The sequence below is a fragment of the Numida meleagris genome, chromosome 5 (assembly GCF_002078875.1).
Source record: "Numida meleagris isolate 19003 breed g44 Domestic line chromosome 5, NumMel1.0, whole genome shotgun sequence".
Lineage (NCBI taxonomy): Eukaryota > Metazoa > Chordata > Aves > Galliformes > Numididae > Numida > Numida meleagris.
Window position 1 is genome coordinate 13,732,120 of NC_034413.1, and position 72,089 is coordinate 13,804,208.

A 72,089-nucleotide genomic window follows, 5' to 3' on the forward strand; every position below is an offset into this window, starting at 1 on the left:
AGGGACCCTTAAAGGCCATCTAGCCCAACTCCCCTGCAATGAACAGGGACACTACAGCTATATCAGGGCTCAGAGCATGCTCCAGCCAGACCTTGAATGTCTGCAGGGAAGGGGCATCCATGTTGTTGTTATCTCTTGTCTCCACAGCTTGGAGCAGCATTTCCACATTTTGGTACTGGTAATAGTGACCCCGTCAGGAAGGATTTATTTTGCTTTTCCTTATATCCTAACTGCAGGCAGTGCCTTCTAAGTGGATATTAACCTGTCAGACATTACTTCCCCTAACACAGCCTGGTTTGAGAATCGCATTACCCCAAATGGTTTACTTCAACTTGTGTTGTATGGAACAGCACTACCACAGAGAAAGTGATGCTTTCACATACCTGCAAGATGTAGACAGTTCCTGAGGAAAAAATGTCAGAAAGAAAATAAGTGGTACAGCTAACATTTTCCTTCCAGTCTCTGCAGAGCAACTTGAACAACGTTACCTGAGAACAGCCAGAACACCTGGACAGCGTGGAAGTTTCTGGCCAAGGTAGCTGGGATGCAACTATTGCAAGCAGGAAGACAAGGCAATTGCCTTTATGCGAGCTTTGCTTCAGGGACATGACAAAAGAAGTGCAGTGGAAAGTGCCACCCCTGATTTTTTTCGGTAGACATCCGTCACCGCTTCTCTACAGCACAGTCAAATCAAAGCCTGCTGAAAAAAAGCACAGCTTACCCAAAGAAACTCAAAAAAGGCAAGAATAAGGAAAGAAGTGGCAGCAGCTGCTCAGAGGCACCCGCGGGGCTTAGCCATCACGAGCAGGGGGGCCCTTCACTGCCCTCCCACACCCCCACCCCCCCCCCAACCCCGGCCGGGGGCGGGCTCGAACCCGCGGTCCCCGCACTCGCCGGCCGGCTGCCAGGCTGCACGGAGGGAGGCGGCCCCGCGCTCCGAACCCCGCCGCGGCTGCAGGTAGGTACGGAGCCGCTCCTTTCCTGGGCTGCTGTCTTTTCCTTGTCGTCCCCCTCTGCTCCACTGCTTTTTTTTTTTAAAAAAAAAGTAAAATAAAAATTACAGTTCTCCCCCCGTTTGAGGTATGAAGATGCATTCTGTTAGGATTAAAATATCAACAGCCAGAATAACGCAAATTGCCATTAGCAAGATAGAAGATCTCAGGAGTGATTTCTATTCCTCCCCACTTTCCCCCATTTCCCCACCCCCCAAAAAAAACACCCCACCCAACAAAAAGCCTGCAAAAACTTGTTTTTATGTATACTGAATGGCATATGTTGAAGCTTCTACAGAAAGAATAGTTTAGGAACCAGCTTCTGTATTCTCCTCCATTGCACTACCAGATCGGTGCCTCACCTCAGCTCCTCATGAGGGCCAATGCTGTGCCTATGCTTTAAGAGAAGTGTGCAGTACTTGAAGGAAAAATGTGTTGGTTAAACCTGTTGTTGAGTATTGGGTCATGACAAAGGGAAATATTTCAATTCAATGAAAGCATTTTGTTTCTCTAGCATGCTTTTTTCAAATTATAAAAACCACCTAGCTATCGACAATTTCAATATCTATTCAAACATTATAAATAGGGTTCTTAAAGGTTACTTTTCAACGTGATACAACTCTAAGTAATTCTAATAACTGTCATAGAATAATGCTAAAGTAATAAGTACTCACAGAATGGAAAAAATCCTGAAGCAGTCATATACTTATCCCTGTGGGAAGATTAGTTAAATCTGCATTAGTGAAGGAAAAAACCAGAAAATACATGTTTTAATGAAAAAAATACCACATACTTTCAAAGCCCCTTTTGTTTTTTCCCCTTGGAGCTCTTGATGACTTTGAGCTCAGTTCCACATCTGACAGAGTAACGCCTCTGACTCGCACTGTGGTGGTTAAGAGCATACAGCTGAGCCCAGGATGCTGAACTTGTTTGAGACCATTCCCATTTTTGTGTGGTTGGGTGGTAAGAAGCATTTCATCTGTGAACATCATTCACTAATGTGTATGTTTCTACTGAGTAATTTTAATTAATTTGTATCAGCTTGTCTCAAATGCATCAGCTTTCTAGACTGAAAAAGACAGAGATGCTTTGAAACATGATTTTCTCCTTTCTTGTTGGTCATCCTTTTGCACTGCTTGAAATGGTTGGTTTGGGAATCTCCCAGTTACAGGATACTTAGTTCAGCAAAGAATTAAAACTTCAGACCCAAGCTGATGAGAGGTGCTTGAGGGCTGCGTCCCCCGAAAACTAATACTTTCTGTGGAGGTTTTGACTGTTCTTATGCAAATCTGTCAACAGGAAAAGTCTATTATTCACATTCATAATTTGCATGGACAACAAGTGCCACTAGGCTATGTCCCCCCAACAAAAAGCCTTGCACTTGCAAACAAAATCAATTGCAAACCAAGGGGCTAATGCTGTTGTCAATCTCAGAGGCACACTGAGAAATACTCAGCCAGGAGGAGAGAAGATGGGGATGGCTTTAAGCCTGATCTGCTACCACAGGGTTCAAGCCTCAAGCGTGTTTTCAGACACATGAAGAGATGCCCCTCATTCTCCTGTGCCAGAGGCTGCATGAAGGCAACCTGAGGGGAGATGAGCTCAGTCCCGGGCAGTTTCTACCTCTCAAGAACGCTATACTGAAGCTCAGACATCAGGGTCTATGTGGGGAGACTCCTCCAGGTTATAAGCCAGAAAACTCCAGTTTTGAACTTTTGTAAGGAACGATAATTGAAGCTGGCATCAGAAAGACATAGTTCCACTTGTCTTTTCAAATCAAGTTATTACTTTCATAATCTGAAGCTGCATATTCTGTCCAATATGATGGACTTTCAGCTATTTATATTAACCATATCTATTTTGATAGTGCCCAATCAAAACTGTGGCTTCATTTTGCTACAGGCTGCAGAAACAAGTTAGGCTGATTTGTATAGCTAGTATATTTGTATATACTGCCTGTATACCCAGGCAGCTGCCAGGTCTCAGGTGACCAGAAACTACCGCACAAGAGATGGGTGTTTGCTGTGTGGAAGCTACCTGTACCTTTCTTGCCAAGTCAAAAGTGCCTTTGAGGTTTGATTCATCATTTTCAGCCTCTCAAGGCTGCCTGGTTCTTCAATTTAAGTGTCCATCCTTCAAATGGCATGAAAACTGAGCACCTCTCTGCTCTTTGCTGCTGTGGGCATGTGAATGGTGATCATCAGCCACCAAAACCTATGCGAGAGGAGTGGATCCATGACTGCCTGTGGGATTGAGCATGGGCACCCTGCAGTGTTGACATACACCTTTAAAGCCAGCAAAGATCTGAGAGACATCACAGAATCACAGAATCATAGAATGGCCTGGGTTGAAAAGGACCTCAAAGATCATCGAGTCTCAACCCCCCTGCTAAGTGCAGGGTCGCCAACCACTAGACCAGGCTGCCCAGAGCCACATCCAGTCTGGCCTTGAACGCCTCCAGGGACGGGGCATCCACAACCTCCCTGGGCAACCTGTTCCGGTGCGTCACCACCCTCTGTGTGAAAAACTTCCTTCTAATATCTACCTAAATCTCCCCTGTCTCAGCTTAAAACCATTCCCCCTTGTCCTATCGCTATCTACCCTCACAAACAATTGATCCCCCTCCTGTTTATACGCTCCCCTCAAGTATTGGAAGGCCACAATGAGGTCTCCACGGAGCCTTCTCTTCTCCAAACTAAACGAGCCCAGTTCCCTCAACCTTTCCTCATAGGAGAGGTGCTCCAGCCCTCTGATCATCTTGGTGGCCCTCCTCTGAACTCTCCAAGAGCTCCACGTCCTTCTTGTGCTGGGGACCCCAGGCCTGGACACAGTACTCCAGATGGGGCCTCACAAGAGCTGAGTAGAGGGGGACCACCACCTCCCTCTCCCTGCTGACCACTCCTCTTTTAGTGCAGCCCAGAACATAGTTGGCCCTGCGGACCACCAGCACAGACTGCTGGTTTATGTCCAGCTTCTCGTCCACCAGGACCCCCAAGTCCCTCTCCACAGGGCTGCTTTCAAGTACTTCTTCCCCCAGATTGTATAAATACCTGGGATTGCCGTGGCCCAAGTGCAGCACGCTGCATTTGGCCTTGTTGAACCTCATTAGGTTCTCGTGGGCCCACTTGTCCAGCCTGTCCAGGTCCCTCTGAATGGCTTCCCTTCCTTCCAATGTATCGACTGCACCGCTCAGCTTGGTGTCATCTGCAAACTTGCTGAGGGTGCACTCAATGCCATCATCTATGTCACTGATAAAGACATTGAAGAGCACCGGTCCCAGGACTGAGCCTTGGGGGACACCACTCGTGACCGGCCTCCACCCTGACACAGAACCATTTATCACAACCCTTTGGCTGCAACCAGCGAACCAGTTCTTAACCCACCGAACAGTCCATCCTTCAAATCCATACCTCTCCAATTTAGAGAGAAGGATGTGATGAGGGACCCTGTCGAAGGCTTTGGAGAAGTCCAGGTAGATGACATCCATTGCCCTCCTCCCATCCACCGATGCCGTCACTTCATCGTAGAAGGCCACCAGATTGGTCAGGCAAGATCTACCCTTGGTGAAGCCATGCTGGCTGTCTCGGATCACCTCCTTGTCACGTATGTGCCTTAACATGTCTTCTAGGAGGATCTGCTCCATGATCTTCCCAGGCACAGAGGTGAGGCTCACCGGCCTGTAGTTCTCCGGGAGAACTCTTGGACATCATTTGGTCCAAGACAAGTGTATGGCAAAAGAAGGCAATGAGAGTGCCTTTGAATGGGATACAGGCACTACAGAGCAGTAACAGATAATAAAGAAGGAAAATTAGCTCGCCTCTTCTAATGACCAGCAACAGCTCAAGAGCAGCACAATCCCTACCAAAAGAGATGCTGCTTCCTCGTCTGCTAACCCTTAAATGGGGGTGAGGAGGGGTGGATCCTGGCTCCCTCTCTTTTGATCACTCAGGTGCATTGCTTGCATTCGAGCTTCCTGGGTTAGCCATGCCTTCTCATCTGGTGCTCAACCATTGGTTCAGGCTGTGACCCAGCAATTCCACTGCAACAAGCAACGCTTGAACATCTGCAGATGTCTGTTGAGGTCCAGTGATGCAGATAGGAGAACTGGGATGTACAAAGCAAAGTATAATAAGCCTTCCAATCTATGTTTTGAAGACTTTACATATTAACTTGTGTTATTTGGGTTACTGAAATAGGCATTATTGTATATTTGACAAAAACTTCTGAGCACGGAACTTGAGAGGTGTTCTTCAGATCAAAGGAACTTGCAAGAAAGCAATGATTTCAGCTGTTATTTCTATTATCTGGCACTTGTGGCAACTCTGTTGATCAGAACATCAGAGTAGCACTGTAATCCAGCATTTCATTTGTGAGCTACTGCTGGGTATGTCAACAGCAGGAACTCAGTATCCCTCCAGCTCCTAAGATATCACTGGATGGCCCTGTACTCAGCATCTGTCTTTGCAAAGGAAACACGACAAGACAGCTACTTTCTGTGGACCATGTAAATCTAACTTTGCTCACTTGCCCAAGGAGACTTCACATGGTTTATGCCTCTGCCAGGCTAGAGATATGCCTAGGGTTTAGACACAAGCTAGCTGGTGTGCTAGCAGCCAGTTGTCAGCCAAATGAGTGGGGGCCCCTTGTAATAGTATGCAGACGTGTGTTGATCCACTTGCATCCATCAATTCCAGTAAGACCTGCTGCTGCCAGGTTTTATTCCTTCTAATTTGATCCATTAAAAACAAACAAACCAACCACGCTGTCAGTGACCACAGCTCAGTTGTGTGCAGTTGACTTCACCTAGCAATGAACAAGAGTTAACCAGTCCCTTCCCCTTCATTTGCTGCTTGTGCACAAGTGAAGGAGAACAGAGGATTATTTACCATACAGCTTGGAATCAGTAAGGAAATCTGCCCAGAAGAACTGCAGAAACCAGTTCCAGGTGGCAATATATAAAAACAAAGGCAGGAGTGAAGAATGATTAAAGAGTTTGGAAGTGATGGTGTCATTCCGGAGCCATATCCTCTGGGATTTTCTACATCTCCCCCTGTACTTCTGAATCATATGATTGACTCCATGCATCAACTCCCTTTCTCCCACAGCATCTTTACCATTTTCAGCTTTCTGTTGTTTTCCCTACAATTAATGCATATTGCTCTAACAACCGGAAGACGGAATAGAAAGTGTCCAGACGCGCTGGCTGTGATGCAGTTGTGGTGGGCAGCGCAGGCAGAAGGCAGAGCAGGGCAGGGAGCTGCCTGCCTTTGGCACTGGGGTTGGATCCCTCAGCCAAGCGCTTCCAGGAGGCTGTCACTCAGATGTTTGGGTGCAGAATTCAAAGCAACGTCAATGCTAATTCAGTTTATGCTATCTATAAAACCACTACTAACAGTTTTAGATAATTCTACGGTTTTAGATGCCTGCAACAGCATCCATGGGAATTCAGGCATATGGCCCTTACCATATGACAAAGTGCCTTGAGTAATTTTTAGTCTTTTCCACACTTGTGCTTGTGGATAAGATACTGCAGTATAAAAGGCATTTCATGCTTTGATTCATCTGCGCAAAATTCACTTCCAGTGAAATTTTAAGATACTGCCACTTCCTCTGCCAGCTCACTGCCTCATCCCATTTCATTCTCAGGTTTGTTAAACTCACGTAATCCACTCTCATGCTGAGATAAACACCAAATTCTCAGGAGAAACGCCAAAAACATTGGATACTATTTTACAGTCTTAATCTGATATGAGTCAAAGCAGAAATCACTGTTGCTTCATTCTATAGGAAGTGAGAGCAGCTATTTATTACCTTCACCTCAATTATTTCCTGGAATCTTTAGTACATGAAGGTGTGTCAGTATGTGCACAATAATCTGGATTGCATGTGATGTCTGGTAAAACCAAATGGCTTGATATACGCAGATAACAGGTTATGTATATTTTTCCAGGCTACAGGAAAGAGGAAAATATTATGGCTCCTGCTGAAGTAGCTTTAAATACCAATAATTAATAACGCCCACATACGTAGGAAAAAATCCTGCTGTAAGTGTATAAATGCATGACAGAAGAAAGCCAGATGCCCAAGCATGCAAAAAGACAGGTGCTAGTGGAACAAAACAGCTCAGTAAGCCCTTTAAAAAATGGACTGAGTGTGTGCATGCATATGTGTGCGCAACTGCAGCAGTGATGCATACACTTAGCTTAATTGTTGTATGTGAAGCTGTTTAAGAGTTCAGTACTACCCATTTGTATTCCTTGGCTTGCTGGCAGTGTCCTTGGTCGTGATGGGTGCCAGTCAACATGCTAATTAGATCTCTTCATTAGTACTTCTTACACAGCAGTGAGACCCTCTCCTTCCTCCTATTTCCATGTTCTCCCTTCTCCAGCACACAGAACTAATCCTCCTACCACAGAATGGGTTTGACCTTCCATGTGTTAGAGACTGAATCAAATCTACCTCCCTCAATAAAATTGCTAAGTTGGAAAAGATCTGAAGGCAAGCTAGTTGCTTTAGGAAGATGAGTAATTAACTCAGTCGTTTGATCTGCAGCACTGTAAAGACTAAAACGAGTACAGAAATATCCATAGGTTTCCTTAATCTGCTTTTAAAGGTTCTTAACCATATTAGGGGCTCGTAGTAGCAATTCAAAAGCTAAATATAAAAGAGGCTTTATGAAGTCATTAAGAGCTTTTCTGGGAAACCAGAAAGATCATTCTTATTTTTGGTATATTTTCCTGTGAGATAAAGATAGCAAATCTAGGAAGTAACCATCCAGAACGAGCTCCACAGCAGAGATACTGCGACACAAAGCAGGGCTGTTAGAGAATCAGCGTTGAGAGAGCCATGTTCTGACAACACCATCTGCTCAGCTGGGCTGTGTCTTCCTATTACAGGCTCACTTAACGCCCCATGCATGATTTTCTGTGGAAGTCAGTGTAAGAGCGGATGATTTATTTTGACATTAATATTTACCAGGCGGGTGTATGCTTCAATATCCAAGATGTTGAATATTTTTACGTTTTTAAAAAGCCATTCAAGCGTCTTTCCTCTTCTCTTGCAGACAATAGCAACTTATTTTGCCACTTACCACTGTTACAAGTCAGATGCTATTCAAATGGTGTTAGTTCAAGCAAATACTGGTGGTGCTGCTATTAGAAGGACTATGAGCTAAGCCAAAGGTTACTTAAGGGCAAAAGATGGGAGCTAGCATTTTGTGTTGCCCAGCTGAAGGAGAGTAAAACAAAGCTTCAACAAAATCTTTATTAGTAGTATTCTTAGCAAAATTCATTCTTGACATTGAAAATAGCGTAATTTGATTTTTTCCTTCATAAAACATAAGATACATTTCATTTGTATTTAACATTTAACAATCATCTTGCCGATTCTGTGTGGTGTTCGTGGTTTTTTTCGTTTAGTTTTCAGGCAAATCTTACAAATAACGTATCTGTGATTTGATGAAACATAGTAAAAGTTCACACAGCCCATGAATTTCAGATCTGTGGAATGACTGCATTAAAGCATTTTGATTGATACTATTTTCATCCAGAAATGGATTACAGAGCTGACAGATTACTTTCAGATAACCATTATGGTTGTGAATCATACTGACAAGAGCAAAGAAATTCCATTCAGAAGAAAGCATCCTGCCTCTGCCATACATTTTGATGAATGTGGATATTTATGTACAGTTAGCGGATTTTTTTTTATATAGCTAGAGATAAAAACTTATCATTTTAATTTATCTGCCACGACAGTGTTTCCTCATTAACTACAAGCTTACCATAATGTGCATCATATGTATTGGTACTCCATATGGACCAGAGTTGTTGCTCCATTACAGTGCTAAGTTTGTGGTTTGGTATTTCATGTTGAAGAGTACACCAATGTGCCAGGGATGCACTCACACACAGTTGGAAATAGCACTGGCAGAACTCATGGTGCTTATGATTTTCCTGCATATGTCTGCAGCTGTTTTTCAAAACAATTACTTTTCCAAATATTGAAAGCATACCTGTAAAAATGAAAGAGTTCTTGTACATTGGAATCCAGTTTCTGTTGGCAAATTAAATCTAAGCTGAATATCATGTTGTTTTATTAACTTTGAGTTTTAATTCTTGTAGATATTTACTTATACATTTCTAGCAGCAGCTACTCAAGGTACAACTCTTCTTGATAGTGTTGAAAACCTTGTGAAATTTGGGTATTTGGAATGCAAATATGAACTGTAAAACATTACTTTTCCTTTTCCTTTTTTCTTTTCTTAGGAGCTGCAAGAACTTCTGAAGCTGGACCTGACAATGTGCAGTCTGAAATGCTGCAGCTTAAGAGCACTTTTTCTGTTGGTGTTCTGTAGGTAAGAAATATTTACTGAAAATTATTATTTCCTCAACGTATAACATCGGTCAGCTTAGAGCTAAAAAGCTATCCGACCAAGGTAATGCCAAATCTACTTGATAGCTGAACCCTCCCTCTTTCAAACATTAACCAAGCATTAATAACAAAAATACAGGACTGAACAGCCCCATGAATCATCTTCTTCACTCTGATTTAGATCTTTTTCACTGAGAACACCAACGGGGGGGAAAAAGAATTTAAGCAAATGGTCCTTCAAATGAAGAACTACTGTGTAGAGAGTGTGAATATCATATTAGACATTTAACAGATTCAGAAGGGTGCATGGTCCTCACCTGATGCATTGTACCTTGCCTAAGGATAGAGGCACAGAGCACACCTCCGTGTACTATAAACTTGAGGTAGCAAAGTCATCTTTGTGCACTTGTTGCTAAAGGAAAGTGTCTTAAGAATTACCTGGTTAAAACATGTACAATGCTTTGTAGATGAAATTGTGAATTCTTAAGGAAAGCTGAGTTGTGTTAGGCCGGAAGGTGCAACTGATCCCTTTCATGTACAAATAATCCTGCTAACAGTGCAGTTGCCATGGTAAAAAAAAAAAGGCCCCATAAGACAGAAACAGAGCTTTTAAAATGTCTTCTTTTGGAAGAAACATATTTTATAAGCAACTGTAATAAGAAATTGCAAGCATGGACAGGTTAAGCAACATTGCAACCACCGTCTTTAACTACCTGAAGTATATTTAAAGCCTGCTTAGCCAATTCTCTTTGTAGAAATGCCTTACCTGTTTATCCTCCCAGTAAATACCTCATGATAAGGTTCTGCCTGAGCTTTGCTTTCAAGTTGATGTGCAAACACATTTATAGATAAAGCCTCACTTGGTGAGGGCAGGTGGCAGTCTCCTAAGGGGGAATGTAAGACCTCTCCCTCCCCTGCCTTCTGCAGGGCTATACAGCCATTGCTGCCCAGAGTACATTCAGTTTCACCTTGTCAGCTGCAACTTGCTACACACTGTAGCTAATAATCATGGCTTTGCACTTATAAATTTGCAATGAGATCAACGACATTATTGCAATCTAGCAGTGATAGGGCAAGGGGAAATGGCTTTAAACTAAAAGAGGGGAAATTTGGTTTAGATGTTAGGAAGAAATTCTTTACTCAGAGTGCTGTGAGGCTCTGGAACAGGTTGTCCAGAGAAGCTGTGGGTGCCCCATCGCTGGAGGTGCCCAAGCCCAGGTTGGATGGGGTGCTGGGCCCTGCTCTGGTGGGTGGCAAACAGCCCACGTCAGGGGTTGGAAATGGGTGGGCTTTGAGGTCCCTTCCAGCCCAAACCATTCTGTGATACTATAAACATTTCAGGAGTGTCTGAGTAACAACTCACTGAATAATGCTTCTTAATTTCACTTTCAATATTAAGTTTTGTTGTAGACATGCGTACTAAAAATCTGTAGCCCGTGGATTGCGTGGGTTGTCATTTTTCCAGAAATATTTTTATTAATAAATAAGAGGTGAATAAATGTATGGCAAATTTATCAAAGAAATCAATAGAACTGACAGTTTAAATCACTATCAGGAAACAGCTTAAACACAGGATTTGATCCCAAGGACAGCTCCCATTCATTTCAAGGGAGATACTTCAAGTTAAGGATGCTAGCCCAAGTTTATAGGGTTGAATTCAGAAGACTCACTGCGGTGTTGATGTTCTGGCTAACTTAAGACCACTTACATTATTTAAGTATTTGTTCCTGTACCTGGGAAGTGGTAATGTAATGCCACCGTTTCAACTTTGCCAATTAACCAATAGCTGTGGCAGTACAGAATGCTTTGAAGTGCAGAAGTTAGCAGTGATGTAGGTGATCCTGCTTCTATCTATGAAGACAATGCAAAAGCCAATATCTCTGAACATGTCAAGTGTGAAACAAAAAGCAACACCTTTGTTTGCGTCTGCAAACCCTTCGCCTGTCAGAGCATTGCCTGAAAGAAGCTTTTGGCCCAGCTTTTCCTGAGGGGTGTGTTTCAAAAGCTTGCTCAGACTGTGTTTGGCATCTTGCTTCTCCCTTCTCTCAGTTCTGAGGTGTTTCTGCCTCTTGCATGATACATAAATCTTGATGAGAAATAGCCAGGAAGAACATTCCAGCACACGTGTCTAAAGTGTGCTTTTGTTTTAAGCAGTGATATGTACTGCTGCTTAGGGCAGATGCTCCTTCCCCCCTCCCTCCTCTGTGGTTACCCAGTTCTACTGAGACACTAGCTTGACAGTCTCTTGAATAACAAGCAATTGTACCCTCCAGATGTAGCCCAGTCTGTAAAATATTACATTTTCTGAGCCATAAGAACAGCAAAGGGAATTAAATCATTATAATTCAACTTTCATAGATGCAAGCATGGGCCACTGAACCCAAAGAGTTTAATATATTTCTTGTATCTTGATAACCCAGAGCAGAAAGCCTGGAATATTTGTCAAATTATGTATGTATATATTTAAGTTTTTCTCTGTAAAGCATATTCTCTCTTCTGTGGCTGGAATAGGCATTTGAAGGCAATTCCATACTTAGATGTATGCCAGTGTATTTTAAATACATTAAGAAAACAGAGAAAATGGAACACTCACATAATAAGATTTAAAAAACACAAATACTGAGTAGAAGGGAAGCTCAGATGCACTGATGAGAAGATGTACAAATGTAAGAAGAAACAGCCTCAGATTTTAACGTTAGCCTTTGCAATCCCTGCACAAGGCTATGCAGTAGGTATTTTTTCTTATAGGCAAGTGTGAACTTGCTTGCTTAGTGATGACCAGGGCGTGAGCACTGAAGAGCACTTTAAAGGAATCAGGACATCCTGTCCTAAAATGTAGATAAGCTAAAGCACTTAACACATGTACCATCTATAGGTTCCTTGCCTTTCAACACTGCTTCTGAGTATGCTCAAAGGTACCAGAGAGGGATCTAGCAATGCAGTACACTCAAGCTGGAGAGATAGCAGGTTCCTCTTGTATAGGATTTTTAAATGATTGTATGGCAAAATATCATGCAATAGGTTAAGCTCTGTTAATTCAGTGCATCAGTTACTTCACAACAGCTTTTCCTTGGCTAAGCATTCATTCTTAACCATAAAATCAGCAGAAGAGAAAAACATGAGGCTACACATCATATGTGGATAAAGGAAATCAAGAATTGTCTCAGGAGATAAAACAAGTGATCTAAGGAAAGTACTTGCCAGCCTAAATAATGCCAAATATTCAAGATCTATTTTTGCAGATAGGTGTTTATGAGGGCAACATACCAGACCACTCCACAACTACATGCAGATCTGCAGAGCAGTATTATACCCTTGCAGTGGAAAAGGGGCAAGTTTTTCTTTATGGTTTCACAATATGTGAAAATTATGCAGGAGCAATCCAGTAAAATTGTGAAATTAAACTCATGCAGCTCAGTGAGCACTTCACTGAAATTAAATGTAAATTGCAAAAGCAGGAAAGTCTGTTACAAGTAGAGTATTTAAGAAATGAATTAAATTCAAATGCATTTCTAATTCCCATAATTCTGTACAATATAAAACTGACATTCTTATTTATATGCACACTTGAACTCAATGTGACTTTCTTTGAGACAAAAAAGAGCTTAAAGGAGAAGCAGCCCTCATTACTTAATACTACCCTTAAGTAAACATTGAGTAATGACTTCTCTTTTATCAGTAAATAAATAAAAGCCTAGTACAAAATAAGAGAGGTAAAAGATAGTCAAGCTCCCTAAGTCACAAGGCTGCTGTTGAGAACTGGCCTCTTATGTGGCAGTTGGGTCTGGTAAACAGAAAAATTAAATGGTAACAGCACTAAAAGAAAAACAGTGGGCACTATGTCTCAAACCATGATTTTGGTCACATGCATTCAGTCATACCATCTTAGTATTTAAAAGACTATTTTAGTATGGTGTCATAGGCCTTTTACATGGTCCTGTACCACATCCTTATCTCTAAATTCGAGAGGTATGGGTTCAAAGGCTGGACTGTTTGGTGAATAACAAATTGGGTGGGTGATCACAGCCAGAGGGTTGCAGTAAATGGCTCTATGTGTAGGTGGAGGCTGGGGAACAGTGGGGTGCCCCAGGGGTCCGTCTTGATACCGATATGCTTTAACATGTTTATCAGTGACATGGATTATGGGATTGAGTGCACCCTCAGCAAATTTGCTGATGACACTGAGCTGAGTGGTGCAGTTGATAAGGCAGAAGGAAGAAGGGATACCATCCTGTGGGACCTTGACAAACTTGAAAAGTGGGCTCATGTAAACCTAATGAGGTTCAACAATGCAATGTGCAAGGTGTTGTACTGGTTGGGTCCTGGTGGACAAAAAGCTGGATGTGAGCCAGTAGTGTGCACTTGCAGCCTGGAAGACCAATGGTATCCTGGGCTGTATGAGCAGAGGGCTGGCAGCAGGGGGAGGGAGGAGATTGTCTCCCTCTGCTCTACCCTTGTGAGGCCCCATCTGGAATACTGTGAACAGCCCTAGGGCCCTCAGCACAAGAAGGATGTGGAGCTGTTGGAGAGGGTCCAGAGGAGGGCCATGAAGATGATCAGAGGGCTGGAGCACCTCTCCTATGGAGACAGGCTGAGGGAGTTGGGCTTGCTCAGCCTGGAAAAGAGAAGGATCTGGGGAGACCTCATTATGGCCTTTCAATATTTAAAGGGAGATTATAAACAGGAAGGAAATCGACTTTTTTACATGAGTAGATAGCAACAGGACAAGGGGAAATGGTTTTGAACTAAAGAAGGGGAGATTTAGATGTCATGGGGAAGCTTTTCACAGGGAGGATATTGAAGTATTGGCACAGGCTGCCCAGAAAGGTTGTGAGTGCCCCATCCCTGGGGGTGCTCAAGGCCAGATTGGATGGGGCTCTGATCTAGTGCCTAGTGTAGTGATTGGCACCTCTGCATGCAGCTGGGAAGTTGGAATTGGACGGTCCTTGAGGTCCCTTCCAACCCAACGATTCTGTGATTCTGTAACTTTATAACAGCATGCCAACATGAAAGACTGGGTTACTGCTTGTAGCAGAAATGCTAAGTCACGGCTTGAACCAGTGACTGAGCACCTGGTGGGAAGGCAGGGCCAACCCAAGGTGCCTTGCACCTTAGCTTAGGTGCGTGCAATGCAACTGAGTGACCGGAAGGGATGCAGCCAGGATCCACCCCTTCCTAGACCTCATTTAAGGGTTGGCAGTGGAGGCAAGGGTGTTTTGCTGAAGATCTCTGTGTACCTGAGGTCTTCTGAAGGTAAGCAGCTTTTTTCCTTCATTTCTGTGCCTACAGCTGTTGTAATTGAGCAAATTCTCACTTGCTACAGCTTGGGACCTTGCTACTCTGCTGTCATTGCTGCGCTTTCTATTGTGTTAAACTGCTATGGGATAAAATCCACACTTTCCTGACAGAGCTGCTCAAACTCACCGGAAAACATAGTAATATTGCAGTCAAAGAAATGCATTATGGATGACAGCGAGAGGCTCAGAAATATAGCTAAACAGAGCAAGCAGAGATTTTGAGAGCAGTTCTGAGAAGATTAGCAAGGGGAAAATGAGTGATACCCAGGCAGAAGTAGGAAAGAGCTTACAAGGTGGGCGCTCCCCCAGCCATGGCTTTGCATTTATACTCTTTTTCCCTAAGGTCCAGTTCCTTTCTTAACAGGACTGGGTTGCTAGTGCTCCTGTATTGCTGAGAAGAGCCAGGCAGAGCTAGGCTGGGGGGGAAGAATAAGCCCCTATCACTTGTAGGCAGGTCTCCTGATGAATTTATAGGTGGCTGCTCTCTGTGACAGAGAGCCTCTGCCCACAGCCAGCTGGGCTTCTCAGGTGTGTGGCTTCCCTACTGTTTTCACTTGCTCTCAGCCTCTGTGTGAAGCTACAGTAGAGGCCCTAATGCAAAGGTGGGTTTTGTATTTACTTGTCTGTGTTTAACTGATGCACACTGTATTTGTAGCTGCTTCTCCCCACAGGAGTGGTGCGTATTCTTCTTATTCCTCACTGATTTTGCCCAACAGGGTTATTTCTGTAACCTGTTTGAAAATGTTGCTGTAAAAGCAGGCCTTTAGAAGTGTTTTTATGCACTAATCTCTGAGGCTGGTTTCTGTCTCCCTCCAGAAGCTAAATTGAATGTATTTCATTATGTAAAAAGAAGCTTAATTTTAAATGCTGCAGTAGACAATCAACACCCCACCCACATTCCTAGATTAGTGCTCTATTTACAGAGAAAGCATTAAGGAAGACTGAAACACTTTCTCAGGTGAGATACAAAGAAGTGCTTGACTTTAAGGTACAAAAGCAGTATCTTTTGCAAATAAGGGATTAACACAGTTTGTCATATCTGGTATTTTCTAGAATGGTATTTTTTCTGCAGTGCTGTGAAATGCAGACATCCAAATGTTTTATGAATTATATGATCTGCAATAATCGTCAGAAACCTTGACCCTAATACAGTGTTGCTGTGGAACATAATCTCTTTTACAACTGATGACAGTTTTTTAAAAAACATTCCCACTTTCTTTCTTTTCTCTTAGGTCAATGCAAATTTCTGAAGCTGAAGGAAAAGGTGAAATTCTTCCCCCAACCATACAAAATATAATAAAAGGATACAACAAGTATCTACGTCCATTTTTTGACAGTAAGTAGAAAAGCTCCAACTGTCATGAAACTCGTGTCTGAAAAATCAGGAGTGAGTACAAATGTTTTTCTCTGTACTTTTTCTTCCACTGCTAGATAGAGACTCATCAGATTATATTTGGTGCCCTAATCTATACTAGGATACAATGTCATAGTTTTTGTGGCCCAAAGTGAAGTGTATGTATTCCAGGCATCCAAAGACAAAACTTCCAACACTGTTAGAAACTGGGATATCAATGTGTGTCCTCAGTGAAGCAATCTGTAGAACCTCACTTATTTAAAAACATAATTTATCTTAATTTCCTAAATAATAACACAAAATTTTAATTAAAGATAAGAAAGCACTACTTATCAAATTGCTCACAAAAGCACAGGCAAATCTTATTCTACACCAAGTACTGCATGTGTCTACTGTGTGCACAAGAGAATTAAATGCTTTTTCCCTTGGGTCTTAAAGATCACTGAATGAGTTCTTTCCACAACTGCAGGGGAGAATGAATTGACAATGTCAGTTCTTGTGTTGGAAGGGCACAGTCACCAGGTTGGAAGACCTATGTTGTCTCCAGCATGAAGGCTGATTTTACTACTGTCCAGTACAGTTATCTGTGCATACCTAAAACCTTAGTGAACATCTTCCTTGCCTGATTCTAGCTATTGAATGCATCAGAAATACTGAAGAGTTGCAGGGTATATGGTCGCAGATTTCTGCCTGGACTAACTGCAGGACTCTGAAACAGAATAGTCTGTATGCTGGAAAGATGCTCAGCTTCATGTGCCCATCAGAAAATAAGCCTATGCAATGAATGCTGGGCAGTTGTTATTAAATTAGAAATGCGGAAATGTTAAGGGTTTCAAATGAAGGCTTTTTATATGACTTTATATCCTATTTAAAAGTGATTGGTTAGAGAGATTCTCACAGCATGCTGTTACCTCTTGCCATCCAAATACCTGGTGAGACTATCAGTCTGTTCAGTAAGGGCACTCCATGCCAAGGCCATTTTTGAATGAATTCCATAAAATATTAACAGAAACCCATATTAGATTTGGGAGAGAGACAATAATTATTTCAACTGTTTTATTTTATTCTAATTGCCTCAACTGCTGATACAACTGCTTCTAGGTGCTTCACAATCATGAAGAAGATTATTGACAAGATAAAAGTAATAACAAATAAATGAATCCCTTCTCATTCGAGGTGATGCACAGTGAGAAATATATTAGTGACCACTGAACTTAGTTATTTCATTCATTACTTCATAGTGGTAATATAGATGCATTGGTACTGCCATTATGGATGTGCTTTAGTAGACAGCAAACAGAATTTCAGTAAAAACCTTGTTATCCTAGTTAACAACCAACACTATTGCACTTTTGAGATATGAATCTTTTTTTTTAACACTAACATAATTTTTTTTTCTCAGCTGTTGTTAAGCAGTAAATCTTTAGCTCTTTTTCTGCCTGGGATTTTTTTTTTTTTTCAGAGGGATGCTGGGGACTTCCTCTGTTTCCTTGGAAATCCCAGAGGAGCTCAAGTCTGTCATATGCAGTGCCAGTGAAGCACTTCCAGGCAGTGTCAGAATTGCTGCTGGCTACAGCTCAGGCACACAGACACTTGTCTCCCAAAATCTTTGATGGATGTGTAATAGCTAACTACTGAAAGAATGGAACGAAACTCTGAAAAATACATTTTACTGTTGCCAGATGTAAATGCAGAGTTTGTGGTTTCGTGAAAAATGATGATTTTATAAAAATAACTTAGGTTAGGATGACCCAGGTTGATCCCAATTTTGTGCAGCTTTTTTCAAGATCATTTGGCAGTGGCTACTGTAACAGCCTGCCCAATTGCGTCAATATATCAGTGCTGATTTACTATGGGGAGGAAAGTCATTTTTCTAGGAACACAAACAGGGTGTATAGGGACATTAACCCTAACGTCAGTGTTTGCTGTCTAAAGTGCATGAAAGTATTCCTGTTGAATGGGAAGAAATATACGCAGCTGACAGCTTCAAGCCAGCCTTCTCAAGATACTCATCTCCTTTTTTTTGGTCCAAGATTGCTTTGCTTTCAGAAGTGGGCATAGTCTATTCATTTGTGTGATCAGTTAAATATGCATGCGTATTTATGTGTGAAGAGATCCATCAAAAAACTAGATAGTGGTGTTTGTTTGCATCTACAGTGTTTTCAGCCTAATGTTAGCTGGTCATAATCATAGAATCATATAATCAATGTTGGAAAAAACCTCTGAGATCATGTAGTCCAGCCATCGACCCATCACCACCATGCACACTAAACCATGTCTCTGGTTTAGGGCAAGGGTACTACTACTACCTTTTTTTTGAAAACCTCCAGGGGTGATTACACTACCATCTCCCTGGGCAGCCTGTTCCCATGCTCAACCACTCTTTTGGAGGAACTTTTACTAATAGTCACCCTTGACCCTCCTCTGGTACAACTTGAGGCCATCATCTCTTGTTCTATCACTATCACCCAGAAGAAGAGGCCAACCCCATCTCACAGCACTCTCCTGAAGGGAGATGTAGAGAGCAGTAAGGTCTCCCTGAGCCTCCTTTTTTTCCCCACACTAAATAGTCTCAGTTCCCTCAGTTGCTCCCCATAAGGTTTGTGCTCCAGACTCTGCACCGGCTTTGCTCTCCTCCTTTGGACATGCTCCAGTGCCTCAATGTCTTTCTTGTAGTGAGGGGCCCAAAACTGAATACAGTGCTCAAGGTGCAGCCTCACCAATGTCAAGTACAAGACAGTCACTTTCCTGATCCTACTGGCTACACTATTCCTGATAGCTGGAGTGCCATTGGCCTTCCTGGCCACCTGGGAATGATCCTGGCTCACATTCAGCTGCCTCTCAACAATGCAATGCCGAAATGTGATTTTTATCAAGGGTAAGAGAGCTAGAGGTTAGCTTGATTTTTAGTATAATGTACTTCAAAGTAATTTCAAAGTTATTTGTCCTTGAAATTTTTCTTCAGGCAGGGAATGGGAGATTCCTGAAGTGATGCTGCCAAAATACAATCATATTCTTACACAGTCAGTGCCACTGAGCTCCTTAATATTTAGTAAAATGAGGTTTTAGTTCTTGAAAGGTCCATTAGGCATAAACAAATGATTACAAAATGAAGGTTTCTTATTCCTTTTTCCTAAAGTCAGGAGAAACAGAAATCTTTACTTGTCAGGGAAATATTACAGCAGCTTGTAGCTCTTAGTTTGTGTTTAGTCCTTGTGCTGGGATTGGCAGATTCCTGAAAATTACTTAAATTAATGAGGAGATAATGAAGATATTTTTCCTTAGAATTTGATGTCTGTGCATGACGACATTAAATTGTCATCTCCTCCTGCATGGATTAGAATGAGTAGGTTTTCTATATTTCAACTCTGGATTAATCTTGCTGTCTCCTCCCATGCAGATCCCACCTGCAGACCCTTGCTACCGAAGCCCTGCTGGTTATGCCAAGCAGACACTGCCATTCCCGCCTCTAGGCACCTTATTAGGGTGCCTATAGTTAGATTAGATAAAGCCAGGCTTACTACCTCATGGGCATGTAGACATGTGAAATTGACTGAACAGTTACATTAGTGCTGAGTGGCTCATTCCAGTTACCAAATTACAGTGGTACTTTTACACGGTGTTTGATAGACAGGAATCCCAACTGCGCTTGTTACCTGTCTCTTCTGTCATTTGACTATTACTGTTAAAATGTTCCCTTTTCTTAACTGTAGCACTCTAATGTTCCAGTTTGAACTGTTTTGTCAGGCAAATCTGGATAATCTGAGCAAATAGACTTGGGAAGTTCTATTAATAGGTTAAAAAGATTACCTAATACAGAATGATTTTAGCCATTCTTTGGACTGGAATATGAAATATTCTTATACTAGTATTAGTAGATAGTGCCTCTTAGTGTAATATCCATCACAGTCTTCTAGATAGATGTGGAAGTCTTCTGTAGAAAAGCTAACGTAAGGGATTTCAAAATGCACAGTTATTTTCCTTAAATGTGCTACATAACCCCAACACTTTATCGCACCCAGACAAGCAGATTTTAAAATCAGGTTTTCTGCTGAAACTGCGTGGAATGATCTTTTAACTTAGGTGCTGTGCCAAACCTCTCTGAATTAATGAGAAATTCCTGCTGACTTCAGTGAGCCTTGGATCAGGTTCATGGAGTTGTTAAGGGATGCATAAAATCTTGTAAATAATTTTATACAAATAGATTTTGTTCTGTGATTGAATGTGATAATTTAAGTATTCTAATTAAAAAGAGAGACTAGGAAAAGGTCACAGCTAAGTGTGTTTGAATATGGAAGCTACTTTCAAGTGGTACAGAAAAGTACAGTCCTTAGATCAGTTACTCTAAACTACATTTAAAAGATCATTTTCCATTGCTTTTTAATGAGTAATACCTTTCAGGATCTCAAGATTAAAATCCAAGAAAGCCAGTTTAAATCTTCTGGTCCAACCTTGTATGTAAGCCTGGCCACCACATCTTTCCCAAATGCTGTTTATATTAAGTTGAAGTTTAATTAGATGAGGGCAGTTTGGTCCTCAGAAGTTCACTGTTTACCCCTGAAGATATCAGGAGATACTGGGATGTTAAGCATGTCTGAGAAGTTCTGACTTGGTGAGACAACCTCACAGGGCACATAAGAAATTAATACCAAATAATTGTCAAGTAAATATTTATTTTATGTACCAATTAGCTTTTCTCCTCTGGAGCCTGTTTACAGATGTAGCCAATGTCTCTTCCTTCAGAGAAGGGCAAAAAGCCTGGAGTATATGTGTGGCAGCTTGTATAATGGAGGAAAAAAACCCAAACAATCCTGCTGAATCCTTAGACTTGTGATTTAATGAATGAATGACTTGGTGCAAAAACGTAAACTTCAGCAAACAGGCAGTAATGTAGGTTTTCCTTCACTTCCCATGGAAGTAAGAGATACTGAGGGACTAGCATTGTCAAACTCAGCTTGCTGCAGATCAGGTTTCACCCTCCATTCCCCACTAAATTGCTGAGTTCTAGAGACTCTGAATGATAAGCAGTGCTTAAGTTCAATCAGAGAAAATCAGCTAATTTGAAGTTTCAGGTTGTCTTCATCTTGCACAAACTGGGAACTTTGTCAGCCAACACAGTACTGTATCACTGGGTATCTTTTCTGTGCTTACTGACACACTGTCTCCTCTTGGAGGAGCTCAGTAAATGCTGTTCCTTAATTTTCATATTACAAACTCTTATATTACAGTCCCAGAGTTTTTCATCTCCTGGAATATTTCCCTCTCTCCATTGAACTCTTTCTGCTGTTTACACATTTCTTGAAATGTGGGAAACAAATCTTGTCACGGCAATCTAATAACAGCCTTGGCAGTACAGTCTAGATTGTAAGGTAACTTAATTCTATGTATTGCTCCCCGTTGCAATGGTGCTTTTGCCAAAGTATAATACTGAACGCTCATGTTGAAATGATTATCTGTGACAACCACTAAATCCTTCTCAAAGGCACTGCTTGCCAAGAGAGTTTCCTGTCCTGTGCATACTGCCTGCATTATTTGTCCTCACATTAATTGCTTACATTTGGCTGTACTTTAATACTTTTTTGACAAACAATTTAACAAGCTGTTAATATTACTATCCCCACCAATTTTTATGGCGTCCATAAACTCGCAAGGATACATCACTGTCTAAAGACCATGATGCGAACAAACAGAACTGAACCTGATTCCTGCTAGAAATGGGTCTGTCTTCTGATGACTTCATGCTAACAATTACAGTTGAAATCTGTCAGAAAGCCTGTCTTCATCTGTCCAGTCATTTCATATGATATACATTCGTCAAGAAAGATGTCTTGTAGTAGAAAGTTAAATACACTGATAAAATCCAAGTGTAATGTATTGCATTATCTAGAAGTCCCATAATATTTTTTTAATCCAGTATGACTGTAAGTTTGAAGTATTCTTTCAAAACGCTGTGCCTGTTAAGAAATTTCTGAATACCAACATTGTTTTAAGTTTTCTTAAACTGAGTTTAAGCACTAATAGCTCAGTGCTAGCTGTTTTTTACATTGTTGACTGATTTAATTAGTAGGTCCTTGGAGTTGCAGAGACAGATGACTTGGTGGTGGTTTTCTTACTTGGTACAAAGTCTAACAAATCGTTGTCACTGCAGTGGTCCAAATGTAAATTTAAAGTAAGCTGTTGACTCTTCATAGTGCATCTGCCACTCTTCTGTCTGCTTTCCCATGTGGGATTACTGTTAATATCTGTAAAGTGCATTAAGTAACGGTCTTTGTACGTAACATACACTTTAACTTCTACTGAAATTTAGTAGAATTAGTTTGTGAAGCCATTTCTGTAACAGGACTTACCCTTTTTCATATGTTTGCCAGATTACTCTACTTTTAAGATTCAATTTGTTAATGAAGGACAAAATATGACTTCAGATTTCCTCTGAAAATCAGTAGATTTCTCCTGAAGTTGTTATTATACATACAATTCTGCCAAACATGTGGAAATGGAGGAACTGACTACCTCATCTGGTCTACTGCCCTATTCTTGACGTTGTCAACAGGAGACCTTTCAGCAGAAGTTCAGAGGAAACTCTGATAGAATGACTCTTCCCATAATTATCTGTTATTAATGCTTTACTTATTTAGTAAGGTGCCATAAATTATATTATCCTTACCAAAAAAAAAAACCCAAAAAAAACAATGAAAACAAACCAGCCCTCCCCAAAAAACCACCAATCCAATATCTTTTTTAACTATAAATATTGTTCTGAGTTAATTAACTTTTAAAGCACAGCTGTTCTCAGTGTCTCATGTTACTAGAGGTTCCTTCTGTAGTTTCCTTCTTGCACATCTCATCCTTCACATGTTGGTAGCATCCTACTATCCTCCCAACCTGGAATACGTTGGAAGAAGTTTTCATTTGCTTCTTCTGGATTATACTCAATCATGATATCTTAGTTGTTTCTTCTCTATTGGTCATTCAGTTCAGGCTCTACTCCTGAAACTGGAATCAGTGCTTGTGCTTTCACTCACAATCTGTTAATTCCTTTGCTCCTGATGTGCTACACAGGAAGCATGCATGCTTTAGCATCTCAATCTTTTAAGGAATGTGAACCTTGTTGGCCTTTTTTCCACAAATTATTGCGTTATATGCCTCAACTGTGACATAACAAAGTCATATTTCGCCTTCACAGAATAAAGTCTTTTTCCTTTATCTTATGATACCACCTCTTTATTGAAAGATTTTTGATAATTCCAAGGATCAGAACTACAAATAGGGAATCATCCCATAGCCACCTCCCACCAATAACAATCCCTCTGTCATTTTTCTTTCTCCCCCACAACCATTTGAAGAGACTCTAAAAGCTACGGAAGAGGATTACAATGCTCATGGCCTTCCAGTATGTCCCTCATGCGTCACTGATCCAGAAATATAGAATCTCATGAGAGAATCACTAAAGGCTCTTCTGGAACCTATGCTAGTTGTCTTCAATCAAATAAATTATATTGAAATCTATCTAGCCAACTACTGTTGGCTATGCAGAGGTATTATTATATTTTTTTTTTACTTTGACTTGTGGCAGATATCTCCTTAAAATATCTGAGGAGATGTCATTTTCTGATGAGCATTCGTGAAAGCTTGGCTCTAGGCAGGCTGGATGCACAGCAGAAGTGCTTGGGACATGGAGACTGGCAGGGCTAGGAGAGCAGATCAGTTTTGTCCTTACTGCACTTGAATTACAAGGCATGTGGCTACTAGACTGATCAGTCTGAGGTTGAAGTACATTCTCTCCTAAGCTATGTATCTGCTTATGGGAGTCACCGCACCTCTGCAGTGAGAAGGAAAGGAGAGATATATGAATTCCTGTTTCAGTGAAACCAGGGAAAAAAAAAATCTATTTTCAGTAATATTTCTCAGAAGTCAGCTTTCTTCTCAGATGTCTTAACAGTAGCACTAGTGATACTGAGATGTTGCTAATGAACATTTTCACTAATCTTCATTGCCTTAACAAGGCAAGGATAAAGTGGTGTTCTTGCCAATAACATAAGATAATAGGACAGAGTTTTATTGTTCTTAGCCACATCTCACAGATAGCTTTTTTCTATATTTGGACAGAAACATGATTTAGCATAGGCCTTGCATGATGAGCTCCCGGTCCCAGCTGTTGTGTCGCAGGTGGCAATACTGTGCTCTGACATGGTCATACAGGGGAATCTATAAGATAACGAACAAACAAAAAAATTGGGAAAAAGCTTATAAATCATATTTTTTAAATCTTGCAATTTCTGAAGGTCTGACACATTGTACCTGCAATAATTGTGTTGTTGTAAATACTGTATTGACAATATTTTACCTCTGATGATAGAGTACAGTGGTAAGCATAGATATCAATTGACTCAATTGCTGCTGTACTCTGTTAACACAGGAGGAACAAAGGATAAATACATTCTTAAAGTGTCAGAAAGAAAAGAACAATCTGTCAGTGGTCTGGTGACTTCTCAGACAACTAGTTTTATTCTGAAGTTAACCTCCAAAGTTTTCTTTCAGTAGATAATTTCTTCTCATCCCTAACTACAATTTGTGCGATATAATAAATAGATAGATTACCATCAGGGGCTGCTGTGATCCTACAGTCCTGCATTAAGCTGGAGCTTTATATATAAACTTTCAGCAGAGTCCAGGGCACAGCATTTATGGATTCTTTCAGGAGTACCAGATTTCTGTGATTCAGGAGCTGTCCCAGAGATTTATACTTCAACACTTGCATTGCAAGAGGAAATAATTCTGGAAAAACTAAATACACAGATGAGCGTTGCTCAGTGGGATAGAGTATCTATCTCATCTTCCTGATCTCTTCATGCTATCTGGGGTCATGCAAGAGTTACCTACATAATGCATTGCAAATGGCCTGCAGGGGATTTCAGCAGTGTGCCTGTGATTGATGGACACCATCAGCTCCACAGATTGTATCAAAGCAGTTCCTTCATTTCTAAGTGTTGTTTTCTCTTTTTCTCAAAGTTACTTAGAAAGATGCATGTATTTAATAGGAATTTCCTTTTGTATCTACTGTTACTTTTGCACAAATTCAGCCAGGACTGATGTCATGTTTTCATGAAAGCTCTGCACGACTGCATTTTAAAATGAACAACTGGAAATCTTCTGACACTCTGAAATACACCTTCACAAGGAAATGAGAGCCTGAGCATACTAACGTCATAGCCTCTACCTAGATAAGGTGTTTAATCACACTGAATCAACATATAGCTGATATTGTTATTAGAAGAAGCATGAAGTGACTTGCTTTCCTCGTAAGTGCAAGTATTTGTCACAAGCTAACTGCCAGTAGTGAGAAGCAAGATGTTAAAATCCAGAGAGATGATATAGACAATGTATTCTTAAGCAGGCAGTAAATAAAGTCACTCAGATATCCCATCTGGGTATTAAGCATGTGACATTGCCAGGAGCAACTCCTCTGTTGGCCAACATCTGGCAGACCAGATGTTGCAACTGGAAGAATTCTTTCCGCTGCTCTGCACCTGAGAGCAGCAGGGTGTGATGTACCATGGGGACTGTGCCTTCCGTACCTTGTTCTGCAGTGTTTGCCCCTGTACTTTTCTTTCTGAGGAAAAAAATAATACAGATCTGCCCTAGGAAATAAAACACGTTTGTTAAAACCATGATAATGTTTGTTAGTCTAGTAGTGCTATATTTTGGTAAGGAGAAATTCTTTCTTAGTCTGAATTTGAGTAATACTTTCTTTTTAAAAAGCCACTAATCGTGTAGAGAAGAAATGGAAGACATTGTGCAAGATTTTGTAGTCAGTTCTCTGTAACACTGAGCATTAATGGGCTGTGTGCTGGATGCTGACTTTCTTTTTCTTGCAGATGGTCCCGTGTCAGTTGGAATGAGCCTGGATATTGCGAGCATTGATACCATATCAGAAATAAATATGGTATTGTAGCTTTTCTAATCTTCTTTTTGTTTTGCTTGTTGGTAAGCTAATGTCTTGTGTTTACATGTGCTGGCAGTGTGGTTGAGGTTTTTCTTCTTGATCATTAGGAGAAATAATTTAATTTATAACTGCAGATAAGAGATTATAACACTAAAATCAGTACTGAGATTATAACACTATAATCAGTACTGAGATTATAACACTATAATCAGTACTGAGTTGTAAAGGACAAGATTTCTAGACTAAAACTTGTACAGATGGAAATCTCTTGTAGATACAAACAGAAATTTACTGAGTATTAATCTTAATTAAAGGCATATAGAGCAGTATTTGTTTTCCAAATGAAAAGTCTAAATCTCTATGCGTTTCAGAGAATTAGATATATTTGCATGTGGCTTTGAAGCCACTCCCTTTCCTTGTGTTTAGAAACAGTCGCAATATTTTCTCTTTCATTTTCACGTGTTAAATTTATTCCAGCTGTTTCATTGCATTTGTATCAGTTCTTTTTGAACAAACTATGAAATGGAGTATACTTTTCTAATTAAAGACCTGGTGTTGCTGCACAGAAACAAAAGACAAAGTTCATCATTCAGATATTCTGCATAAGAAAATATGGATATGCGTATAGTAATGTATCTCACCATTAAATTACTCAGACTTATAGATAAATGGAATCTTAGAATTCCTTTTGTACTTGGCAAGTATTCATGGGTATTTAGGAAAGGAAAAGTAAGGTCTGAACTAAAGATGGACTTATCGTGGTGATTAAAATGCACCATAACATCAAAAATTGATTAAAAAGATGTTAAGAAATAGTGTGATTTTAGTGTAAGACTACTGGACATACTCAAATTGAAGGTCAATTGGCCTCAGAGCTATCTTCAAGGTCTCTACAGATTTGGCATTGCTGTTTCCCTGGTCCTGTTGAAGGATAAATTCAGCTAAAAGATGATGATGTATTTAATATATTTCCGTAACTTCCTATTACACTTAATTCTTTTGCCATTATGAATCTGAATTTATACAAGTTTTTCCATGGTTTTCTTAAAAACGCATTATTTAATGGTTTATGTGAACAAAATGCTATTTACAGCCACTTAATTGTATAAATCATTGTAAGATTTAAAGATTTACAGAGCCAGATTATCTGCTGTCAAAACTCTGGTGACTTCAGCTGATTTATGGCCCCAGGCTGCGGCCCTCAACATTTACTGTAAAATTTCAATGATCTTAAGAACAAAATCTACTTGAGATAATATTTCTTAATGACAACAACATCACATCAAGTACTGGAAAATGTGGCAATATGAGAGCCCATACACCTACTATCCAAGTGCCAGCACTTAGGATTGAGACACAGAGAGTCTCCTAATATCTGTGCTCAGCAGCTGGTTCCATGCACTTTTGTAAAACGGAATAATAGTAATTTGCTCTAAATGAGATGTATAAATATATCCCTCATGTATTTCAGGATTACACGGCTACCATATTTCTGAGGCAGCGGTGGACTGATGAGAGACTTTGTTTTGATGGCAATAAAAGTTTAAGTTTAGATGGTCGGCTTGTGGAAATGCTCTGGGTACCAGATACCTTCATAGTTGATTCAAAAAAGTCTTTTCTTCATGATATCACTGTTGAGAATCGTCTGATAAGAATATACCCTAACGGAACAGTCTTGTATGCTATACGGTATGTATACACCATGTACCAGCCTTTGTATTTGGCTTCTAGTTACTCTAGAAGCTGTTCTATTTGTAAAAGTAGAATATACATGGTCTTATAGTTTTAAAAATACGTAATGTGGTTGACTGATATGATGAAATTCTTAAAATTATTACCAGGTCTCCCTTTCATCCCTAGATAGATCCTTTTGCTTTCGTGTAGACTGAACACAGGAATTGCTCCTTTTGCCATTGCAGTTGTTTTGTGTTGAATCATCACAGAGGAAAGGAGGCTACAATGACTGATTTGCGTTATTTATTGCAGAACAGTCTTCAAGGTTCAAGTATTCAAGAAAGTTACGTGGCTTATTTTTCTTTCTGATGATGAACAATTTTATCCCATTAATAATCACCATTACTCTGCTTTTCAAGGATCACCACAACTGTTGCATGCAGCATGGACCTGACCAAATACCCAATGGATAAGCAGACGTGTACCTTGCAACTGGAAAGCTGTAAGACAAGTTGTTCTTAGTATTTCTATGCCATTAGAGAAATATCTGCGATCATTTCCACGGGCTGCTGGCTGTTAAGTATTACCGAAGAGGCTGGAATATTCATAAAAGCCAAGTGACAACACATGAGAAATAATTAAAGTAGAATTAAAATAGTATTTTCACACACAGATAAACTTGTGAAGCTTCACTGCTGCAGTTATTCTGTCGGTCTCTAGGGGGGGTTCTTTGAGCAGGCATTTTCCAGCACAGCCAAGAAAATAAGTTTTTTCTGTCAATTTTGCCTCTTTTCTCACTTTCAGATATTGTGGCTTTTTACCTGTAAGAAAGAAAGAAATTAGAATAAGACTTATTTTTAAGGCGTAGAGTTCATTAATTTACTGTCTTCATGTTGAAAAGAGTAATTGCATAGAGAGTTGTGTTCTGAGAGGGGAATACTGAGATCCTTCTATGACTTATTTAATTCTCTCTGTGCCAGTGCTGCAGGAAAATATGTCATAAACAGAAGGACCAACACTAAATCTCCTTTTTTTGGTTCTCATTGCATCACTGAATGTCCATATATTTTTTCATTAAACTGTAATCTCAAATACTTTCTAAACGTGGTCACTTTGCAGATACCCATTGTGTATGCTTAAAGTTAATTCTGTTGTTTTTCATATAATAAGACTCTGTCAAAATGTTTTTTTTTTGCATGGGATAATGCAGAGTGACACCTAAGAGATGTTCTACGAGATGGAAAAAAAAAAGTTCAAATCTTTATTAATATATACTCCAAATGTTCTTTCAGAAAGTTTTTAAGTACTTGTTGAGTTTTATTCTTTAGCATTTCAGAACTGTGTGAGTGTTATTTGTGTTGGTAATGATCAGTTATAAGGAGGCTTATGAATCAAAGAGAATCAACCCCCGAACCTTCCTCACACAGCAGTCCCTTTGGAATCAGCAGTTTTATGGGGATAAGAGCTGTTTAACAGTGATTCCAATAAGAATTTGTTTTCATCTCCAATTTGTTTTCCTTTGGAAGAGCATATTGGTAAGTCACAATATATGGCTTTACATTAAACACATTGCTTAATGAATCATGTAATATTTAGTTCCAGAGTGAAATATATGTCCCACCGGAACATAGAGCTTTAAAGGAGGCATGATTAAAAAAAAAAAAAAAAAAAAAAAATTCCCTATATAATTAAAAATAAACATTGTTCAGAATGATTCCATCTGCTTTTTCAAAGCACACAAGCGCCTGCTGTCCGAGGGGAAAACTTAGCAATGTCATCACAAATGCTCCCATGTCATTTGTGTTTAGTTTTGAGGAGAGCAGCTAGAAACAGTGAATGCAGAAGGAAAGAGTATGTCTTCAGCCATGGCCCTTTTTCTTCAGTGCCCTGTAATATTTTCGTACAGATACACTGGAAATGGTGCTTACTTCCTCGTGAGATAAGCTACATGAATTAATAGGCAAACAATGACATCATCCTAGGGCATTACTTGCAAAAATGTGAAGTTAAGAATAGTGAATGCAAGTGTAAATACACATGCATACAAACACTCATAAATAAAATACGTAGTAAATATTTCAGCTGAAACAAGGTATGTTAGGTGTTAAACATTTACTAATGTAAAGACTAACATACCATGCTATTGTCAAGTGATGGTTTTACACAATAAAACGTCCCTAGTGGTCTTTACAACATGCTCTTTCATTATTAATAGGCAATGACACAAATTGTATTATACTTCCTACACAGTGAGACGCTTTTGAGCCCAAAATTTCTATAGCTTTTTCCTGTCACTGCAATGCTTCAGAAGATTGTGGGGCACCAGGTAGTGCTGTGTGAGCATTTGTGTTAACGGCCATATGGGAGGTAGCACCACCAGTCATTCATTCTGGACTGGGGGCTTTTTTCCTCCCTTTATCCACCCACACAGGCCAATTCAAATACATATTCATTTTTGGGCCCATCTCTGAAATTTTATTTCCTTTTTGATCTCATCCTTTAGCGTTTTTGCAGTGAAGAGCCGTGTGAAGGCACTTAACCTTGTGCTTGACAATCAAGAGAAATTAAAATTAGCAACAGAATGGTAAAGAAACTCATTTGTATTAGATGTTATGAATGTTCAATCCCAGATTTACTATTCCTGCAGTTAACCCTGTTGATAGTAGCTGTTCACACCATATCAACAAAGCACAGGAATGAGACATTTTGAGCTCGAGGAATTAGTATGAAAGAAAACTCAGTGTCATGTAAAAAGATTATTTGTAAAAGTCAATAACATAGTTTAAGAATCGTATCTATATAAACTTCTTAAACGTTTTATAGTTAGTCAAATATTAATCCCCTGAATAAAGAATAACATTACACAAAGAGTGCACTGTGCTATTTAACTTTACTGACTGTTGGGAAGACTCTCCCCCAGGAATGTCTTCACAAATAGAGTTTTGGAATTAGTATTTTGAAGGTATCATCACATGTAGGATGACAAAAACCTGCTAATTATTCAACTAATAAGGATACTTTGGAACAAAAATGTTAAAAACAAAAGAACCTCCATTTGGAGGTATGCTTGTTATCACCTTACTTGTTTAACTGGTAACCAGCATAGCTTTTCCTTGAAGTGAAGTTTCTGAACTCCCTATTTTTCCTGCATAAAATGGCTGTAATAAATCAGTACTTTTTTTTGACATTGCAAGAGCCAAAGCCATTGCATTAAAAGTATTAAAATGCTCTTTTTATTTCTGCAATTCTAGAGCTTTGTTCTTTCTGCAGCATGTACCCTTGTGCAATGTATTGCGTTATTGTCTCTGAGTGTAATTTACTTACAATTGACTGGAGTCTAAAAATAATCATCTGCTTGTGGTTCTGTCCCCTAAGCTTTGCTATTAACTTGCACAATATAAGTCTGTCAAATACAAGAATGATTGATCCAAGAAAGCCAAAGGAAAAGATGTTCAAATGCTCCCTGTTAACATGTAAATTACATTAACATAATCTTGAATTAATCATATACACTAGTCTGAAAATTGCCTGCCTTTTAATATAATGGGAAAAGCTACAGAGGTATTTTAGCAATAATTGTGACGCATATTGACAAGTGTGTGCGAAATACAGTTGCCTTCTGATAGATGATTCGTGTCCCATCTCAGTTCCTAATTACCACTTGAAGGTTAAGAGCAAATCTCCTGGGGCCCCTGAAGCGTATTGCTGTTGCGCCTGCTGAAACTCCAGCACCTAGGCTGGTGTCCTTGGGAAGGGACCAAGCTCCCGAGCCAAGATGCATCGCAAGTGATGACCCAAGCCCAACTCGGAGCGTGGCTCTGGAGTGTGGGTCTTCAGCCCTTCATTTCTACTGATGGGAAGACCAAGTACTGACCAAGAAAGCATCCTGGGATGCCAACAAAGGGCATGCTCAGCTTTTAGCCAAATGTTGGCATTGCTGCAGTTGCTAAAACCTTTAAAGCTTTGTAGCCTTTGCTTTTTAAATACCATGTGGTACTAATCTCTTTTGTTAGTTTATGTCATCTAGGCTAGAATAAAAGATATAAAAAGGACTGTCTCCAAAAAAGACAGCTTTTAAATGGTAAGACTTTGCATGTTCAGTCTTTGGGAGTTTTACTGCAAACAAGCGTTAACATTCTGCCAAAAGTCTCATTGTTTATGTCTCATTGTACTTTCAGGCAGACGAATAAGAAACAGCTGAGCCATAAGTGTGCTCAGCACAAATTAATTATTGTGTAAAATGAAAAGAATTGCCGTCTTGTGTACCACTACAGGGGGTTACAACGTGAATGACGTCGTGTTTTACTGGACTAGAGGAAATGATTCTGTTCGAGGTTTGGACACGCTCCAGCTGGCACAATATACAGTAGAAGACCACTTTACCTCGGTATCTGAAGCAGTATATGAAACAGGTAACAATACCCTTGTAACACCTTCTAGGTGCAGTTTGGAATATGGCTCCAGAAACAATACAGCATGGAGGAGCTGTGGATGACATTTTTTGTTTTCTGTTGGTTTACATTCTTGAAATAGCATGCAGCTCTCTGAGATGTTGCTAGCAGAGACCTGCTACTGTAAAGGCTGAGACTCTGAGAGCATCTTCCTCGAGAACATTCTTTTGGAGACCACACATTACCTATAAAATAATGAACAAAACATCCGTTACTGATTCTATGTAATGCCAGAGAGAGTTCTTATGAGGGAAGAAGAGCCTGTAGGCTGTGCATTTAAATTTGAGACCACTAACTCTGGGAGCTCAGTTCAGGATGGTTCCCAGCCTTTCTGGAAATAGCCACTCTGTTTTTTTTTTTTAGGAAAAGAAAAGGCCTCATTTCAGCCATGGAAATTTCTGTGAATATGGTGGGTGCTCATAATTACAAGAAGTTGAGCTTCATTACTAGTGCTTGTAGGAATTGCTCTTTATCTTTGGTGGCTTCTGTCCAGCCTGCAGGCAGCAGAGTGCGGATTGCCCTTTCTGTGGTTCATCTGCCCAAGGAAGGGTCAGAACCATTTCCATGGGCCTGCAGGACTTGGTCTCTTTTCCCTCCCTCAGAGATTTTGAAAGAGCTTTCTGAGGTTTCAAAATGTGCCAAATCTCCTTTCTGCTCCTTGAGTTGTTCTTAGGTTTCTTATTGCTGTTCTTCACTGCATATTTCAGTTTCTCTTCTGCCGAAGCCAGTGTGCCATCTGCTTATCTCTGTGTGAGGACACACGCATCCTTCAAAGCTGCAGTTTAACCAAAGTGTCTGTTACTAATTCTAAACCACAGAGATATTTTTTCAGTATTCCGTGGTTGGATATTTCTGCTTTAACAATACAGCACAAAGAAACTTCAGAATCTGATTTCAGCCATTAGTTGGGACTGAAAGCCCAAGTTCTCTAAATGGATAAGAAAGTAGAAATGAAATGCATGATAGCAGGCTCCAGGATCACAAAGTATCTTGCTGCTTATATAACTGACATCTGTTTGCCTTCCTCCTCTTTGCCTTTTCTCCTCTTCAGGCTGAGCAGCATCAGGTTCCATCAAAGGAGAACAATCCTCTACTGCTCTCTGCCCAGAAGGGTGTTAGGACGTGTTCACCAGACAGGAAAGAGGGAGAGGAAACCTGCCTAATTCTTACCATCTTCTTTTATTTATCTACCTGCCTACATATTTCTCTATTTATTTATTTATGACAGATCCCAGACTCTGTCATAAAGTTATATTATTTTTCACTAGATGGAATAAGAACGATCTCCAGTGACTAGAGGTGTGGTCAGATAAGGCATGCTCTTCTTTTCAGTAAATGATGCTGTCTTCTTCCCCTTAATGTTGGCGGTAATCATATGCGTGAAGTCAAAATCCACTCTCTGATTTAATGTTTTAACACTTGCAGCTTAATTTGATTAAGATTTCCCACCTCTACTTGTTTCAGTTCTCCTGTTTAAGAAAGCCACGTTCTCAAGTGCTCTGCAGTGTTTTTAAATGAAATCCCATAATCCTCTTCATTTCCTACTGTGTCTGCGATGGAGGAGCTATTTTCTGCAGATTTTGTAGGAAAGCAGTAACTACTTTAACCTGTATTAAAAGAAAAACCCCCTCAAATTATGGAACTGTGTAATCAGTTTGAAAGGGAAAATTTATGCTTTGCATTTTCTTAACCTGATTAGTAGATGTCTGAAAGTATTTTATAAATAACGGTTGTCATTCCCAAGGCTGATGAGAAAGATACTAGAGAAGAGCAGTGTTGTAGTATTTCCCAACACAGCAAAAAAAGCAATCAGCATTTGATACTCTGTGAACTTGAACAGACAGTACAGCTGTTGTGCAAGTGAAATATTGTACAGCGATGGAAAGCCCAAGTTCATGTACAGCCATGGACAGAGCCAAGATTAGAATATGGTCAGCAAATTCCCTGCATAAGCAACTTCAGTGTATTTAAGAAAAGGACTACATGCATTAATCTTGTTTATAGAACACCGTGCATCACATAATAGTAATCACATTAGAATAATCACATGATAGGAAGTTGCTTTGTATAATGTTAACTGGAGGGCTGGCTGGGGTTTTGTGCTGTTTTTGTCTTGGTACAGAATAATTTAATTTTGGACATAGGTAAATTCATTGCTAGAACCATTTCCTGCATGTCTTTAACTCTAATCCTTATTCTGCAAACACTGATACATACGCTCTTGGACCCCAAAACCAAGTAAGTGCATGAGTGGTGGCTGGCTTTTTATTTCAGTTGTCTAGCCAACACCACCTGCATCCTCAGAGTAACAAATAATGATGTAAAAGGCTTGCATTTATTATTGGAAAAACATGAAAGCAATTAAAGACTGTTACAGTCTAGCTTTTTGTGTAAATAATGATAGAAATAAGGTTGGCATAGACTTTAACAATTCATTTAATCTGTTCTCATGTCCCAAGACAAGCTCATCTATATCAACAATGTACTTCCTGACAGATGTTTTTAGCAGTAAATTAGACAAACCTCCAAAGTGTCTACTCCTCAGCCTCTCTAGATGATTTTTTTTTTCTGGTGATTATTGCAAACATATTTTCCTTGTGTCTAATCTTGATCTGCCTTGCTACATTTCAAACCCATTATGCACTGCATTGTCTACTGTGGATAAGAAAGACAAATTTCCTGCTGTTTTTCAGCAACCCTTTCCCCATTTCTCAGACTAACATTTTCCCTCTCTTTAATTTGCATAAACAGTTTTCTAGATCTCCTGTCTTTACTATTGTTCTTCCATAGACTTTCTCCTATCTTTGCTGATGTGCAGCACTCAAAACTCAGTGCCCCGAAGTCCTCTGTAGAGGTAGGGAATTACTTCATGCATTTCATGAACTCTGTTCCTCTTTATCTTCTTCAGGTAGACATTTGCTTTTCTTGCAGAAAATTCCTGTGCACTGCTGACCTCGTTCAGCTTGTGATTTCCAGCTGGTCTGAGGGCAGGACTTTGTAATTCTGTTGAAATGCATCTTCTTCTGCTGAGGCTGTTTTTGATATTTGTTGTTGCAATTGTGAACTCTGGTCCTGTTGTCCAGTGTGCTAACTGTCCTCTGCTTGCTATCTCTGGGTATGCCACGGTGTGCCGTCCTGTTTGCCAGTGAACAATTCTGGGTGCAGCACATGGCTTATATTTTCACAGCAAGCCATAGCTAATCAATCTCTATTAACACTTATAATCAATGAAAGAAGCAAAAAGGGATTTAATACCTCAGGGTAATTGGCTGCTGCTAACTTTTCCTCTGTGCTGACTGATAACTTCCCTTAGCTTTGCTCTCTGCTGCACTACTGCCAAGCCTACAGAAGCAGCAAGGGTGAGGAGCTCACTGTGCTTATCCTAACACGGAGTCCTCAACCCCTGTCCAGAAGGCAGGGAGAGTTTTTTCAGGCAGACCTCTCCACTTAGAAACTGCGAAGTCAGCAAGGTTGCACATCCAAATGGTACTACTTTGGCAGAACAGAGGGATGGAGAGAAGCATAAAGTCAGCCTCCTGTCCTTGATTCACATAGATAAGGCATTTGCCTTTCTGAAAGAGCCTGCAAAGAGAGCTGGCTGCTGCTGCTTGTCTGCAGTCTGTCTGCAGCATTTTTCACAGTCTTTGTCTCAAAATGTAGGCAGTACCTTGCTCAATCTTTCTCACCCCTCTGCAGTTTATTAGTTAGCAAACTTTTCTAGGATTTTCAGTTGTCCTTTTTCATGACGCAGTGCACTGAGTAATTTCTGTCATTCCCTTCATCAGTTATTTTGTAATCTGCAATTGCTCTCCAGTTGTTACTTCTGATAATGTCATCTTTGCCATGCAGGCCTTAAAAACAATCTCAGAAGTGCAGTCAGTACAATCGTATCTGGGGACTTTATGGTCAGACTCACCTAAGACTCAAGCAACGCAAATTCATGTATCTGCTGCCAAGTAACTGCAACTTGCCTAGGTGAGCTCTTTGCTCAGATAATCATTCTTTTTAAGTGGGGTTTTCCACTTGAAAAATACAAAAGCTTTCCATCATTTGCTCTTTTTCTGATAGTTCTGCAGTGCTTCACAGCATGTATTGAAGCTGCAAAACAGTTTAGAAAGAAAACAGTTATGGAAAACGCATTGAAAATATTACAGCAACATAAAAACACATGGAAAGGCAATGAATTGAATGAAGAAGGATGCTAGGAAGAGGGGATTTTTTGCTAACTTCTGGAAAGTTCTTTGTACTACAAACAAATACAAACACATGGAAAACTTCCTGTGGCATAATTGTTTTTGTAAGCATTCTTTGTAGGTAAGCTAAACAGGCAGACATATCTGCACACAAATACTACACGAAAGCATTTGTTTCTTTCTTAGGAAATTTGAATTTTCAAACTCTATTTCTGTAAAGCGTTTTTGTGAAGATGAAACACATGTTGAGAAGCCTGTCCTGATCTTTCATTTCCTTTAGTTCACCACTGTAGAACAAATAGGAAAAGAGGTAGTTCATAAGAGCCTGACTGTGAGGAACAGAAGGCAGTGTTGAAAAATAGTGTTTTGTAGCTGAGAATTTGCTCTGTCAAATAATGTTATTGTGCTCTTTGAATCTATTGTAGTTTACATGGAAATAAATAGGAGGCATTACTTTTGAAGTGACCTTAGCATCCTGCATCGGTCAGAGAAGTTGCATTACAGTATTTGTTGTAATCAAGCAAAAAAATGCATACTGAAAATTCCAATTTCAGCAAATAGTTAAGGCACTGAAGTTATGCCCTGTACTGTCCCCTTAAAAGATGCAAGCAGAGAAGAAAATGATACATCGGTAGGTTTATACCGATGAGCTTGTGGGAGATGTACATCACACGTTTTAGCTGGCACCCAAGGGGTGAGCATACATATTTAATGATAGGGAAGAATGTGCTCTTTGTGCCTGACTGCACACCCTATACAGGATACCAAAGTGCTTCTTACATAAAGAGTGATGTGGAGCTTTCTTTTTCTGGAGTAGAATTCATCAAAAAGTCCACAGGAAGCAACCGTGGGAAGATGCTCCCATCCCATGACACCTGAAGTAGGGAAATGAGGACACTGTAGATCACGAGTCCTTGCTTCAGGCTCCTCTGCTGTGACTTTCTGCTGGCAGGGGCAGCAGAAAGAGCAGGGATGCAGCATTCTGCTGTTAGATTTTTGCATAATTACAAAATGGATGATCTAGAATGATAAGGATGCCCATTTGTTTAAGCCGAATTTCAAAGGCAAATTGGAAGAGAAATAAATTGTCTTCTCTTGCATTCAGAAAGATCTGCCTTAGACCTATGCTTGCTCAACTAATGGGGGAGAAATGCCATGCTGGTATAATTTTTATGACTCTAAAACAGAAGTAGTCAGCTGCAACCACCTGAAATTCCCAAAGGAAGGAAAATCCTTCCATTTTCTAGGGGGCTCTTCTTTAAAGCAACAGAGAGAGCTGGAATATGTAGAGAGACTGCAGTCTGCTATCTAGATTTGTGATTCATCTCAGCTAGAGCTACTGTCTAGTTTTTTACTTCTGTTCTCTAGTGAATTCTATAAAGCTAAAGTAACTCAGCTTAATCTTCTTTCACTGTGGGGTAACATAAGTAAAATCGCCTCACCTTTCTGTGGGTTAAGAGTAGGTGCACTGATAGCCATTCAAGTTCAACATGTATTTGACAATCTATTGAACACAGTAATGTGATACTTTGGTAAGTGCTAAAGCTCTGCCTCTGTTGCAAAATTAGCTGTCTACACAGAGATTATTTCCAGATTATTGAATTTAAATTGGAGCAATCACATGCTGAGGTGACATCTGTCATGGCCCAGAGACTTGAATAAAGAAGCGTCTTCTCATTTTAATGCAAGGATTTTGTTCTCAATCAGAGTCAAGCAAGGGGCAGGCTTGACACTTTTCAGGAGTTAACTTGACCTGTACTTGAGTTAGCTACAGTAAAGGCAGGATTAGGATTGCATGATCTGATTTATGGCACCACAGCCTTGGATATACAAGTCAAAGTGGATGAGATAAGGTTGTTATTCATCATTAATATCTCATATGTAACCCAGATAATGGCAGTAGTGCATCTGTTTACTTTTAAACATGATAACTTTTGGTACATATGGAGAGCGGAGGAATTGTTATTTTGTCACATTGCTGATATTTTAGCATGGTAAGTATGCATTAGATACTTTTTCTTGCCTCCTTCTTCCTTCAGTTTATTTCAGAAGGAGCTTATATGAATCCTCTATATAGGTTGCTTCAAAATTTCCATTATAAAAGCTCTTCTGAGCTCTTTAGAGAAATGCTGACACCATTATTATCATCTCCATGATGTGTCTTTGGATTCTGGCAAGCAGAAAGCCTTAAGGTTAAAGAATTGCCTTTTCTTTGTTCCCAGAAAAGCCGCTCAGCTGTAAGCTGTTATATCTCTTTTTCTCTTTGCTGTTCACATTGCTTCAGAAATTTATGGCATCATGAAAAATAACACCAAAGAACACATGAACATTCTAAAGGCTTGTCCACGCTTGGAAATTATGGCAAAATGGCAAAGGCTGACTTTAAAATTTGATATTTTAAACTAACTTCCCATGTATACAATTTTATACTAAGGTAAAAAGAGTTGTTGGGAGATAATGAGGAGAGGATATTGCTGCATGATCATGTAGTATTGCCCGTTTCAGAGTTTTCCTCTAAGTTTTAAACTTCCTAACTTTTGACTGCTTTACTTTGACCTACTCTACACTTCAAATCGATTTTGGTACATTAAATGGATGTCTTGGTAAAAATCACAGTACTGATAGAGGTACACTAACTTAATGTCCCTTTTTCACATAAATATGATGATAACGGTATAAATAATCTTTGTACCTCCTGCCTCACGGACAGAGATAAAGTCTGCTGTCCATCTTTGTATCCTTTTTTTCCATCAGCCAGAAGCTTGTTGAGCTCAACATGCTGAACTTACAAAGAATAACTCTAAATGCAGTGTATTTGTACCTTCAGAAGGGGAATGAACTGCCTACCAAAAGGCTATTTAATCCAGTAGTGAAAAGGCAAAGACAACATGGCAGAAAGCTGACGTCAGGTTAAGATTAGAAATCAGATGTACTTTTTTTACATTATTTTAATCCATGTAACAGGTTATTTGTGGATGCTGCATGTATTGATATGTACAGAACTCATACAGGCTGATGATTTGAAAATCCTTCTGTGAGTTTCTCCTTCACAATATTTTTTCCTTCTCTTTTCGCAGGACGTTACCCTAAATTAGTGTTTCACTTTGAGCTCAAGAGAAACATCTTGTATTTCATACTGGAGACATACGTACCATCAATTCTCCTGGTTGTGCTCTCCTGGGTATCATTTTGGATAAGCCAGTCATCAGTTCCAGCCAGAATCTGCATAGGTGAGAAGCTGATGAAACAAAGCCAAACCTCTTGTTGAGAGCACGAGAGGTAATAGCTTTAAGTTGTGTCAGGGAATGTTCAGGTTGGGCATTAGGAAAAATTTATTCTCAGAAAGAGTGGTGAGGTACTGGAACAGGCTGCCCAAGAAGGCATTGGAGTCACTGTCCCTGGAGGTGTTGAAGATGTGGTACTGAGGATACTGTGGTACTGATGGGTAGATGTGGTACTGGTGGACATGGTTTGGTGATGTGACCATGGTGGGGATGGGATGGTGGTTGGACTACATGGTCTTAGAGGTCTTTTCCAACCTTTATGATTCTATGAAGCAGGAGCTAGAGCATTAAGATGCTTTCTTTATTGCAAGTACATGGCATCAATTTCCAAAAGGTGCAGACACTCTGAGTTTCATGGAACTATTTTTCCGGTTTGCCATCTGCAGCGCATGGTAGAGGTACCACTGGAAGCCTTGCTATTCTGTAACAAAGCAAACGTCCTTGGAAGCTACAGGAGACCTGGAGGCAGGGAAGGCTGCTGGAATCAGAGGAAAACCCCATCATTTTGGAAATAATTTCAAAATATTCAAATGCGTGGTATACACAGGCAGAATTATGAGTCTTTTGTGCAGGTGAATGATACATACTAATTAACACATGAATAATAAGAGAATGATAAGATTAAATATAGTTAATTGCAAGTAAAGGAGATTCTGAAAGGGAAAAATGCAGATCAGTTCTGATCAGACTGCAGGTGGGGGGCAGGGAAAACACTTCTATAGAATAGCAAAGACAAATTTCACATTAAATGAGGCTGATGGACAACTACACTGAACAAAATGATATCTGAATGTTTTTAATGGAAGCATTTGCATAGCATTGCAATGATGTGTTAATAATAAATATGCATTCTATGACATGAAAATCCCTCCCATTCTAATTTCCAATCTTCTCAGCTTTCCAAACATTTCTCTTCAGTATTTTCAAGCATTTAACTTCAAGATCACAAGTGCACTTAAAGTCTTTCCAAAACATGCCACAGGAAATGCTGTGGCATATTAGGAGTTTATGAAGCTCAGGAAGAACTATCCTGTAGCTTTCCAAATGCAATGGAAGGCCTTATTGCTGTCTTTGTTCATGAGAATTTATATTTCTGTGTTCCACAGGTGTTACCACTGTCCTCACTATGACGACACTGATGATGGGAGCCAGGACTTCACTCCCAAATGCTAACTGTTTTATTAAGGCAATTGATGTGTACCTCGGCATCTGTTTCAGTTTCATCTTTGGAGCATTGTTAGAGTATGCTGTGGCTCATTTCTGCGCTCTGCATCGACCCAGTTCAAAGGAAATTCCAAAGGTATTTTAACTCTTTTATTGTTGGTCTACAAAGTAGATTTCAATTATAACTGCTAAAAAGAATGGGTTATCTTATTTAGCTCTGATAGTAAATGTATGTAAGGGATTTTATATTTTAATGCAAGGTCAGTGATAACTAAATAACTTGAAGAAAAAAGGATTTGTATTCCTGGAACTTCTTGAAAGAGATCAAGCAAAGTGAACACCAATGTGGTACGTGTACAGGCATTCACCTTTTCTCTAGCATATACCTACGCACAGTTCAAATATTGGACTGAGCAAGGTGGCTTGATCTTACTGCAGTACGGGAAAAAAACCCACCAAAAAACACAAGCATTAATCACATACCATTTATGAAACCTTCTGCACATGTATGGAATGTGAGTCAGCTTACTAGCAGAGAGCTTCATGCCTCAGTTCCCTGTAGCCTTCCACCTACATCTTCTGTCTCAGAAGCTGCGGACTGTGATTCACTTTCTTTTCTGTGTCATTATTATAGCAGTGCTTTTTATTGCTCTAGTGAGCTTCCCAGAACTCTGAAATGTTGTGAAGTATACTTAAAATAATAAAGTATCAAATCAACAGAGGCGTTTCTGAGTCTGGTGGTTGTCATCTTGCTGAAATAATCAGGACAGGTTCATGAAAAAGTTTTGTCATATCCTCCATCTTCAGTGCTTGGCAGTGAAAAAGAAATAATGAGAAAGTTAGAAACTGAATGTCTTAAAGCTTTTCATTATAGAACAGAGTCTAATATGCATGATAGAAAATAAAATTTTAAACAGAAAAAGGTGATGCATTTCTTGATTAAGCGCGGAAAATGAGAATATGACAAAAAATGTGGGAAGAGGTTTGGTTGAGTGCTGTAAGGTTAAACAGGCAGAAAAAAAAAAAAAGACTGTTTGTTTAAACAAAAGTGCCAAGAGATCTAGGTGTGTGAAGAAGGTTTGAGAAAGGGGCACAAAGGCCCCCATTGGGTTTTAAAAGGCATAATCTGAGGAATGCCTGCAAATGAGCAAACACTGGTTATGATTGAGGTTTTGAGTGGAAAGCCTAAAAATCATTTTTCCTGGCAAGGTAGCATCAGTAACAATTCCCTCTGAGCATATCCATCTTGTGAAGTAAGTGGCTGTCATTTGCTCATTGAGTGGAAGAAAAAAGAAAGCTTATTGGAGGTTTGAGTAAGAAAGCCAAGTGTTTCAGTGCTGCTCAGATGATTAAGCATCTTTGGATCTGTGAAGGGCATTAATGACTGCCCTTGCCTTCACCTACCTGAGTCAGCATCTCTTTCTTATGGGACACAGGTGCCAGTACATACAGGTGGAGCAGGCATGAGAACTCACAGACTTGAAGCGCGCATGGAAGTAAATGGAGGTACAGCCCTCAAGCAAGCAAGGGAGAAACACTTAAGGTGCAGTTTTGTGATGGACTTAATGACTGAAAGGGATGATGTGTCTCTTCAGGCACTTTTCCTACCTTCTCTTCTTTGTCAGCAGTGAGCAAATCCAACTCACTTCTTGCCCACAGAAACACAAGTGTAGGGAAGGGGTAGCTGGTGAATCCTGGATCAACTCTCAAAGCCTTTAGAGTAAGGAAAATGCCTGTTGTGTCTTTTTTATACTGTAGCCAAGGAGACATGCACTGCATACTGAGCAGGGGGGCCACTGAGAGCGCACCTGGCTTGTATTTCTCATTTCTCTCTGTGAAAACAAAATATCACAAGGATGGAAATACTAGCTAAAATGTCATGTCACTGTCTAGCAGGTACTTAATGAATTTCTTTGTGATTATCGTCACCACAAATGTGTTCTCCTCATTATCTCATGCTCTTGTGGACACAGGATAATTAGAAATCTCACTTCCCAATTTGCTGTTCTCATACAACCCAATACCATATTTGCACTCAGAATTATATAAATATGTTTAAGAGGTGAATTGAAAACATAACCATCTGCCTTGCATGGGAATTAGTTGTGCTGCTTTCTGCTTTGCTCTTTAAAACACTTGGGCGCTGGCAATAGGAAGTTCTTTTGAGACCGTCAGGATCTGTAGTTGGAAGTAAAAACTGGAGAAACAGCTCATCATATCCACACTCTTGCAATGTTCACATTGTGTGAACCGGTAGCTGCAGAAGCAGCTTGAAAGCTGATGGCAAAAGCACAGGAACCACTGCTACAAGGAAGGTCAGACTGACTGTGCCATTCGCATCAACTGCATGGCAGACTGCCTGAATGGAGAGGCTGCCTCTCCAAAATCCTGAGCTTCTCCTCATTCATACAAAGGTGTGCTGTGTCTTCCTATAGAACAGAGAAATCCATCTTAGACTTCATCTATCTTTCATCATTTTGTTTTCCTTTGGGGCAGAAAGGGAAAAGAGTTGAAAACTGAGGATTATGTGGGCAGTGTTCTGCATTTCTGTGCCAGCATCTTGTGGTCTGTACAAACATGGAAGATGCTGCAGATGTGCAACACTCTTGGTTTAGATATTATTAATCTTGAGCATCTGTATTATTCAATAACAGCAATAACAACTTTCCTCAATTCTGCTGGCTGTTAGATGTCAACAAAAACTTCAGCACGCCCCAGACAGTGGCAGATAATGTACAGTACTTTTTGAGGATGCTCTCAAGTTTGTATCCCAACAGAGCCCTTCTTAGTGCCAGCTGCCATTTTCTCACTGACAGCTAGAATGCAGAGAAGTAGGGTAAGTAACATTTAAAATTAGAGCCACTGTTTTTTTTTCTTTCTTTCTTTTTTTTTTTTTTTTTAATGTGGAACATCTTAATCTATCATTGCATTCAGTTCTCCATAGCAACCTGGAAAAGTCCCTTGATAGTCCCAGGTTATAAGACTGTATTTCTTATAAACTAGAGGCTGTGGCTGTCCTTCCGATTAGCTGTCCCCTTTTTAAGCAATGTGATACAGAACTTTTGCTGTAAATACATCTCCGTTCTGAGAGAGCCTTGCCTTGGCACACCACGATGGGAATTGAGTACATATGCACCACTTTTATAAATGTCTCCTGGAGAGCAGAATAGAGTTCAGAACAGCCTAATAAAGCATCAGCCTCCTGTGAATTGTTCGCATGCAGCTGTGTGAAAAGAAAAATGGCACGTACACAATGTCCTTTCATGCTCTGCAGTACAGCTAATTCTGTACCGACTTTTAGCCAGCCCTACCTGAGAGACGAAGAGGCTCAAACTGAAGAATGCCCTACATCCTGCCATTTTTGAAGTCTAGATGTTGTTTTTTTCTCTTTTTCCCTTTCTAAAATATGAAAGTGCTGGGAAAAAAAAAAAGTCAGGATCCTTCTGACAGGTTTCTGTATTTTGCTCACTGCTGAAGCACTGGGTGCCCTGGGTCGGCAGCAGTGCGTGGTTCGAGGTGCCCGGCAGTGCTCCCTGCTGCGCTGCTGGGCTGGTGGGGCTCTCTGAAGCAGAATGGAGTATTTCTAACAGCCAGGCCACACATAAAACTCCCAATTTGAGGCATAGTTTGGTTTGTTTAAGGTTCAGGCTGGAAGTTTGTGGATTGATCCTCCTTGGGCTTTATAAACAGCTTTTCATCCTGTCCTTTGGTTTCCAAATTGTCACATAGCTGCAGCAGGCTAGTTGTGGGGTGAACGAATTTTTGTAGTCGGAGTATTTTTAGGATGATGCATTGTGATGAGCTACATTTATCTCTCCCTAATAAAGTATACTAGGCTTTTTTGGCAAATGGAAAATGAATAGCAGTAATAATCCCTTTTTCTAGTTCTGTCTGTTCTGTTTCACTGATTCACAGGATGCTGTCCAGACTCCACTTTAATTTTCAAGGACATTACTAATTTTTAGATGGAAAAAGACCCAGAAATCACGCCTCTTGCAAGTACCCTGAACTGAAGAACAATTCTGCACTTGCATGGAGATCTGTCAGGTGGCTTAATGAACTCTCTGTGTCTTTAAGAGCTGCATTATTTCTAAGTGAGCTTTTTGTGTGGCTGTACCTATGAACTTCTGTAAAGTTTATCCTTATCTAATCTAGTTCTTCCCATGATGCAAATGGAAAAAGTGGATTGCTCAGAGGAAAGTGATTCTATGTTCTACATTTCACAAATAAATTTTTGGCCTTTTCTTGCTTATATGCTACTCCTTGGTCTGGAAGGTGATAAAAGCATCAGAAGAAGCATAAAGAAAGTCATGTGTAGAACTGCCCCAATAAAAGCAATTCCCCTTTCAAACTGTTCAGAATTAGATTTAGTCTTAGATACACATCTGGATCCAAACTCTGGAGCTTAGATCCTCTGGTATCTGCAATATCCAAAACCAGAGTAAGACCCCGGAACTTTCATGGAAGTTTGTTTACAGCTGAAGCTACAGCTGATGTCTAATCCCGTGTCCTCTGAGTCAGTGGCAGAAAACACACTGACTTCAAAGGGTGAAGATTTCATACATGAACTCCATGGCTCCGAGCCATTTCTAATCAAAGAAACAAAACCCACCAGAACACCAGACGGCTTATACAACATTCTCCAAAGAGCTGTCTTGATGCAGTGAAGCACATGAAAATGCGTTTAACCTTAGTATAACTTTGAACTTAAAATGTAAGTTTCAGGACTTGAAACGAAGTATGAACTGTTTGGTACTGAAATAGTTGTGGGGCTTTTCCCTCTTTATGATCTTTTTGTTTTTATTTCTTGCATTTTGTTTTGTTATATTAACTAATTCTGTTTTCATTACAAAGCACGAGGAATGGAGCACCCAGCATAGAAGGCATTTTGTATTGTGAAGTGCTTGATTTGGGGTGCAACCAGCTTGATCAACATCTGGCATCTCACCCACCTTCTCCATCCCCTAGATGGGGTTCTGCTTTACTTGCTTTGTAGAAATTATGTTGCAGAAGATGACTTGTTTTTATGGATTTGCTGCTGTGTTAAGTAAAGCTTAGTGGGCCATATTTGAATGCAACCAGCTTTGCACTGTGGTCCTGTGAAAGTTTTTGTGGCGAGCTGTCATGTAAGTTGGTGTGTTTCTCCTGTATATGGAGGCTTTGAAAGCTGAAAGATACTGTCTGTACCTGTGGTTGCTCATCCTTGGAATCAATGAGTAAGCCCCAGGAAGAGCTATGGGAAAAATCCTATTATTTGCTTCAGCTTGAAAGTAAATAGGGCAGTGAAACATGAACTTATGTTCCTGCTGTGCTGTTTTGTTTCCTGTCAGGATGAGGATGAAGGGACTGAAGAAGAAAGGAATGGAGTTCTGGCAGCAGTTGCTAACAGTTGCAGTGCTTCTGACAACACGAACAAAATTGATTCAGACAAGGGCAGCAAAACCAGCATCAATGGCAAAAAGGAGAGAAATAAGCACAGTGGGTGTAGCTCACCAATGTCCATAATGAAAAGTCTTTTCTGTATCTTTGATTGTTTCCATGTTAAAAATCCTTACCACATAGACAACTATGCCAGATTTTCTTTCCCATTATCATTCATCATAATTAATGTATTTTATTGGGTATATTATTTGTATTTCTAAATCTTTTAAGGTGTAAAACTGTCATGGTTCAACATTTAGAAAGGAGATGTAGTTGGTGAAGTTGCAGAAGAAAGAGAAAGCTGCCTTTAGGGAAAAGAGGTATGAGTGGATATGCTCTTTTCAAGCATTTACGCCAAGTTTATTTAACTCTCTTTTCTGCTATTAAATGACTGTCATCTGAAATTGACTTTCCTTTTAGCATGCATGTCCCATATTACACTATTTGTCAATGGCCTCAAAGTCCTTTTTTAATATTTTAAAGGCCAGCTTTGTAAAATAAAAGCTATACTACTTTTGTTTCTGAACTGTATTGAATATATTTAAAAATAAAGACAATGAAGTGTATATTTCCTGCTATACTTTCAGTATTCAATTCCCTCTAGCTCTGCCAATAACACATAAATTTTACAGATTATATAAGAAAATGTATAATTGCAGATTAAAGCATTTTTGCTCCCATGTGAGAAACACTTTTGAAGGTGTGGGCTACCAACACCAACGTAACAACAGGTGCAGCTTTGTAAGGTCACAAATATGTACCAAGACCTATTCTTTATACAGACCTCCCTTAAGTGTCAATAGCTTTTCTGAAGAGGTGCATGGCAGAACATAGAAATGGACTGGAGACAAAAAAAATTATGTCCAGACAGGTTTATTTCCCAAGTTAGGCCATAGATGTTGGCCAGTCCTTAATGGAATACGGCCATTTGTGCTATATACTTCTCAGTCACAACTGCCTAGGTTGCTATTTTACAAGGCAGAAAATTTGATACGCTTCAGTAACAGCAAATTCTGCTCAAGTCACTTTCCATTAAACATTTTGCATAAAGATGCAAAGGTTTACTTCCTGAACTGACAGGAAGAACCCTGGATACACAATAATTCATGATGAGGAGAGGGAGGGTTTTTGCATAGATAAAAGTGTGAGTTTGATTTACCCTCTCTTACAGAAAATCTTTGAAAGTACATAGTCACTGCACACTGGTAGACAAATAGTAGACTTTAACCTCTTCTAATCAGGAATCTTCTCTGCTGTTTGTAGAAATGTCCTGTCATATTTTGAGGCCACTTGAGATAAATGTACACCTAAGGACATGAGGTCTGTGAAGGGGGTGCCAGTGCCAACTGATGTTGCATTTCCATGTAATTTACTTAGCAGAAGGTGCGTTGGTTTCTGTGTGCCAGAAGGCACCACAAGCCCAGTGCATCAATTTCCTTCCTCTGTGGAATACCTGCAGGCCAGGTCTTTTGGCTTAGCAGCTGACTCATAGGTGCTTAAGCATTACGGACACTAGGAAAACACGTTCGACCTTAAGAAGCTTTTTGGTCTTTCCTTTCTTAACAGAAAAGTAAATCTATTCTGAAAAGAAAATCCTTTGTGGTGCTATTTCTTTCAGTATCATAATGAACTTTTTGGAGATTTTAGATATTTGAAGGTATTGGCCCTTGCTCATTTTTCACTTCCTCAATTATTTGGTGTCATTCTCTTAACCAACGATATCATAGGTGACTATAGCATGCGGCCTGCTAAGTAGGGTGCTGGTTGGGATGTTAGGAGGGTATCTGAAATATTCCACCTAAATCAAAAGGGAACCTGTGAAAAAAAATGACATTTCACAACAGGCATTTGCTAACTCAATCATAAGCCAAAAAGGCACTTTAAATGAATATCGGAATATTTATTTTTAAATGTTTTTAAGCAACTTAATGCCCCATTTGAACACTCCAGTCAACACATATGGCAGCGGAAGTTAAGGGCATCCATATGCTGATTTGAGTCCTATTTGCAGCACCATGGTTGCCTTTATTATCAGTGCAGCAGTAACCTACATAACTGTTCTTTTTGTTGCAATTCTCTTTGTTGTTTGTGCTAATTAAGAGGACTGTTATGTCTTTTGATATGGGAAAATATATTAAAAGAAAGAAGGTCCCACGTTTTCACCCTACAATTCAGAAGTAAATGAAAGATAAGATCAGTGATTAAAGAAAAAATACATCATAGTAAAGCCAGCGAGGAAGAAGAAACAGATGTAGCCCTTCTGCTTTCTACTAATGGCTCTTGTGGAGAGGCTACTGAAGGGCTGACACTGATGGTACAATTCACTTCATGCAGCAGTAGATGGAGCTAATTAACTACTCTTCATGACTGAATGAGCAAACGTAAATGGCAAGTTCTAGTGAGGGAGGACTCCAGAGGAAAGCTATTACAAGCTGACATTTGTACTATGGTAACTAGGTCATGTTTACAGTGATAGACTAATTAAAATCAGACAAAACAGCATTGTCAGGTGGGCTGTTGAGGACTTACCGCTGTTTTTTTGCACTAAGGTCAGGCTTCTCAAGCCTACACTGCTGTTTCCATCATTTTAGCCACCTAAATCATTATCGTATTTTGCCAGTGTGCAAAGTAACATCATGACCACAATACCTTGTGTTTGATGCCTGACTTTTCTGCCCTTATGTCGAGGTTTTCTCCTGCACGTTATAATTATTCAAATCAAAGTATTATAGTATCTGAGTATTTCAGTATAGGCAGACTAGTGACAGTACCAATGGTTTTCTTGTAAATATGTATAAATCCAAAATAAATATTCCCAGGCAATTCTGCCACACTGCTAACAGTTGACACAAGGATCAAATTAATCTTAAAATCCAGTTTAAACCTTTTGGAAAAGTTTCTCTTGGAGATAGGGTTTGCTGAAATGGTGGGAAACTGAACGGAGGATCCTTCTGGGCTAATCAGAGGTCACTGCAAGAACAAGCTCTCTGCCTGAGTGCTGAAGGCTGGGATGGCCTCTGCAGGGACCTCTGGGTCTTGACAGCACTTACAGCTGATCGGCTTGATGTGATTTCAAAGTCCATAATGGAGTTGCCATTACTTGTTTTATAACTTCATAATTAAAACCAGGGGTCCACACGAATCATATTGCCAATTATAGCTCTTTATCAGTTTCCATCAGGAGGTGTCTTTTTTTTCCCCAATCCAATCAAAGTCAAGTTTTCCATCCTCAGAGAGAGAAGGACAAAGGGACATTTGAGGATGTTTTGATCTCCTGATGTGATGGGATTCTGGTATTCGTTTTCAAACTGGAATGGACCCTATTTTCCCATTCAAATGCAGCTAAAGCTTCAGAAGACTTCAGCACCATCACATGTGCACACAACCATGCCTCTGATTCCTTTTCAAGCTCTGCTTTGCATTTGCATTTAATTCAGATTTAGCAGCTAGATGACTTCATCTGTATTGCACAAGCAGCTGTACTGCTGTTGCTTTTCTTGCTTTAGCAGTTAATTGATTTGGGAACCAGGACAGGAGAAAGATTTGATACCCGTATTTTTTGTTATCTTGGAAAGTAGAGGAATGTCTCTGGTTTAAAGGCAGGTCGGGAATGGATCCAGAATCTCACAGCAGTAGCTCTAGCTGAAGTTTAACTGTCTTGGAAGAAGAACAAACAAAGTCAGAAAAAAAATGGAATGAAAATTTAAAATGGATTTCAGACTTGAACTACAAATTGACATTCTCAGCTTGTATGCCCCTAACCCCGATGCTGTTGTTAATGATGTTGCTATAAGCAGCGTTCATTGTATTTTGGAAACAGTACCACACTTGTGGGATTTGCCAGCATGGGGAAAGCTGGTATTGCATCCATTGACATACCTTTGGAAGATTCAAAAGAAGAGATAATCTTCTCTTTTCCCATTGCTAAACCAACGATCTCCCTGCTGAGAACCCTGTATGTTTCCAAGAAGAGTGGCCACATGACTAAATGTTAGGTGTTTTGTCCACCCATCTGCTCACTATCTCTCGTTATCTGTTCTTTTGGCCATGAAAGAAGGAATGAACAGGAATCATTTAACAGTGCATTAGTCTCTTCTAAGGGAACCTTCTGTACATTTAATGGCATTTAAATGCTAATCCATTAGACTCATTCACTGAATTATGCTATACTTGTAGCTAATTCAGTCCCAATCAAAGTGATCTCCACTTGCAGCAGTATGGTTTTGTTGATATTTAATGAATTCAGCTGTCCTTTCCTGAGAATTTTTCCTTTCTTGTGAAGAAAATTAGACCTACAGGAACAGCTTCCATCCTACATTACCTATGAGTTGGCAATAGGGATCTGGTACAGTCCAGTAGTTTTATAAGGTTTACACTGACAGTGCATTTCTGACAAGTGCTGACAGTCTTGGCCTCTCAAAGCAGTGTAATCCTCAAAATAATAATGTAGCAGATTAAGGTATGTGTGTGGCTAAATATAAGTTGAATGTTCTCAGTGCCTTTCACAGAAAGATGAATAAGAGATTGAGTGTAATTTCATCATCTTTTCCCATCATTCTTTATCACCTTTGCATGACTGCTGTGCTCAAGTATTATTCTCAGTACTTCTTGACATTCTTTTGTAATGAAAGATTTTGGGATCCTTCTCTATATCTTTTCTTTGAATGAAAATCTGAAGTACAGTGTGTGGATACTCTAAAGAATTTGAAGTCTGAGGTTTCTATTATTGTCGGATAATTTCAGTTATTAATTAAGGTCTAATTAATAGACCTTTTCACACACTACCAGTCCAACTTTTTACTATACCTGATAACTAAGATTACTCTGGAGATAACTCTAGAGATTTCCATGTATTTCCGCAGAGGTTCCCATATGGATGCCAGACACACTGCAGACCGTACCATTTTAAACCACATAAGCTCACAGATGCTAGAGTCTTATTCCAGGTGGAACAAATGGCCAAGCTCAAAAATGCAAGCTTCTTGTTCTGTAACTAAACTTTCCAGCACATTCCAGCTGTTGGCTAAAGCCTCACTTAGGCTTTTTGAAAATGAGGAAATACAACATCCATAATGGTAGAGATTTTCTGCAGATGATCAGTCCCTCTATGCACCTCCATCCAAAAATATTGTAAGATACCAAAGGGAAGAGATGATTCCATTATTTCTACCCTAATATCCTAATTTCTCACTCATCACTTCTGATCCAGTGATGTCAAAGTTGCATTTGCTTTGGGTTGCCACGAATTACCTTGCAGTATTTGGACAGTTTCACACCTTTGTTTCTATAACCCAGCTACAGTTTACCTTTTCTGTGAGCAAGTGCACATACTGTGCCAAGCTGAATTTCTCTTGTGTCACATTGCTTGAAATAACATGCAACCAAAACCTGTTTCAGTATCTTTTGTATCTCTGCATACATTTCTATTCTAGTTTTAGTGTTTCCCTTTGCTGAAGGTCCTACATTGTTTTTGATAATGTCAGGTCTCCAGATGCACTGCTGTGCTGCATGAAAGATGACAGAAGGACAAGCCAAAATCATCAATTTTAATGATATTTCAACACCATCCTTGTCTTGTGTCATTCCTGTGTATGCTGCACCCATCAATCTGTGTTTGTCTAAAAGGGTCTGTGCCAGAGCCTTAAATGTAGATAGGGCTGAAGAGGCCAATTTGTTACGATTTGACAAGGTCTGGCCTCATCTGGCAATCCAGTGTGGCTGAGTGCCTCTAGTGAATTGTGCATCCGTTTTCTCAGATCCAAATTGCTCCGTTAGTTTTCAAGACCCTCTTATCTCCATGCTGTCCCTGTCCATCCTGGCTTATCATATAATAGAATGTTGTCTGTATTGTCCAATTTCATCTCTATTGGCTTTCAGTGTGCACAATGCTGAGTGTACACTCGTGCTGGTAGCAGAAGGGTCACTCATCCCAAAGTGTACCTCCAAAATCTGAGAGACTCTTCTTTGGCTATGGCCCCTCTTGTCTCTTTGGATTCATTTCCCCTTTCAATCACTGCTCACACCATGGGGAACCTCTATCCATTCCTCTGCCATCAAGGGTCCTCTACAAAATACTTCAGAGACTGAAGCAGATTGGATGAATCATGCTTGAAGTCAGATGCATTGATATATATGCCCATTAACACACGCTCCCTAGTTTTCTGAACCCCTTGTTTCATTTTCACCAAATGTGATAATGGAATAGAAATCTCCAAGGTGGGTTGTTCCTTCAAGCTTTATGAAAATAGATGTCCAGGTCAGAGAGACACCTGACTGTATTCCCACAGAGAAAAACACAACAGCATGAGCTTGAGCCCTTTTAAATCCTGGAGAATGCATGCTGAAGAGAGCACACTGCAGTGCCTCAAGTGTAGGGAAAGCTTTGGTGACAATTTACATCTTCCAGACTTGAGAGTCTATCAACACAGAAACACAAATCTGGCAAAAATCAGGCTTCGTTAGCTCTAATATTCATGAGCTGTTTTTCTTCTCTGGTCCTCAGAGACTGAATGCAAGGCAAAAGGACAGAGGCACTGCTCTCTGCTTTTTTACTGAAGTATGAAGGGAGTCGGAATTTATGCCTTCAGCCTGCTGAGTGTGAAAACTGTACAAATGATGCTGCTATTGCTATAGAAAATATTTATGTCCCTAATCTTCCTCTTGCTCTCATTTCCTCCCCACTTTCCTCCTTCCTTCATCTTTGTAAATACTCTCCTTTAGTATTAGACTGGTGTTTTTTCAGCTGAATTTAAATCTCTCTCTTGGTGACATGAGTGGAATAAGAACCGTCGTGCCGCCTTCACCTCCAGCCCCGGTGGCTCACAGAAATCAGGCTGGGACATCAAGGAAATGGAGTTACTGGAAGAAGGGTCTTCACCTTCATGAAAAACAATTAAAGCGAAAATATTGGTTTGTAGCTGAAAGAGATTTATTGTATTCATCTGTCAAGAGGATCATGTATTTGTAATCCTGATTCAAGTGCAGGTCACTGGAATTTTACAACATATGCAGAAGATGTTTTATCTATAACCTGAAACATAAAATGGTGATCAGAAGAGGGTGCTCTCAGCTCATGCTCTTTTGCTGTTGTTTTGAATACTTTGGGAGTCTGCAGAATTTTCTTCTCTCTTTGTTGGGATGAATAATTTCTTTTTCTTTTTCAAAATGTTTTCTGGGTATTTTCACTAAATAGATCATCCTTTGTAGTGCACCACACGGAAAATATAGGCTTGAATCTCCAATTAATTCTAGATTTTTTAAATACTTAGAGTGTTTTCAGTAATATTAGTATAAGCCATTCTACAATGAACTTGCTCCATTTGGGCCCAAACTATTTTTTAAGTTATGTTTATATTCTCGTGCAGCCACTCTTTGGTGATATTAATATTTACAGGAATTGACTTGCCAGCACCCACAGCTGACTGCTGAGGAAAACTTAAAATTGCAAGAGGAGCAATTCATCCCAATAACACTTGCATTTTTCTCCAGGTGTGAAAAAGTAATAATAAAATGTAACTTCAGCGATCAATGTCCAATTATTGAAGTATCTGAAATACCTAAGTATTCACAACCAATTGATTAACAGATCTTTAGAAAAGAATCATAGAATCACAGAATCATTACGGTTGGAAAGATCACAAAGATCATCCATCCAACCATCAGCCCATCCCCACTATGCCCATCAGCCTTGTTCCTCAGTGCCACATCTCCACGGTTCTGAACACTTCCAGTGATGGTGACCCCACCACCTCCCTGGGCAGCCTGTGCCAATGTCTCAACCGCACTTTCTGAGAAGGATTTTTTCCAGATAGCCAACCTGAACCCGATCTCACAGATAGAAATAAGCCTTTTAAAAGTTAGTTGATACATGTATGTGTCTTCTTCATTTTTCAGAGGGCCAGTCATGTAAGGTGATGAAATTTTACTGTGCACTCAACCCTGGAACACAGGAATAAGTTACAGCTATAACCCTTGATATCTGGAGGCTTGGTTTACGTGTGGCAATGGGTAAGTTCAGGTAAGAGGAAGGCACTCTCCTTTAGTTGGTGCAATGCAGCACTTAGCCCTGGCCCAGCCTGCTGCTGTAAGAGACCTCCCTGACTCTGATTCCCCACTATTTCACTTTTTCTAGTGATACTTGCGTACGAAGTGTCTGTAGCCATTTGTTACCAGTGCATACCAAAACTGCCTGGAGGGGGAGGCTCACACCTCTTGTACTCAACAGCAGTGATTGAAATGGTTTGTAAAAGGACTTGCTCTGTGTTCATGTGCATATATATATCTCTTTATGTACACACATATATATGTACAAACGTTTCTTGTAAAAACATGGTTTTATGAGTTGGTTCCTTTTGTACTTCAGTGACTGCTCTTCAATTATGAACATCAACAGATCAAAAATCAAAGCAAGTAACAAACAGAGCCCCTGCAGTCCGTGTACAGAGAGGAGCTGCTCCTCCACAGAGTGGCCTTTTGGGAAAGAGCTAAGAAAGCAAGCAGAAGAGAAAATAGCCTCCCTGCCTCACTCTGTCGGCTTCAGTTGGTAGGAAAATGGTTGATATTTGCCAGGACTCTGAATAAGAAAAAGCTTTCCTCCACCATTTTTGATGTAGGTTTTTGCTGTTTGCTGTTTTTCGGAAGAAAATGATAAAAGTAAAGTGAGGCAACAGCAAGCACAAGAGCAAGAGCAGTATTCATATGTAATGTTTATCTGAAAGCACCTTGTAACAAAGCAGGCAAGCTGTCATTGCTGTTCTAATGATTTCTGTTCAGGTACTTGCAGTTCCTGCACTCCTCAACATGACAGACTGAAAATGAAGGAGCCCCATAGTGGGCAGCACTGCCCCTGCTGCTGGGGGAAGAGCTCATTCCTGGGCTCACGTGGATTACTGTGACATGGGATTCAAAGGTGTGCTAGAGAAAAACTTGTGAGTTATTGGATATCCATCACACATGGAAGAAGGAGGGCCAAAGACTGTAGGTCACTCTTGTAGCAACTTAGGCTGAGAGGGTCAGCAATGAGGGTGCATTAAAAACTCATAGGGAAAAGAAGGAACAGTGGCATCAGGTCAGCAGTAACTGGCACAGGTAGAAGGCAGTACACACCTGCTACTCATACCAATAGTGAGAGACACTAGCATGTAGAAAGCAATTGCAGAACAATGTTCATAAAATCATGACCTCTCTGAGATTAGGACAGGGAGAATAGATATTAGTGCTCTGCGCTGCAGCTAAACCACTGCAATGCAGACAGGAGAACTGTTTTACCCTAAGGATCCAGCAAGTATTACAAATACAAATGTGTGTACAATATGACCTGAGATCTGGTAACACTGTGCTCCCACTGCTGCCCAGAATTCAGTCAGATCCATCTAAGGGACTATGATGACATTAACATAAACCTCTCAGTTTTTAAATGCTACACTTCAGTAGCAGAGGAGTAGAGAGCCCCATAAGATGAAACTTTGGAAAATATCAGTCTATTTCACCTATTTTCTAGGCAAGTGTCCACCCAAAATGGGGTTGATGCCTTTGCAATTGATGGGATATAGCCTGAACAAACCTGAAAGTCTGATTTTCAACAGATTTTACTTCCCCTTGACAAACCATAAGGAGAACTGTAGCTTCATAGCACCAAGATTTTGGATTCTGCAGTGCTAGGCCCATTGCTGACTCTCTTGGTGTCCTTTAATTTGGAGTTGGAACCTCCCCACTAACAGAAGTTCAGAGCCTTTTACATGAAAATCCTTGGTTTAATAATGCAAACTGCCATCAGCAGCTGTATGTTACTCTTAAAATAAGAGTAATAAAATTCTAGCATGACTTCGGGCACTCTACTGTTCTCCACCTGGGAGCACCTGGACTCTTGGGGCATCTTTCAGGCCCCATTTCTTTGACTCTGAGACGACCATTATTATCAGGGCAAGTGAGGGCACAAAGAAATGTGTTTGTCAGAAGTCACAGGGTGAAGACATGTTTGAGTTTTATCAATACCATGTTCTATTCAGAGATATTTCAAATACAGAAAGACTCTTTATCATCCCAAGCTCTAAATCACAGCTTTTTGGATGTGGAAGGCCAACAAAGGTGAGTATGTTACATAAAACAATTAGCTGCGAACTATTTTATGTTAAAAAACCTTTATTGTATTTAAGGCAAATTTAAATCAAATGTCTCAGATAACTCCACATAGCTTTTGTAGTTCCATGGAAAGAGATAATTGCTTTTCACAGGGAATCATCCTACTATTTTTTCTGTTTGATGCCTCAGTCTGCAAAGAACCAGCTGAATTATTCTACTACTGAAAATACCTAAGGCCAATGGGCTGTTTTTTATAGGTCACAACAAGGGATTTATATTCAGTATTTCTACTTCGGTTTGTCTCTATCTCCACCAGTACTTTCAGAGCCAGCAACTGACCTGTGAATAGCTGCTCCTCCGGCCCCAATATCTGAGGGAGCAGCAAGCTGTAAATTGCCATGGCTGCACATATCCTTAGCCATTCACATGTGCTGCTTGCAATGTTCTTTTGGGTGCCCATGAAAACCTGATCTGATTATACATACAAGAGTAAATTTCTGTGCATTGCTTATTGCTATTCAACTACTGATTCACCCACACATAATTTTTGTTTTATTATTCACTAAAAAAATATTTTATTGTTCACAAACACATGTGGTCTAAAAGCTGATACTAAACCTGATTTATCTGCATTGATTAGCAATGATTTCACATTAAAAAAATATATCGCCAGTATATTTACTGCTTGGAAATGTAAGGATATTCTGATGATAGATCCTGTTGTAGATCCTGTTATCCTGTCATGCAAGGATAAGGATCTGCCCTTGCTTCTCAGCTTTTGGATCAATTCTTAATCACTCACTGTTGAGTGAATACCACTTTACTGCATAATGGGGTGTTAGCAGAAGAGCTGGAAAGTGTCCTGCTCCTTTGAATAGGCAACATAAGCAATTATCTGTGGGATTTTGGATCTCTGAGGAAAATATAAGCAAGAAAACAGGAATAATTCTTTAAAAGACCTTGGAATGTAATATATATTTTAAAAATCAGCATGGATTTCTGCATAAAACTAAAGCTGAGAGTATATGACTGATCCTGCACCCTTTGCTCCTTGCTGGTGAAGCCTGTGGGGATCTACCTCAGATTTTTTAAATGAAGAAAATTGAACTTCTAAAACAACAGCAGATGGGTTTTGATTTAAGACAGGCGTCTTCAAAGTTGATATTGTTTTCTCCATCAATAACAAAAAATAAAATGAATATTTTATAGTTAAATCCCATTTGTGTGTAAAAACCCACAAAGCTATTTCCTCACTGCAATATCTATAATTGTATTGCTTCAGATAACCCACAGACTTCTCTATAGGACAGAGAACCATTCAGTACCATGTGAATTCAATCCTTAGAATAATCACAGCTGGTGCATAGGGAATAAATGACCAAATGACTGAGGGTTTGCAGTGCCATGCCCTATCTTGACATGGGGATTTCAGCTATTCATGGGATTGTGTTGGGACTCTTCATCAAGTAAGGTGTTTGATCTGGAAAGGCTTTTCAACAGTCCTGTTTTTGATAGTGCAATTGTACTTCTTTTATCACTTTTGAGATATGTTTAAGGTCTATATCTTTAAGCTTGACTTTCCAAAAATCTTTATGTGATGCTCTGTAGGCCTCCAACTAGGGGACTGAATGTTGATCCCTATGCTTAAGTGCTTTGCTCAAAGATAAGCAGTAACGGTGCATTTAATATACACTTGCTGCCTGTATGCAAGTAGTTCTCCTGAAAGCTTGCCTCTGAGAGAGCTGAGTCTGTTTGAGTCTATTGCCAGGTGAGACAAGTTAAATGCAAACTTGTTGGTTTTGTTTATTTACAAAGCCAGTATCTAATGCTGATAATGCCTCTGGAAGTGTAGTCTTAAGAAACAAAGGGGCTAAAAATAAGAGTTTTATCTGTTCACATTCTACAGAGTTAATATGTCTTTTCTTATCCTGATACATATTTTTCTCTCTTATTGAAGGCTTCTGAAAATTAGCCCTCAAAATAAAAGACAGCACTTTTTTTTTTTTCCTCCCTATTTCTTCTATGCACGTGTGGCTGCAATCAAGTGCGAAGCAGGTCTTGAAACCTTCTGGCTAACATCCAGGAAAAGACTTGTGGAAAGATATGATAGGAAAAACCGGATTGCTTGGCAGCTATTGTCAGCAGGCATTGTTTTCCTGGTCCAACTTTGTGAGTGCATGTAAGTGTTTGTGTGAGAGAGATCCAGACTAAGCCAATTTCCAGAGCTCCAGTGTGAGATAGTGCTATATCCATGGCCACCTTGTAGTTGTGTGGAGCTGAAGAGGGAGAACATAGGAAAAAAAGAGATTAAGAAATGTTGAGCTGAAGTATCTGGTTGAATCAAAGGAACGATGCTTTGAAGAGAAGAAAATGTATCTGAACTTTAAGATGGGATAACTTTATTTTATTTATTTGTGATGCAGCATTTTGTGCTACTTCTCTGGCAGGGACCCAGAAGCTCTGTGAGTCCTGGGGAAAGGCTGACAGAAAGATGGTGCTGTGGGGATTTAAATCTTGCTGATTTATGGTCTTGGTTATGCTGCTTGGTTAGTGAATCTTGTATTATTTCTTATAAATGACAAGTTGCAGAAGGAGGTAATATTTTTATCTAGATTTCAACCTTGATTTGGAATGCATGATCACTTAATACTTTCTTAATGTTTTAATTGACACAAAACCAAAGCAAACCAAAAAGCAGGAGTTGTATGTGACAGATACCATTTATTAGGTAGGCTGCCCATACCATAGCTTGTCAGTCAGCAGAAGAGCTGCCCTGCCAGCACAGACAAAGCTCCCAGCCGTGCTGCCCCTCTGTGCTGGAGCCCAAGCTACAAACGTCCCTGATAGAAGAAAAGAGTGGTGCATTGTCCTTTGCTACAGTGAGAGACAGCTGTGAATTTAATTGGGGTGGGGGGGTTCTTGTGTTTGAAAGTAGAAATCTAAATTTCCTTTTTTTAGTAAACAAAGTAGCATTGTTTTGTTTTTCTTCCTTTCCTTTCCTTTTTTTTTTTTTTTTAGACCCACGGAATCACTTTCATATGTTCCTTCTCTATTTCTTGTTTCTGAAGATGGCATTGTAGGTTTAGTTGTCCGTTGCAGCTGAGGTCAGGCTAGTGTTGTAGTGTGGGTAAGGGACGTTGGACTGATGTAGCTCCTTGGTGCCTGTCTGTTGGTGGAGCAGAGGTTTGTTCTCTTGGATCTGATATGCTCTCCCCTTCCTTCTGTCCCAAATCAGGCACAAGGCATTCTTCCTCCAACGTTTCATCAATGAAGATTTCCAATACCAGTTAGCTACTAAAGACAAGCTACCAAAGACAATACTCTTCTCTCTTTCCACTGGATGCAGGAATCACCTCTCTTGGAATGGGGAGAAATGAGGTGTCTAGTAGGTTACATAAGGAGCCAAGGTGTTGAGATGGAGTGGATTTGCAGCAAGATCTGCCTAAGGAAGGGTTTGGGTCGCGCCACTGTTCTTATTTGCTTCTGTGCATGTTTTTGATGCATACTGGCAAAAAGACTTGGATCTCTCTTTGCAGTCAAATTTAGAGTTAATGATCAATTCTTGCAGGGTGTTCACTGTATCCTACTTAAATTATCTTCTAATGTATGTAACTCAGTGCGTTTACTGAGCCAGTATAGATCATGATCTTTATTGAAAACCACTGAGCTCAATAAAGCTGAAGAAAAGTGTCAAGAATCTCACTTACATCCCAAACTTTTCAAATATTATTTCTCATACAAGTCATTCAAAAGTTAGCCATAGTCACAGGAAATGTGGTAAATAGTAATATAAGGAAAATAGGACTGATTATGTCTAGCTCTGTGTTATTTGCAGACAAAGTGCCTGATTGAGTTTCCGATTTAGCTAATGAAAATCTTTGTTTGACTTCAATTAATGTTTCATCAGGCTCTCAAGCTGCCAAGAAATTAACCGATGTGGAAAGAGTATGTTAATGTGACTGGGCAAGCTCTTGCTTAAACTTCTTAAATTTAAGGTTTGCAAAAAGACTGCAACACGCAAAGGTTACTAAATCTTTCTGATAGACAGAAGCCTACATAATCTATCAGAATTTACTGGTTTTCCAGTTATCTAGTGGTGATAAATAGGAGATAATTTTGAACCGGCCTCAGTGGAAAAGGAGTTCTTCTTTTTTCTTTTTTTTTTTTTTTTTTTTTTTACTTCTTTTGGACTTGCTTTTCAAGCTAATAATGATGGTAACCAGTTGGCATGAAAACATGGTGTACAGCAGTGTGGTAATTCACAGATCATCTTCTGGCTATTTACATATCCAGAGACTGACTTACTGACTAGGAGTGAGCTGTAGAACATCTTTCTGTACTGAAAAAGATTTTCATAGTAATTCTATAGGACTAGATTAAGTAAGTGCTTGCTAATCATATCTAAAGACAACTGAGAAAACCCATGGTACAAGAGCTTTCTTCCATAAGTGGGCTTAACTCCCTTTTCAGCCCTGTGCAGAGACTGACAAAAGGAGAGCCATACTGTAGAGCATTCTGAGTGCCCCAAAGACTTGTATGTAGGGCTTATTCTGAATTTATTTCCAAAATGAACCACTTAACATGAAATGTTCTCAATGAAAACTCTCATAGACCTTCTCTTATCACCTTTTAATTACTGTGTGCACAAATGCATTAACAATGCGAGTCAGTGCCACATGTCCCACTGGTACTGAAATTCTTCTCTATCTGTTTTTTACCCAATTTTACTAATAGTGGTGGAGATACTGCTTAACATGCTTATGTGCTCAAATCCTGTGTCGTTCTTTGCCTCTGTACTGAACTGAATAAATGTGTTTTGTTTTTCTATCCATTATACCCAATGTATGTTCCACTGTTAAATGACTGTGTTAGTCTCCAAATGCCAATTAACCTACTAGTGAACTCACTGAGGAAATTAAGGCTGTGAGGCGTTTTCTCAACCTTGACAGACACTGAGAAGTAGCATTAGGGTAATCATTCATGTATAACTGATGTAAAAGTTATATACTTGAGTATCTAGTGGAGACACGTGTGCCTGCCTATTGCAGCTTGAAAGACCTAAAGTAACTTTGTTTCTTGGATCCACTCTGGCTGGCAGCATTTCACATGAACTCATTGGATTTAGCCTTCAGAATTTCCAAAGGATGAACAATGATGCAGAGGCACTTGGTGGAGGGGAAACCCAGGTATTCTGCGTCAAGAGGTGAAAGGATATTAAAGGAAAGTTGAATACTTCCTTCCTAGATCTATGCATCTGTAGGTTCAACTCACTTTCTCTTTTGTAATTAGGTGTGAATATCTAATTACAGCATGTTTGAGAGATGTGTGATCTTCATTACATAATTTAGACTCTCAATTTTTCTTTAGTATCTTGTCATTACCAAAAATAATAATTCATGAAAGTTCAGCAGAATCTCCCAACCTCTAACTTTTCAAAATAGCCCATATTTGGATGGCTTTGGATATTAATTGTGTTTGTGATATCCTTTCATTTACCAGTAACAGGAAATCATCCCGTTAGTCTGTGGGCTTTTCACATGGAGTCACCATACAACCTCCACTAGAGCTAATACACAATGGGTGCTCTGTGAACAATATGCAATTTTTGTTTAATTACTGAGTGCTCAAAGGCATCTAGCTCAAAGATCAGTCTTCAAGCAATTACTTGATGTGAGCATACAAGAAGGACTTGAGAGATTGTCATTTTTTTTTTCCATCTGCAGTAATTGAACTAAAGGAGGAAAACAAGCTGCAGTGAAAATGGAAGACTGAAAATGTTATTGACAACCTGTTTAACTACTGGTTATGCAGGCAAGTACAGTGTCCAAGGGCATGTACAGTTAGTTAACTGAAGTCACCTTTTAACAGTGTATAGTGCTCATCACTATTTAATTTCAGAATCATTACAGGTGTTGATTTTTTTTTCCCATTAATGACTCCTAGCATGTTTGTTCAGAAACATTATTAGAATCTCCTCTGGGTCTTCCCACTTCCAATAAAGTCTATGGCAGCATATTACAGAGGATGTCTTTGGGTTTCAGTGATTAAACTGAATTTACTAAGGTAACTGTGTTCTGCTTTAAGCAGCTGAGTGAAAATAAGCAGTGAGGACTCTTTTTTATTTACATAAACAACAGAAGTATTCCACTGAGAAATTTTAAAGATAAGGTAAATTACAAGGATTTGTGTAAGCTTGTTTTATTGCTGATCTGTGACAGCAAATTCATAAAGAGATCTGGAACAAACTTACCCAGCACTTGGTACCCTTAGCTATCAAAAAGTTAGTTTACATAGGATTTTAGCTAATGTAGATATAAATAAGACTTTTCACAGTATGTAACCTGTTCAGGAACAAGGAAAAGGAAAATGGAACAAGGAAAATGTTCAACAAAGCTAAGAATAAAATGCCATTTTTCCATGTTCAGTCTATCCTCCTAAACTATTATACTTTTCAGTTCCTTTAACTAAAAAAGAAATTAATAAACATGAAAAATCCCTCGAAAGACACTCTCCTGTTTATTCCTCCCTCCAAGAAATAAAACTCCACAAAAAACCCCACCACAATCCAACCTGAACATCAGCACCCCTTCCCCTAGCCCTGTGTGTTAATGCTATTTGAGGGTTGGCTGTCCATACACCTAGAGTTCAAGCCACAGTTACTCAGTTCAATTTCTGGAGAAACCACAGCATGTTTTACACAGCGAATATCCTGTATGGCATTACGGCTCTGTGCTATTTCTGTTATTTGACAGGATTAGTTCCATGGGATTACTGCTTCCTTCATATTGTATTTTCACATTCTTGCTGACTATCCATACAGATGCCTGTTCCCTCTCTCATAAAAATAGAAAACATCCTCCAAGAGTTTTAAACAATAAATAACACTAAAAACTAAACTAAAATAAATAACAAGTTTTAAATAAATAACACTTTAAAACAAGTTAGAGTTGTCAAAATACGTAGCATGTACTTCAACTAACATGAATTGTGATTTAGCTTATAAACAGAGAGGCAATAGGTACATCTTTATCTAATATGAAATATGCTTATTAAGCATGGGAGAGGAGATAATTGTTGCTGTGGGGTCAGAAGGCCTTTAGGAGAGAAAGGAGCTGTCAGTAAAAAGAATGGCCCCAGTCTTTGTGTTTGGGTGAACTCCTTTCCATGACATCTGTGTACACTAGAAACGGAAACAGAAAGGATGGAAACAAATGGAAAAGGAGTACCCAGATCTGTCCATTAAGGTTAGCAAATGCCTGGCTTGCTTGCAGTGTTTTTAATTTCTAGATGGAGGTATTATACATGAAGCAATTTGATATAAATATTATTTCCTTATTAATCTTGCATCATGTTTTTGGTAGCAAAATGTAGTATGCTTACAATAAAACCATAAGTTGCTAAAGTTCCTCCTATTCCTTAATTGATTAAATTATGTAGACTATATATAAAAGCATTGCATTTAATATGGATTTCATAGCCAATGTCAACTTATGCAATTGCACGTATATCAGAAGCTAATGCAATTCAGATGAAGTTGTAATCTTAAAATTAAGAAAAATGCTAATTTGGATCAGCCATAAATATCTTGGTAGGATTTGTGTATAGAACATATTTGACACATAAAATTGACATGTTTTGTCCTGGAGTGGAATCTTGTTGCTCAACATTGTTCAGCTGGTTCACACAAATTCCTATCCCCAAAGGAACATACATGCTAATTTTGGGCAGAGGACAGCAGCAGGGAAAGTTACTGTAGAACAAGCCAAAGTTGAAAGATAGCAGAGTAGTCTAAATAAGGCGTACTGTTCATGTGCTCATGTCATTTATGAGAAAACTTGTAGAGTAAATGCTTAGCAAATCCTTTCACTTTTCTTTGTTTTTTTTCTTCATGGGCTTTGCTGACAAGGAGGCAGATTATGAAGAGAGGGAGGAAAAGGGTAGAGGCGTGGCCCAACCCCCTTTTGCTGTGTAAATAGAAGGCCAGGGAGAAAATAAGGCCCTTGCTGGATTAAATTTCTAATGGCTAGCATTTGTACATCCGGAGCCAGATTATCAGGCCAGATCTCAGTCCTGGGAGAGTTCTTGCCCACAAAGCCCACCCACTCACTAGAACTGCTTCATATGTAAAAGCCAACTGCAGTCTTGAGCTGTGAGTGGTATGTGAAGCAACCTGTAGGTCTTCCCTTTCTCTGCGATTCTAACCTGCAATGGAACACTGACCCTTCAGCTCCACTTCTGCACCCAGAGTGCTGAACAGAAGCTAAGCAGGCCTACGGGTTATTTTGCTGCTCTATCCATACAGAAATAAGAGACGATTATTTTGGTTTAAGTACAGAAGAAGTACTCTGGCTTTCTATCCATATTTGCAATAAAATCAGAAATCTTTCTCTGGAAAGCGCTTGAAAAAGGATTAGTTTTAAGAGATTATAGGACAGTTCTGGACTTCTTCTTCAGGAGACGGAATAATAAACAGACAGATCTCCCTTTCACAAAGACGCTCCCTGACTATCACTTGTGAGCTCTGTTGCTGGAGTAATTCCTATTCTGTTTCCAGCATCCCAAAGAGCAATGACATGGAACACTCACTACCGGGCTCCTCACATATTGAAAGGAACAAGAGGAAATAAAAGCGAGCATGGATCTTCCATTACTCCCATTTTCTAAAGCAAATCATTTCTTCTCTCTTATGATCTGCCTCTGCTCATAGCTGATAGATGAGTCCTTCCCATCATTTCAGCTGAAACATCTGCATTAGAAGGTTTGCAGGAGAGCCCCCATTCAGCAACAAAGGGGTTGTGCTGGCCAAAAAAACACATTTGGCGCTCATGAACTATATTACTTTTTAAAAAAATTTCTCTATTTTTATTATCTTTTGGAGCATCACATTTTTTACTCTGTAAGCTGTATAAAACCATTTCAGCTCTAAGAGTTATTGAAGATGAGTAGTCAAAGAGATGGCTCTGAATAAGGAATTAGATTTTCAGCCTTTCTAAACTTTCTGTACGCTGCAGGGATTCTAGAAGAATAACATAATTTTATTGTAAAACTCTAAATATTCCATTTTGGCCTATGCCTGGATATTTTGATGCATGTTTTCAGTGCCTCCAAATTATTTCCTCTACTTTAATGCTATGTTGTCTTTTCAAAAGAATTTTAAACTTGAACGTTAAGCTGATAATTAGAATGTTCCTTTTAGGGCACTGAACGCATTTTTGTCTGGCATGCTTTACAGTGAGTCCGCTATGTATGACATTGTCTTGGTACAAGGCTCACCCTGTCTTGTCTTCCTGATTAATTAGAAGCAGATTGGAGCCAGAGTTTTGACTGGTGGAAAGTGATTGTTACACAGCCAGGGACAAGTGATTTTCCCACAGAGTCCCTCCAGTATTCTAGGGCCAAGTTTAAAAATATCACAGTACTTTAATATTTACATTCATCATTTTTTAAAAAAATGAACACATGGAAGAATCTGTAAGACATGATATAACAACAGCCATTGTTCACTTCGTGGCACTGTACAGAAGCTGATCTAATCCTTCAGTTGTTACAGCTGGCAAACAACCAGTCTCGGGGCCAAATTCTTGCAGCATCTGTGTATAACCATCCAGTACAAAATTGGCAGTGAAATGCATTTATACATGCAGGAAACTCTTCATGCCCTGTTATTTTCTATATGGTTTCCTATATAATGTGTGGGATCATAATTTTAGAAGCTACTTTCAGAACCACACTGAGGGAAGAAAACATCCAAGCTCCCCACATCTGTCGTACGTTGTTTGTACATTCAGTCCCTCCCCAGGGGAAGAAAAATTTGTAGGAGCATTTCATTTTGTTATTACTTCCTCTTGTTGTTGTTTTCTCTGTTTATGTTTGTATTTATTTATATTAAGAAGCAGACAGAGGAGAAATGTCCTTAGCTTTCCTCAGCACTCAGAGCAATCCTTCTGTCCCGGGGCAGCTATCTTGCAGCCCAGACGAGCTTCTCTTCTAGTCTTCCTCCTTGAAGAAGACAAGATTAGATTGTTTGTTTCCTTCTAGATTTTTAAGGCAAATGCCTAGGTATTGTGCATAAATAGAGATCATGATGCCCTATCAGGTTGGATATTGGGAAAATCTGAGAGTGATGAGGCACTGGCACAAGCTGCCCAGGGATGTGGTAGGGTCACAGTTCCTGGAGGTGTTCAAGAAAAAGGCAAATGTACTGAGGGACATGGTTTATTGGGCAACATTGGTGGTAGGTGAATGGTTGGACTAGATAATCTTGGAGGTCTTTTCCATTCTTAACGATTCTGTGACCAAACTATGAAACACACAAGGCTTCCAACGTGGGTATTATCTGGTCCATGAGATGCCTCTAAAGTGCAGGGCAGGTGTGCTCCTTGAGTCCTGCTGCCTTTGTTCCTGCACTGCCCATTACTGGGGACGCACAACTGCACCTTGGCTCCTTTCCTTACCTGTACTGGCCTGTTACGTTCTTGGGACAAAAGCCCATCACCACGATTATACATTTAATAGGAAATAATATAACTCTTCAAAGTCCCACAAAAGGACAATTTATTAAGTGATTTTTATAATTCCCTCCTTTCTTACCCCATTGCATAACATTAATTTACCATATAGCTGATGCTTTTTTAAAAGGCTGTTAAGGGTGCAGATACTTTCTTAGTATATCGCTCAGCAGTGCATGATGCCCATCAGGGGGTATTTGTGTCTCTGTGTGATGGCTGTATGTTGTGGTGACTCAGCCACAAGTAGAGGTGCATGGCACAAACAGAACAGCGATGTTTTGTACTGCATAACATAAAAAAGAGACCTTTAATCCTGAGTTTCCTCATACATGTATAACATACCAAGTGAAGTATTTCTGGGGCTGCATGTTTTTGATGTTATTTGGAATAACATTTTCCAGTAAAACTGAAAACTCAAATTCAAAATGTGTGTACAGAGCACTTAACAGAGGTAGGTTTTGTTCTCTGTGTTTTAAAACCACTTTGTTTAAATACATTACAGTGGTCTGGAGTAGATGGTTGTCAGTGAAATTATGATTTTGTAGCCAGCACTTGTGTGCTGCTGACAAGCAGCTACAAACACTAGTATATTTGCACAGCAATTGCTGAAATTATTTGAGAAATGCTGCATGTTTCTCCATGAGATAACAGAAATATCAAGTCAATTTTGGGGAAAAAAAGTCATGAAAGGAAGCTTATAAAGATGTATTTCTATGTCTGACACTTTCATTGGGTTTTGGACGAAGTCCCTGAGCTGCACTCCTGGTGAAACATTGCATCCTGTTCTGTGATTTTCAAATCTCGATTGCAGATGTGCCATTCCTTAGACACATCACAGAAGTTATTTGTTCAGAGAGAATCAAATCTGTGTGAATTCATTAAGTCAAACAGGACCATAAGTACACATGATGAGCCATATGTTTGCCTACAGAAGCGCTGGCTCAAGTGAATGAATGTTTACACAAATAAATAGATGTGTACACAAGTGACATATCACACACATCATTAACAGAGATATTATAAATTCCTCCTAGAATCTAATCCCTTTCTCTATCTATAAGCGGGAGAACTGATTTAATTATAATGTAGTAACTTACTTTTCTCTGAAAATAAGTAATGAATACATCCTCCTGCTACAGGTTTCAGTAAAACAAGCCCTGAACTGTCACGTCACCCTTCAATTACGAAAAATAAATACATGTATACACTAGGATAGATTTAGTTTTTTTATAAGATTTTATAGTCTCATCGAAACTAAAAAGCAACAGGTGGGAGTTGTAACATACATCCTACTTACAGCGCACAGCTTCCATCCATCCGTAGAACAGATACAAAACCTAATGAACATAATTGTGAAATTTAATTAATATTTATATAGGTCTTAGATATATCTAGTTATAAATCAGGATTAAGGTCACAAGTTTTAATTACTTATCTTCTCTCATGGGAATCTTTCCAGCTTATTAAGATAGCTTCCATCTATTCAAGTAACGATTTGAAATCTAAAAGATGATGAGTTCTAGCACCTGCCTGCGGGATGCGCTCTCAAGTTTCAGCTGTATCACACTCATTAAGCTACAAATGTGCCCAGTATTACTTTAAAAGAACAGATGTTTAAGAACTGGATCTTTCCAAGCACAATGTGGCACCAACTCAACAGTAAATTCTTTTCCTACAACTGTGAAAGCATCGTGTTCCTGGGAGAAGATACAGAACAACGGAAGGCTGTGGAATTAGGCCTGAGATGGATAGATGCAGAAAGGATCAGACATCTGTAAGTATATCATATTTGCAGACTTGAAGCAGATTTAACTATCGCTTAGTCCCACAACACGTTTATACTTGAAGTTATAGCTGCCTCTACAATTTACTGTCACATTTCATAGAACTGGAGACTGGCTGTGTTCACTTTCAGGTTATCATTAAGTATAGGAACATGACAGCAGCTGCGTTAGGTCAAATCAAATATCCATATCATTTAGCACTCGCTCACACTGCCTAGGGAAAGCAGATGTCCAGAAAATAATGCAAGACAGGGCCAGCAAATAGGGCACTTTCCTCTGAGAGCCCCTGGCCACTTGCATTTCAGGGGCTTTTTGAACCAGACATCATTCCTATGTGTTTAGAAATCCTTGATGGGCTTTTTCTTCCCTTTCCCTGTGTTCAGTTGATTTCAAGCAGTCTAAAATTTCCCCCAGCACTGGAGGCAGCAAAGAACAAACTACTGTCCCTCTCTCCCAAGTGGTACCGCGACGATCTTGCTATCCCTTTGGTGGTAGAGAGAAGGTTTATGTTGTTCTATGAAAATGCCACTGAAATCTGGGAATATAACTTGCCAGCAATGACAGGTTAGAAAGCTTTATTGCAGCAATGGGTACATGGCGGATTGCTCCTCTCAGCATGCACACCCACAATCGAAAGCACACAGATTTTGTACACTATAACATGTGAATATTCATACAATTTCTGCCAAGTGCCTGCCTATTCCTAGGACTGCTGTACGTATTAAAATCTAGCACTAAGCATGCGCTGTGTCAATTTCAAGTTCTGTTAAGGGGTGTGTGGTGTTTGTATCCAGGCAAAAGGTCACGTGTTATATAACCCAGGTCCCATATATGGTCAGAAATCTGTTTACATAAATGTGGCTGTTGACTAAGTTTTTAATTGGCGCTTTGACCTTGTTATGGCACCTAGCGTCAACTTAGCAGGGTACAGTTTAGCTCCTGCTCAAGGCTGGTGTTGTATTTTTTTAATACTTAGAACTGAAATATTAAGGTGATTAGAAGTCCTCCACCATCTTTATGGTATATTGCATGCAATGGGACTTGATAATGTATTACTGTAATAGCAATAGGTATTGCTATTACAATATAGTAATATAGTACAATATAGTAATATAGTTACAATATAGTAATAAAATAGTATATATACTACAAAATAGTATATATACATCATACCTATGTGGGAAAAGTATGGGACAGTACTATGTGACCCAGGTGGGGATGGTGACCAGGGAGCTTGAAGACAAAGTACTGCACCTGTTACAGACCTGAGAAGGATGGCAAGGATTGCAGAATGTTAGGATATACTAAGAAGGAAAAAAAAAATAGAGTTAAATCAGTCTTTTGCTTTGGTGCTTATGTAAAAAAGGAATTTATGGAAGCCCTGGCTAAGGGTTGATATGTTTGAGAAACTGTCAGCTTGTATTGTCCATAGATCTGCTTTTAGGGGAAAATAACAAGAGTAGTAATAAATCCAGACAGTCAGAGAAGCCCAATAATGTCAGGCAGTAGACCTGAAATAGACAAAGGAGCACTGTTTCTCATGATGCATAACTTAAAATTGGAACTCGTTGTTGCGCCACTTAGTAAGTGCAAAGTTGTTAATGGGTTCAAAAGATAATTAGCACAGTGATAAAAGAATACTACTGATGCAACCTCAAACTCAAGAAGACTCTAAACCATAGATAAATGATAGTTGGCAGCACATACAACAAGAATCATCACTCTATGCTTGCACCACTTCCTAAGCATCTCCTTGTGACCACCACTGCAGACAAATGGTGTGTGAAGTGGAACTTTAGTCAGATGTATCTTAGCTGCTCTTGTGATCCAGGTACTCCAGCAGTAGATGGTGCCATCATTTTTGCAATTATGTTATAATACAAAAGGTTTATGACTTTTATTATAATAAAGAGAGGCTTCCTAACACAGCATCCTTGTGGAGAAGCTGGCTGCCCATGGTTTGGATGGGCATACGCTCTGCTGGGTGAAACACTGCCTGGATGACCGGGCCCAGAGAGTTGTGGTCAATGGATTTAAATCCAGCTGGCAGCCACTCATGAGCAGTGTCCCCCAGGGCGTGGTGCTGGGGCCTCTTCTATTCAACATCTTTATCAATGATCTTGATGAGGGGATTGAGTGCACCCTCAGTAAGTTTGCAGACGACACCAAGTTGAGAGGGAGTGTTGATCTGCCGGAGGGTAGAAAAGCACTACAGAGGGACCTGGATAGACTGCATCGATGGGCCAAGGTAAACCATATGAGTTTCAACAGGGTGAAGTGTCGGGTCCTGCACTTTGGTCACAACAACCCCAGGCAACCCTACAAGCTTGGGGAGGAGTGGCTGGAAAGCTGCCTGACGGAAAAGGACCTTGGTGTGCTGATGGACAGTCGGCTGAATATGAGCCAGCAGTGTATACAGGTGGCCAAGAAGGCCAGTGGCATCCTGGCTTGTATCAGGAATGGTGTGGTGAGCAGAACTCGGGAAGTAATCCTGCCTCTGTACTTGGCACTGGTGAGGCCTGTTATGGTTTTGTGATTTTTGTTGTCGGTATTCCACATCATTACATCATGTAAGGTACGGGCAGTTAAAGAGTTAATTCCCTGGCTACTGCAAACTACCTTTTTTGGTGTGGCCCTCTGAGGGGGAGGGGAGGAGGTGCACGCCCCATGGGTCTTTGCGTTGGAGGGGAGGGGGTGAAGCCGCGTGGGAGACGCGGGGTCTGTTCCTTCCTGCCGGGCGGAGAAAGCACGTGGTCCTCCTGCAGTTTACTGTGTAAGATTTTCAGCCTGTAAACCCTCTATTATAATTCTATTAGCCTCATTTTGATATATTTAGTAAAATTAGTTGTTCCTCCTCAGATTGGTGCCGCTGTTTTTTGTGTTAGATCCGCCTACGAGTCCCCTGCTTTTTTTTCCCCTCTTCCCTTTGTTTTCCCAGGTTGCGGCTCCGCGGCTTCTCTGCTGCTTTAGCCGCCGGACCACCCGGGGGCCAGCGCCCACTCGCCGGCAATTTTTTTTTCCTTCCTCTTCTCTCGTTTTTTTCTTTTGGGCCTGTCCCCCTTGTCACGGATGCAGACCCTTAGATAATACCGTGACAAGGCCTCACCTTGAGTACTGTGTTCAGTTTTGGGTGTCCCAGTACAGACAGGACATGGAGGTGCTGGAGCAGGTCTGAAGAAGGGCAACAAGGCTTGTGAAGGGCTTGGAGAATATGCCTTATGAGGAGAGACTAAAGGAACTGGGGCTGTTTAGTCCGGGGAAGAGGAGACTGAGTGGAGACTTTATTGCTCTCTTCAAATACCTGAAAGGTGATTGCAGTGAGAGCAGGGCTGGTCTCTTCTCAGTGGTGACAGGACAAGGGGAAATGGCCTCAAGTTGTGCCAGGGGAGGTTTAGGTTGGATATCAGGAAAAACTTCTTTACAGAAAGGGTTGTTAAGCACTGGAACAGGCTCCCCAGGGAGGTGGTTGAGTCACCTTCCCTGAATGTGTTTAAAAAACGTTTGGATGTGGTGCTTGGGGACATGATTTAGCGGTGGGTTGTTAGAGCAGTATGGTTAGGTTGCGGTTGGA

General features: G+C 39.9%; 1 protein-coding gene across 1 annotated transcript; it reads left to right on the forward strand.

Annotated features, from left to right (window-relative positions):
* On the forward strand, positions 15,184 to 46,638 carry LOC110399941 (gamma-aminobutyric acid receptor subunit pi-like). The gene is made up of 9 exons (XM_021399442.1): positions 15,184 to 15,264; positions 15,895 to 15,998; positions 25,892 to 25,959; positions 27,431 to 27,648; positions 28,053 to 28,135; positions 31,908 to 32,045; positions 39,355 to 39,507; positions 40,668 to 40,861; positions 46,056 to 46,638. The coding sequence occupies exons 1-9, from the start codon at positions 15,257 to 15,259 to the stop codon at positions 46,365 to 46,367; spliced, it is 1,278 nt and encodes a 425-aa protein (XP_021255117.1). The 5' UTR covers positions 15,184 to 15,256; the 3' UTR covers positions 46,368 to 46,638.

Bases quoted from the DNA above. Each gene is read 5' to 3' on its own strand.
- LOC110399941 (XM_021399442.1), top strand. The intron at 39,508-40,667 runs GTGAGAAGCTGA...TGTGTTCCACAG, and splicing joins TCCAGCCAGAATCTGCATAG to GTGTTACCACTGTCCTCACT. The intron at 40,862-46,055 runs GTATTTTAACTC...GTTTCCTGTCAG, and splicing joins GTTCAAAGGAAATTCCAAAG to GATGAGGATGAAGGGACTGA.